This window comes from Lethenteron reissneri, chromosome 33, assembly GCF_015708825.2.
Source record: "Lethenteron reissneri isolate LAM-NWPU_2019-01 chromosome 33, ASM1570882v1, whole genome shotgun sequence".
In the NCBI taxonomy this organism is placed as follows: Eukaryota; Metazoa; Chordata; class Hyperoartia; order Petromyzontiformes; family Petromyzontidae; genus Lethenteron; species Lethenteron reissneri.
The window spans coordinates 9,027,532-9,098,308 of record NC_083811.1 but is presented as its reverse complement, the minus strand read 5'-3'; the positions used below and the strand labels follow the sequence as shown (position 1 = coordinate 9,098,308).

The window sequence follows — 70,777 nt, the reverse complement described above, 5'->3', positions numbered from 1 at the left end:
CCTGTAGGATAAAGGGGTTCTTTAGCCCCTCGTGGCGATCCTGGAACCGTTTAAAGGATCCTTCCGCTGGGCAATAGATCTCCCCCAAAGCCTGTAGGCCGCCTGTAGCGTGGTCTTGCTGTGCGAGGGAAGGGAGGTGTAAGAGGAGAGTGCTTCCTTGCCAGAACGGATGGCAGCGCTCGTAGTGCCTCTTCGTCTGTCCACTCGAGAGCGTGGAAGGCAGCCTCGAATCGGCGGACAAACTCCTCCCAGTCTTCTTCCTCAGCCACGAACTTGTCGACGGGCCCCAGCCGACGCGGCCGTCCGGCCATCTGCTCTCAGTGTTGGGTGTTTAGCCCTGGGGGTTTTGGCGGGACCGGCGGCGGCTGGCGTGACGAGGTTGGTTGCGGCTCTTGCCCGGCCGGCTGGTCGGCCTCCGGGTCCCGTGGCCTCTCCTCCCGTAGTACGCGTGGGGGTGGGGGTCCCGGTGCTGGCGGGCCCCCCATAGGGAGCCTCTGTAGGAGCTCCTGGAGTGCCTCTCCATGCGGGCCATGCGGTTCCTCCATGGGGTCCTCCAGGCGATCTGGGCCCCCTGCTGCTGCTTCTGATAGCAGGCCCCTTTGTTGCCCGGGATGGGAAGGATCCCCGGCCCCTGCTTCCTCTTCCCTTGGCTCTTTCCCGCGGGGGATTTTTCTTTGTAGCCATGAGATCCCACCACTGCCACCAGATGTAAAGTAGGAAGCCGACACCAGATTGCAGGGGTCTCGTCCTTTATTCCTTGCTTCCATCCACACCTGTCCCCCAGCCGTCCCAATATCGTTCCCGCCAAAGGCCCCTTCTTCCCGCCCGTTCTCTCCTTATATCTCCTCGATCACCCCTCCCACTAACCCATCTATTGGTGGGAATCCTTCCCTGACACCCCTACATCTGTAATGTTTTTTCTTCTTGGTTCTTTCGGTAAAGTCACGTAGAAGGGAAGTAATAAAATAATAAAATAAAACATAATAAAACAATCCTCACGACGTTTCGGCCACAACGCAAGCAGCCGTCCTCAGGTGAAGAATGAGACAATGCCAAGCTAGGAGCTTATATATGTAATGTTTTTGTTTTGTAAAAATAATGTCCCCTTTCTAGGAAAGCCTCACTGAGTCTCGAGACTCTTTTAGAGGAGGGTTGTGCTGCATTGAGTTGTTTGGCAAATTCCATTTTGGAATGTAGCCAGAAATCTGGAGAAAACCCATTAATATGAGATGGGGAGATAAGACTCCCAAGTTCCACACAGAAGGATTTAAGAAGCCATTTACTGTACTACCAACTCCTGGTTACCTCCAGGCCCATCAGATCCATTTTAAGTACTTTTAAAAAAGAGTTTTAGAAAGTGCTTGTGTAATGACAGGGTGACACCTGCTGGCTTGGGAAGGGATTCACGGTTACGGGCACAGAAGTAACAACTAATCAGGGAAGGAGGTGTATCTGGGGCAAAGGTAACAGGGTGGGGTTAGCCGAGATACTCCGGGAACCTGCTCGAAGGTTCCACGAGAGGGCGTGGCCGGAGGCGGGGCCTAGCCACGCCTGGGGGGATATAAGGGGGAGCAGAACTCGGGGCTCGTGAGTGGGGTCCTGGGTGCTGGCTGCGTCGCTGTTCGCAAACATCTCTCTCCGTCGTCCGGCCACGTGGAAGATCTGCGTGGTTTCCATCGCCGTCATCGTCACGCCGCCAGCCAGCGGCGTGGCCGAGGGCAAGGGGACCACGTGATCGGCTGTGCGTGTAGCCAGTGGAGGTGTTTATACCTACTATAGTTACCCATCGAATGCCCTTAACGCTCGCGACGTCACTCCACATCGACCAGCCCCCCTCATTAATAATCATGAGCAGGTGACGTCCTCCAAATGGACACCCCCCCCCCCCCCATTATTATTTAGGGACCATCCCTTTAACGCTTGCGTATGGGGGGGGGGTCTGCTGACAATGTACGCATAGGAAACGGGGGGGGGGGTGGTGAAGCCTCGATAATAATTCGTCTACATTGGCCTTCAAATGAGTTCGGCGGTGGACTATCTGTTTGCTTAAACAAGTTAATATAAATTTGTGATCGTTTCTGCGTGGATTCAATATCGGCTGTTCTATAGGATTGGGGGGAGGGGGTGCGTCAAGCATACGTGCGCAGGTGGGGGGGGGGTCAAGTTTTGACAGATGTTTGCATGCGACAGTACTATATTTACCCAAGAATGTCAGTGTGGAACGTGCATGACGTCAGTCCACGTCGACCAACCCCCCTCATTAATAATCATGGGCCCACCCCTCAATAATCAGGAGAAGGTGATGTCACTCCACATATCACAACCCCCTAATTAATATTCATGAGCAGGTGACGTCACTCCACATGGGGGGGGGGGGCACCTCCTCTCCCCTCCTCGGCGTCAACTTACAACCCTCAAAGGCAGAACCCTCACGTCATCACGTGATCTCCGTCACGCTGTTGAGACATCAAAGTAAAAAGGACGTCATGATGAACAAGGGATTATAACCTTTACATGAAATAAGTCTGTGTCACCGCACCCTTACAAATTGCACACGAATGGATGCAATGAATACATCACGTCGCGGTCTGCTTTTCGCTTGCAAGTTTCAGATTTACTGCAATACAGCCGTCCTTGGACGGGCAAAAGGCTCGTTACCTCGAGTTATACTCAAGTGTGAGGAAGAACACGTGTTGGCCTGTGTTGTCCCAGTGTGAGTAATACAGAAGTCCGCTCTATACGACGTGTCGTGGAAGTCGCTCATTACACTTTCATGAAAATACACAAAAACACATAACGAAAAAAATCTTATTGCAGTCCGTGGCATTGGATGATGGTCTTTAATTGTTAAATAGACTTCACTTTGTACATTTCAGCTCGGAACAGTAACCGTAACCACCGCACTCCCACTGACAGGAACACGCTGAGTATTTAGATGGCAATTCAACATATAACTGAGGTTATTTAATCTCCCAATGCAAAACATGCTAACCACCGCTGCTCACGTCACATCCACCCACCAGAGATGGAACGGGTCATGGTGGTGCAGTTTTGTCTCTTATGTATTCATCAGAGACAAAAAACGTTGCCTTGTGTCGGTTGGTGAATGTTTCTGTGCTGTTCCAGTTTTCAGTTTCATTTATTTGGTATAGCCCTGTGAGCCATTCGGCTCTTGAATCGGGTGCAACCGCAACAAACGAAAAACAAAAACATGAACAAGAAAACATCTTAAAGTGACTATGCGCAAACAGAAAAATCCAGGGAAAAACTGCAAAGTCTTCCAGAAAAAAGCACCGTACACAATGGGCACAGACCCCGTTATCTCCCTTTCTACCACCCGAGGAGGCTAAAAGTTGAATGGTTAATGATCTTTATGCGACAGATATAGGTGAATTTTAGGAATGAGTGGGTTATCCCGTAAGTCACTGTCTTCTTAACACATTTTTGACCGTGACTCTTTTCCAGGAGGGTCCTGCATGAGTAGATTTGGCCGGTTTTATTGATGCCTCTGATGTGTGGGAGGAAACTCGACGAGTACCTGGAGGACACCTACAGATCTGATAGGATAGCACTCAAATCTCTGCACAAACCTGATAATCTGTTGCTGTCCTGCCATCCCCGAACCACCTTGCATGTAAAGCATTCAGTACAATATTCGTGGTTCTTTCGGTAAAGTCACGTAGAAAGGAAACAATAAAATAATACAAATGTTGCAGTCGCAACGTGAGAATTTTATTGTTTTATATTTGTATGATTTTATTGTTTCCCTTCTACGTGACTTTACCGAAAGAACCAAGAATATGAATCGCTGCGGTCACGAAAGCTTTAAATCAAAACATTCAGTACAAGTTAAGTATTGTCCCCTTAGCTGGAATCATCAGTCTTTACTCTGGCCAATGGATTCTGTGCCATGTCCTCCATTTGGCTTTCTGTTTACTGTACAGTACCAGGCACCTCCTTCAAACTTGCAGCAGAACTATTTAAAGTCCAGTCTTTGACTCAAATACCCAGTGACATGTGGATGCTATTTGTAGCCTGTATCTACGGATGTGGCTGCTTGCGGGCTTTCAGGAATCGGTGACCTGAAAACTGTAAATCAAGTCCAGTAGTTCAGCTTGGTCCAAAATAATAATCATGCCGCACACCATCAAGTCGCCCTGAACTGCAAAGCAAAGTTCTAAGTCGAGGCACAATGATGCCCTTTCAGTACCATTTGTTCTGGGAGATGGTTTACATCCACTGGCGAATTCACCGATTTGTCTTTGTGCAACAGGAGCGTACAGATTAACCCTGTGGCACACGCTGTTACAATGACCCCACTCTCACCGTTTTGTCTCGGAGGTTTGTTTTATTCACCCAGCTCTTAAGGTGACCAGATTGTTCAATATTGCAGAAAAGCACAAAGGAGAATACAAACTAACTCTAAAATTGTAGATTAGCATCCAGACTCCGTCTTCTGGGTTGGTCGCCAGGAGTAGGAACGTTTGTGGATGAGATTAAATATTTAAAGTCACAGTCACGACCAACCGAGTCATGTCACTGTAGCGTCACTCTTGTACTTTACGTGCTCAGCATCATTAATAATTCAGCGCTACGTTCTGGGCAACAGAGGGTAGCGCAGCAAAATTGTAGTGTACTGCCATGCACCATCGTCCATTCACGACCATCCTGCACTCACCAGCGTGGAGAAGTATTGCCAAGTAGCCTCCCACGGCTCCCATGGAATGTTAAAGGCCCTCATCCAGCAGTGGATTGACAAAACAATTGGGTGTGGATGTTTAGTGATTATCCACAATGCTTTGGCATCTTGTTCACCGATAACTTTAAGTGATTTTCGCCCCTCATTGTTAACCAAGTGTCATGCTTACCTTGAACAGCCCAGGACACATCGCTTTGGTCAATATCTATAAAACTAGGGGTTGTTTACGGGCGCCTGTGGCGCCCCTCACAACCATTTACTGCCTTTGGCCAGGAATGTCACAAAAAAATTCACACGAACGACGCATTCACGCAAGCACCCGATGCTCCGTTTTGAAGTTTAAAATGAAACATTTTTTAATTGTATTATGTTTTGAATTAGATAATTGTATTTCTTCATTAAAAGCTTATCTCATTTTACATCTGGAGGACTTAATTGAAAACGAAATTTCGTGTGAATTTTCTCTCGTCGTTAAGTAGATGGCCTTGCTGGGGGTTCGGTTCGATGTGGACTTTCGCCTGTTTGAGATTGCGGGATCGAGATAAGGCGACACGGAGCTGCTGGCCGTGCGAGAAGACCGCCGTCTGCAGATCGATTCCAACGTAATCGAACGTCTGTACCTGCTCCTCCGTCGTTCATGCAGGGGGCGCGTAGGTTTGCAGCGCCCCCTGCATGAAAACGACGAAAAGTGCAGTGTTCATCACAGATAGATAAAGTTGTGCGCTTATATAAGAGTATAAGATTGATTAGCTTTTTGGGTCTTTCTGAAATAAGCTCCATAAAAAACAAAGATTCCGACAAGGGTGCGTGCACACTCGCACAGAGAATTCACCACCAGCGTCGATGTCGTATCAATCAAGGTTCATCATGTTGAGTAGGTGCAGGGAACAGTTGAAATCCCCATACGCACTCGAGTGAATTAACACAGCCTCGTGGAGTGACAAGACATGAGACGTGAGAGTGGATAGAGTATTTACGTGGGCGAGCGCTTCTCTGTGTTTAATGAGTTGATGGAAAAGAAATAGGGTTGTTCTTCTTGGTTCTTTCGGTAAAGTCACGTAGAAGGGAAATAATAAAATAATAAAAATAAAACATAATAAAATACAATTTTCACGACGTTTCGGCCACAACGCAAGCAGCCGTCCTCAGGTGAAGAACCTGTTCTTGAGAATTGTATTTTATTATGTTTTATTTTTTATTATTTTATCATTTCCCTTCTACGTGACTTTACCGAAAGAATCAAGAAGATGAATCCCTGCAGTCACGAAAGCTTTAAATTGAAATAGGGTTGTGTTATTATTAGGTATTGCTGTTAAGAGAGAGCATATTCAAGGTATGCAAACACCAGGATTCTGGCTCATTGTCGTGATATATATATAATAGGTTCAGTTCACTGTCTAACCAGGTGATAACTCAAGAAACAGGGATAGTCTCGTTTGCAAGAGTGGCCTGGTTCACAAAAATGGCAGAAGCAAAAACATAATCAACTACAACGAATAATTTAACATATTGCAAACATAATTCCCTGCTACGCAAATCGGTTGGGGCAGATTACCTCCACATCGGTATGCACAGACACTGTTTTTAATACATTAACAATGATTACACAAGCCCAGGGTTGGTGACGTCTCCAGAATTCTAAATGTGATTTTGGAAACCAAAGACACATTCTCGCACAAAAAAAAAACATATTGACTGGTTTAAGGGGGAAAAAAAATCCTCTCTTTGCCTTGGAATGATCTGCAGAGAAAACATTGCATCGCGCAAGGACATACATGCGTGCTGCTGGCATCGGATGAATCGTCGGCTTTGGTGAGCACGATGAGACGAGAGACTGCAAATGCGTTGTGTCACATTGATGTGATGCGGGGCACATTTTAAGTAAACATTTCCTGTTTGGTTTGCAGGATGCGTGCCACGATGTAATCCGTGAGACCAAAAAAAAATCACTTATTGGTACCACCTGAGGTGGCAAAGTCTAGTCATGATTTTTGTAATCCTCCACGTGTGTGGGACACTCTGACATGATAACCTTTGCGGAGTGGCAGCTTAGTTGTAGTCACCATGACTTTTATACCCATACCCTGTGACAGGCGTCTGGAACGAAGAAATGGGCATTGTTACTGAAAAACTACCTAGACCAAAGCCAGTTAGGTCACCAACTGGTTTTTATTGGTTTAAATACACAATGAAAACACAGGATAATAAGGAATACCATAGTGAGGTAAGGAACTACTTGAATATGATCAACATTGACATCCGCATATACTTAGTCAATGATACATGTAATCCCATACATATCGTTAGTGATGGGTATATGTGAAGAAGGTTACATTATTGTTATCAAGCTCTGTGTGTATTTAGATGGTGTTAAGAAGGGTAACCAAGTCCAGAATCACCACACTGTGCATCAATGTATACTACTACTACCACAGTAATACCATCAGAATCACCACCCTGTGTCACGCATCAAACTGCTCGTCTATCTCGTCATCTGACTCCCCGAGTTCAAAGTCAGGTTTTGGATCATTCTGCAATTTTTAGATACTGCAGGTCTTTAACCTGTACATGTCTGTGCATGTCAGTCCATTTGCCAGACACGTACAGCTTGGCATTTTGCATGAACGCACACACTTGCTTGCTAGCAGTTCCAAGACCACATCTGGTGCGGGTGCGGAGCGCATCCGGTAAATGGCCAGCTTTCCATCATCGTCTGTCCATCCATACTCAGTAGGGCTTGGCACCACAGGGTTAGCCTGCAGACAGCACTTCCAGATTGCTGCCTGATGGCTCGTTGAACATGCGTGAAGAGACAGTCTCTACATGGTGGCAGCTGGCCGGACTCGACCCATTTGGTACAGGAGAGCTGGTAGCGCAGTTCGTTCACCTCACCAGTGCTGCTGTTAGCAACATACATGCGACAGGTGAGCTGCTCAATTTTCTGGAACAACTCATCACTCACACTCCATGACTGCCCCAGTCGACTAAAAGTCTCTTGGCAGGAAGTGTCCATTCTCATCATCTTCAGGGCATTCAGCTCCCCTCGACCGGCGAATGCACCGACAGTGTTGCAGCCTGTGAATGCGTGTAAGCCAATCAGGCTGTCACAGATGCTGACCCAAAGTGACCTTGCCAGTTTGCTGATATCGACAAACCGTGTGCGGTTCTGTGTCCCACACTTCTGGTAGATGGGAAGCCAAGACAAAGCACCATGACAACGGTGTCCTCATTTGTGATGATAACGAGCTCACATTTGCTGCATGCAATGCATGCTGGAGCAGACGGGTGTCAGCTTCTTCATGCGCGGAATGCAGCTCTGCTACTTCCTCACACTCATCTTCTGTCAACTTGTAGCAGGTTTCCTCACAGGTCATGTACAACATCTTGCCATGCAGCATCTCTCTGTATCGTGGGAGTTTCCACTCTTCCACCAGAAACATGATGAGACTGGTCTTGTTGGAGGGACTGCGCAGGAATTTCCTCCACTGCTGGACGTGGTGTCTCCCTGCAAGGTTCTTGTCCTGGAGAGTTGTGTCTGCACCCCGGTTCAGTCGTTCAGCATCTTTGATAGAAGTCTGTCGGTAGACATCAAAAACAACATCAATCCTCTCACTGTGCCCCCTCGAGGAGGACCTGAGTCAAGGCTGACTGCCACCTGTGCAAAGGTTTTGTTGTTGCCATTCATTTTTTGGACCAGGCTAATCCCATCAATGATGGAAGTAGATGGGGTTGGGATGTCTTTTGCAGGAGACACATTCTTTTCAAGCTCTCTGGCAAGTGCAGCCTTGTTTGTTTTCCGTAGGGACCCATCAGCATTTGCCAGTGCCCATGGGCAAGGACATCCTTCATATTCACCTTCCTGCTATCAGCCACCAGGATCATGTGGCTGAACAGGTTTCTATCTGCCTGTCCTCTCTCAATTTGATGGCTGCTTTGGCTATAACATCCTGAGCACCGACACTTTTCAGGGTCCGCGGCTCCCTTTTGAAAGACTGATTTTCTTTGGCAAGTTCCCTCATGGACAGGTTATCTGGATAGAGGAGGAGTTTTCCTTTCCCATCAGGGAAGATGCGCAAGGCTCCAGCAAATGCACTCTGCAGCTTTCGCCTTATGTGCTTCTTTGTTGATTCCTTGACTTGGACAATGCCTAGGGAGTTCATTGAACCAACCAGTCTAGAAGTGAGATCAGTCATTGTCATCACTTGAGGATTGCCAAAAAGCTCCATCCTGATGAAGAGGATCAGCTGATTGTATGACTGATTCACAGCAGCTTCGTACTGGGCTGCAGCATCAGTATCTTCATTGCTGGCAACCTCTTCTTTGGAAACCTCCTCTTTGGTGTACAGCCGAGAAAACAAAATAGCGTGCACGACTTTAGTCGTAAACCCAACTGTCGGTGCTGCGGCGACGAAACTTCAGGCAAGACTCGATCAACGAAATCCCCACCTATGAGAGTGCAATTGTTTCCACGTAGCTTGGATATTTTTTTGTTCGAAACAAAACGGAGCTGGCTAGCGCCCGGGATATGCTTGTTTCTTGCCTGGGAGGGAAGTGGTCGCACCCCCCCCCCCCCCGCTGCTCCCCCACCATTGTCATCACCGTCTTCCCCAAGCTCTGCATGGACCTATCGAGGATTCACGCCGTCTCCAGGCCACCACCGGGGCCACGTGGCCCTGGGCTCCAACAGACTTCCACCGACCGGAAATTCACGGGACAGCCCAAGCAGATCCACGCCGGGTTTTGAATTGATGGGTGTATTGTTTTTATCACTCACGGTCACTTGCCGCCTCCTTGGACGAGAGGAGCCCTTTCTGACGGGGGTCCCAGACGTTTTTTGAGAGTGAAGTCAAGGAGTCTATACGGTCACCAAGGGTTACCACCTGCCCTGGTTTTCCCAGGAACATTATTTTGTTCAGGCTAACCGCTGCCCAGGGAAATCTGTTTAAGTCGTCATGGGACGCTAAAAGTCCCAGTTTTTTTTGCCAGTTGTGTAACATTGCCACAGTCAAAACGGCGCCTTTACGTGTGGCTCTCCCCTCCTCTGGGGATTGCGAGGTATTCCTCTGCCCGTGGTGCTTACGTCTCAGATTTATTTCTACGGACCTCAGAGGTGGCAACCCTACAGGTCTGGCATGCACGTGCCTCTGTGTCCCGCTGTCGGGGGCCGAGATCAGCGGCTGGCACTGCGTGTGCTCCGCATTGCATGCAACGATACCGTGGAGGAACAAACAGCATCCTGAAGGCCAGCTGATGGGCACTGACCTGGTCTAACTTCTATTGAATTCGACAAGCCATAGATGTGGTGATACTGCTAGATGTATACATCGCCACGTTTGAACGATTATCAAAGCGATGTCCTGCTCAGCTGAGAATTGAGGCGGTGCTCATCCCCCGTTTACAGCCCTGAGCCAGCGATGTAAATTCCACATTCCTATGGCGGGATGTGGGGGGGGGGCGAGTCTATTCAAAGGACAAAATCATTGTTGACTTCCCCACAAAGTGGTACTCATTTATTTATCCCATAGAGATGATGGGCTGAGTCAACCCCCAAACAGGATATGAACTCGCAACATGCCGGACCTTTCCAATAGCGAGCCACCTGTTAAGATTATGAGTTAAGTCCCTGGCCTTAATTAATAATCTTAACAGGTACAATAACAATACAGTGCGGGTAAAGTTAGCACTTTAGATATCTTTACTGAACAGAAATAATACAGAACCACCAGTACTTGCCTCACCTACCAGTAAATGATCATGAGCAAACAAGCTGCTAGAAACAGAATGAAAACAGATAGCGCCAATCTATTCCAGACTTAACTAAGTCACTAAAATTGAAGAACAAGCGTGAATAAATGCAAGAATATGTATGAAATACATGCCTTGGGGACAAACATCCATTTTGTAAATTATTTATTGTCTTAATTAAAAGCAGAGGTGTTGGAATGTTTTATTTGTAACGTCCGGGCAAATCGGCGTGATTGCGAGAGGTGCAAAAACAGGTTTTCCTGCGAGAGAAATTAAACAGCTTCTCATTTGGAAAGATTATCATGTACTATTTTACTTCTGTTGGTGTAACAAATAAAATGGCATCATTGAAGTTTTGACACCTTGGGTGGTGCCCATATCTGGTCTGGCCCAAGGACTAATGGATTATTTTCAGTCTCAACGCAAGCTGCTGTCTTGAGGTGGCAGATGTATATAATTTTAGAACAAAATTGATGCAGACTAAACTAAACATTTGCTCGCGAACTGCACTGTGTGATAAGCTCGTGACAGAAGCCACCATCCCACTGCTGATGACCTTTAAGCGCTTACACCATCAGACATTCATGCAGAACAAATTTGCAGGATACCTGTAAATTATAGTACTGTGAGAGCGTTGTAGATATCAATGATGTTGAATATATTCATACAAATGAAAACATTGTAAACCTCTGCATCGTGTATATGGTATATTTCCAAAGCAGCTTTTACGTACACAATATTTAAATGTACATTATTTATAAAATATGGATCGTTAAATATATTTCTCCAAAGTAAAATCAGGGAAATGTTATATAATCTACCATACAACATTATACCATACATTATTACAAGACATTCAGTAGGTAAAAGGTGTCTATAACAGCAAAATAACTACTGTATCAACTTTCAATGCGTTATCTACATTACAAAACTCAAAACCTTGTAGTGCAGATTTTATTCCCCAGAATTGTTCAAAACTGGATATTATCTCATAATAGTTTGTTTAACTAGCTGATATTTTCTGCCTCTTAAAATTCACGTATGGATTTGATAATTGGGGAGCTGACATGTAACGCGACTACTGTTGTAACTAGAGCCTGCGAAATTTCTGTCATTCATAAAAAAACTGTAGTTATTTCCAACTTTGCCAGGTCCAATCCAGCCCATGATTCCGCCAGGGTCAGTAAAACAAACTCCACCAGCGGATATCGGAATTGGCAGTACCATAGGAAAGTCTAATTTCCATCACTAGCTCTGAATTAACTGTGAGCATTGCACAAAGCTCGTTTGATCATTTGTAGAAAAGTTATTTTGGTTAAATTTTATACCTTGACCAAACCACATAGGATGTGCCCGGTTTCATCCAGTCTTGGAACCTAATCAGGGTTGAACCTGGACCGTGATAAGATGGGATACCACCATGCATAACAGGTGTTATAGACTGCACCGTATCACTGTCTGTAGTATTCCATTGGAATATTTTGAGTGTCTAGTATTGAATACAATACCGATTAGGGAACTACCATATTAAGCACCAGTATTGTTTTTTTTAAAACAGCACAACATTTTACCATTTACAGTTTGACATAAACACCAGTTTCAGCATATGTGGGTTCTGTTAGAGTAAAATTGTGTCCATATTAGAAATTCCATTTGAAAGCTTGTGTTTAACCGCAATAGTGCATTGTTGCAAGGACTGCCTGCTTACAAAAACAAAGGTATACACCTCTTTTTCCCACATTCAAGCCACGCTGGGGCCATGCCGAGCTTGTCCATCGCATCTACAGGAGGCGCTATAGGTTGTTTTTTTTCCCACTGCAGGATCCAAGTCATCAATGAATGAGTCGCGAGTCTGGATCATAATGATTAATTCAGATGTCCTGTGAGGCCAGAGTTTATTGGCCAGTGGAAAACCACCCTTTCTTTAGAACTGCTTTTCATGTCTCGTTTGTTGTCCTTCCCCGCACAGCTCCGATTAGCATGAATTGCTATGCACGGTGCGAAAGAAGTTCAATATACATACGTACAACGAGAGCCCCACGCCGTTGGGGCTCAGATGTGCCAGTGCAAGAGGTGTAGCAGTGTCACATTGCAGCCCCTGCTTAAAATCCCTGTTTAGCAGGCGAATGATAAATGTATCTTAACCACTGGAAACCAAAACAATGATGTGACCATGGTACTGAGCAAAGGCCCCCTCTTTAAAATAATGGCTTTATTCACACACACAATGAGGACGTTCTCATGCATACTCTAATGCAGGCAGACCCTGCACATTGCTATTATGGCTTGTGTTTGGCAATTAGAGAATTAATGAAATGTTGTTTGATTAAATTATCACTCGTGCACTTCATTTGGCTTTGGGTATTGCCACTTGAATTGTTTTCTTTCCAATCGTGTTGTGCCCGATGCGCTGAGTGCACACTGCCCAACCACTGTACTATTTTTTGTCCCTTTGTTTGTGATTAATGCATACAAGTGATAAAAAAAACTAGGACTGCTGTAATTGAATGTCACCAAAGGAGTTGTGGAGCAGCACACGCCCGTGCTTATCACAGCACCTGGGGAATACGTGGAATTCAGGTTATCATTCCCTTCGTTGCAACTGTAAAATAATTGCCTTGCTTTTTGCCCTCTTGCTTGCTAATGAGTGGACATTTCTTTATTTCACGTGGCTCGTATGCGGCGTCAAACTGTGAGGCCCTCTGCCTTGTGGACTCCGGACAACCCCTTGGTGTAGCGGTGAGAGTTGTCGTTCTTGAATGCTCCGTGTGTATGAGAAGACAAAATGTATCTTGTTGTTCCTTCTCTGATAGAAGTGTGAGCAAAGTTGACTGATTAAAACGTACACTGCAATGTAAATGGACGATTTGTAATGGGGTAAATTGTAATGCACACAGGGTAACTGATGGAAGAAAGTGAAATATGCACGAACGGTAACTGGGGAAATGAGCAAATATGAATTATTTAGGATTCGAACTGGGCCATCTATTATCAACCATAGAGTAGTGACCAAATTAACGAATAAATCCTAAACTCGCATTTAAAGTGGACATATTCATAGGTAGTGTTGTTACAGAACACTTTATCTCCAGTCACACTTAACCAAGTCTGTGGTACAATACATTCTTGAAATCTTCAATGGGCTTTGTAGAATAACATCACTGAGACATCAGCTGAGATGAGACGGCATTTAAAATCAATAAAAAAAGTAATCTCGGAGTAAAATTTAATTTAAAAACAAAGGTTGAAAAGTTACCGCTGAGATTCCGTCGTATTTTATGTCATTTTCTCGTATTAGCGAGAACGTGAAAGTTCGAACTAATATCATTGCTCACTCCTGGCTAGACACCCTTGCAATAACACATTGGACTTAAGTTATTACCAGGGACAAAGTGCTGATGGCGAGTTTCGTGAGTCTCTGCTTCGTTGCACTCGGGCGTGAGCAAAGCCCACCGAGCAACGCGCGGGTGTTGGGCAGGGGACCGCAACGATTTACTTGCGATGCGCTCGTCTCTTCGCGCCCGATGGCGTGCAGTCCAAATCCATCCTGACCCACACCGCCCGAATCATCAGCGAGTCTCTCGGGGGATGCTGAGATGCTGTCGTTTCAGCGTTCTGGCTGCAGGCGGTATCTCCCCTTGGCGAGCGCGTCTTCCCGACGTGCGAATGAACGACGGTCGGCGCTGAGTGGTTGGGTGGTTGTGTGGTGGCTGGAGCCGCCCTGTCCCCTGGCTGAGCGCTGTGGCTCATGCGTGGGATTTACGCAACGGGTGCCACATGGACACGGGTCTGCGCAGCGTGGCCAGCATCTGCTGCCAATGCGCGAGTGCCACCCCTGAGCTCTGCGGGCCGATGACCGCGTGGCCGATGTTCTCGGCTCTCGTGCCTTCACTGTGGTCAGCCACCGTCACCCGCAGGGAGATGTCCTGCATGGAGGGGAAAAAACAACGTTGGTAAAATGTTCGAAAAGCCGTGACGATGACCTTCATGCTACGAAATGAAAATCCTAGTGAGATGACAGAAGAGATAATTTTATTGTTTTATATTTTTATTATTTTATTGTTTCCCTTCTACGTGACTTTACCGAAATAACCAATACTACGAATCCCTGCAGTCACGAAAGCTTTAAATCAAAAGAAGAGATATCGACAAGCGATAGAGATGCAGTGAGATAAATGTAAAAAGAGCTGTAGCGAATGAGAGAAGATGCATTCGCTTGATATGTTTATCACGATATGTAATGGAGCTGATATTTGATACACCACTATTTTTGTCATTAAACCCAGCTCCGACCCTCAACCCTGAGCTTATTGGGCCCTACGCCTTGGTTTGGTTTACTTACGTAGAGCACCACCATTGATGCTGCTGTCCAATTTGCACACCCATTGCTCGACAAAAGATAGCCCTGCGTGTGATTGCGTTCACACTGACCAGACCATCGACCACGCAGTGAACCACTGTGGAAGCATCGAGAGTAAACGGAGCACTCTACCACACATCACCTGCAGCCATCGACCCAAGTCGTTTCCTGGCTGCTAACTAATCCAGACACAGACTTTCAGTTGCTATTCATTCAACCGCACCTCCTATTCGCACGGTTGGCTACGTACGGTGCGAAAGAAGTTCAACATACAGCCGTACATAAGAGAGGGAGAGAGCGCTATGGACTGGTTCAAAACAATGTGAAAAGATATTAGATTTGCTTGAATGAGCAGTTTATAGCTTTGAGTGACCGGTCTAATGCAGAAGTGAATCCAGAAATCGCCATGTGGTATCGTCTTCCAGGGCCATACCCAAACGTGTGGTGCCTTCCCTTTGTGTGCTGCGTTGGCCCTTACAGGTGCTCGCAAACACCACTCGACGCAATAGTCTGTCAAGCAGGACGGGGCATGCGCGTCCGTCAGCGTCAGAAGAGTGCTCGCTCGCCTGCAGTGTGCTGGCGGGCACGGAGAAGATGATGGCATCGTTGTAGACGGGATTCCTCTCGTCTCTCTTGGTCACCGTCTTCTTCTTGCTCACCTTGCGGCCGCCCTGCAGCAGGTACACCTTCACGAAGGGGGCTGCGTGCAGCCGGGCAGATGGCAGACGCAAGACAAAAACATTAACCCGTAAAAACAAGGTTTTTCACTATGAATCCTTTATATGCGTGGCATCGGTTTTAATTTATTATTCATTTCTGTTTTTCTTGAGTAAGAGTTTCATTTTTATAACTATTGGTATTTTAAATTAAATATGAAATTTTTTTTTCCTAAAAAGTGGAAAATTTTGGAATTTTTTTTTCACGAAAATAAATCGTCACGCACAACGAGTCTGTGGGCAAAATGTCAGCTCGATTGGATCACGGGAAGTGGGTTAAAAAACGACCGAAAGATTTGCACGGTCGTAAGCGCGCAAGCAAGCAAGCAAGTGAACTTAATATAAAGGATTTAAAAAGATCTCCCATACAGCCTTGACATACTTTTGGGGCAAGCGCTGTTAGTGAGCACCTAAGAAGGCCGGAACGGCAGACGAGGGGGTGGGTGGCCAGCACCACGCCCGACCCCCTTTGTCTCCCCAGTACACACAGCGCCAGGTACTCATTTTGAGGCTGACTCGACCTAGGGGAGGCCCAGGACCGGTTTAGATCATCGTCACTGGTGTTGGCAGTAAGCGCAGCGCGTTAACCACCACACTACAGCTTCCCAGGTGGCCGACACACACACGCGCACGCACACACGCACACGGGTTCGTGTGAATGAATGGATGGGGTTACCAACAGCACAACATCATCACTCATCACCTTCCCATAATGTACATGCGCCACGCTGGTCAGCGCGAGTTCGTGAAGGCAGGAGAGCAGAGAAGCGCCGTGCACCACTCTCCGCCGCCCGCCATCAGCGTATAATAACACACTATGTCACACGATTTTTGTTCCTCGGTAGCAAATGTTATTTTCTAATTGCTTATACCTCAAAAGTATGGAAAATGGCGATTATTCCCCACAAAATTTGCTTTTGTGACCGGGACTTTATGAGAAGGAATGCACACCACGTTTTCTCATTGAAAATAGGTATATTTCAAAAAATCATTGTCCTGGTCACAAAAGCAAAGTTTGTGGGAGAATAATAGCCATTTTCTGTACTTTCGAGGCATAGGCAATTAGGAAATAACACTTACTACCCAGGAACAAAACATTAATAAATGTGTTACACAGCGTTATTAATGGAGTGGATTATTAACTTTGCTTTTGTGTCCTGGTCACAAAAGAAAAGTTTGTGGGGGAATAATATAAATTTTCTGTACTTTTGAGGCATAAACAATTCGAAAATAATACTACCCAGGAATCAAAAAAAAGTATTTTATTGTTACACATTGCAATCAAAAGACATCGCACACGCCCGTGTTGAGATGCACGCATCGCGAACGTAGGAGAGCGCGACGCCTCACCGCCACTCTCTCGGCCTTGGGGCCACTCGAGGCCCTTTGCCTTGACCACCACGACCGTGAGACGCTCCGCCGTGGGCAGGTAGCTGAGCGAGAGGAGCACCTCCCCGCAGCACTCCGCCTGCACCGCCGCGGAGTCAGACGTCGCCCACGTTCCTATGATTGCTTTTTTGGTGATTTCGAAAAGTGTATTGGTTTAGCCATGTTTTTTGTTGTAGTACAGAGTTAGACTGATGGCCTTAATCTAAGTTGTCTTATGGTTGTTGTTGTTGTTGTTTGACTTGCATCCCACTGGGATTTTTGCACACAGCGTTGGTGTGCGGTGTTTTTTTTTGTTGCAATATTTTGCTGTCTTTTCTTGGATTTTCTGTTTGCACTTAGTCACATATTCACTTTAAGATGTTTTTTGTTCATGTTTTTTGTTTGTTGCGGTTGCACCCGATTCAAGAGCCGAATGGCTCACAGGGCTACACCTAATCAATGCACTTGAATAAATGAACTTGAATAAAATGAACGTCGGCGATGACAAGGGGGTAAACGTCAGAGTCGGGAATGTTTAATTGAACACGTAGGGTTCGATTTAAAGCTTTCGTGACTGCAGGGATTCATCTTCTTGGTTATTTCGGTAAAGTCACGTAGAAGGGAAATAAAAAAATAATAAAAATAAAACATAGTAAAATAATTCTCACGACGTTTCGGCCACAACGCAAGCAGCCGTCCTCATTCAGACAGAGTCTGAATCATTCAGACTCTGTCTTATCGACAGACCTGTTCTTCACCTGAGGACGGCTGCTTGCGTTGTGGCCGAAACGTCGTGAGAATAATTTTATTATGTTTTATTTTTATTATTTTATTATTTCCATTCTATTGTTACTTTTCATACTTTGATCCTGTCGAAAAGGTCCCATGATATAGCTGCTCACTCCGAGCCATGAATGCTCTGAGAGTGGCATCGTTTTTGTGCTGTTCGCCTTCTGGCGTTCTCTGGCCTGACACTCATGAGACTCGGCCATAGAGAAGGCTAACTGGTGTAGGCCAATTAGTTTCAAAGACAATGCATTTATTATCAGAGTATGTTTGTTTGCATGTTCACCACCAGTACCGTGTGTGTTTATTAATGCAGACTTGATTCCTTGCCAAAATGTTTCTATTTGGTGTTTGATGCTTAACACCTGTTTAATTTTGACTTAAAACTTTCGTGACTGCAGGAATTCATATTCTTGGTTCTTTCGGTAAAGTCACGGAGATATAAAATAACAATAATAAAAAACAATTAAAATTACAAATAAAAAAAAAATATTGAAAATATGAAAAGCAAAAATACAAAATAAAAATACTAAAATAAAATTATAAAAATATATAAATTGTATTTTACTATTTTTATTGTGTTTTTTTTGCTTTGATTATTTTCAATTAATTTAATTTAAATTTTTTATTTGCTATCTACGTGACGTTACCGAAAGAACCAAGAATATGAATACCTGTTTTATTGCCAGAGGTTGTAAAACCGATTATTTTTCAAGTGCTATTTTGTTTAACCAGGTGATAATTCAAGAGACCAGGATTATAAATCTCAGTGGCAAGCGTGACCGGGGGTCACCAAAATGACAAGAGCAAAACAGATTAAATTAACGTACAGCAAATGGAGCTAATAAAAAATCTGAATAAAACCATATGCGTCATGTGGTAATTGTAGAATATTACATAAAATAAATCAATATTCTCGACTGTGTTTGTGTGATGGGTCATCAGCCTCCTATCCCTTTTAGGACAAAATTAGAATTCAGTAGCGAAGACCTTGCCTGTCTTTTTCGCGCGCGTGTGTATTTAAAAGAAACCTGTGCAGTTTTTGCGCACACGGTGCAACCCTTGCTCACATAACGCCTCATAGTTTATGTCACCGCACATTGATTCACTCGCGTCGGGGAAGTCGGAAAAACAACAAAAACAATTGCGTCGCACGAGAATTAGACAGTATAGCGCGAACATACATCGATGCTAAATAATACATTCCATCTCGCGTAAGTCGAGCAGTTGCAGATGTTGATTAAATTTCGATTTAAAGCTTTCGTGACTGCAGGGATTCATCTTCTTGGTTCTTTCGGTAAAGTCACGTAGAATGGAAATAATAAAATAATAATAATAAAACATAATAAAATAATTCTCACGACGTTTCGGCCACAACGCAAGCAGCCGTCCTTGAGAATTATTGAATGTTTAATTTTTATTATTTTATTATTTCCATTCCGCGTGACTTTACCGAAAGAACCAAGAAGATGATGTTGATTAAGTTACGCGTTTGCGAGAGCGATCTGGCTGCGGAACTGATCGTTCACGTGTGGGCCCCGACTTTAGGGACGCAGTCCACCTGGCTGGAGTCCTGTAGGTAGAGCCAGGTGCTGAAGGGCCGCACGGGCAGGTCCAGGTCTCCGAGCCTCAGCTCGGCGGTCCCCATGCTCAACTGGCGGCCGTTGTTGTCCAGACCGAGAGCGGTGAAGGCGAGCGTCGTGTCGTCCACAGCGGCCGCATCCAGCGGCATCACGAGACGCTCATCGAACGGCACGGACGCGGCGCTGTGGTGAACCTGCACACGCGCGCGCGCACACACACGGGGGTCGGATCCTCGTGCGGTGTCGTTGGAGCAGAGCAAGCTGTCGACTGTGCCACCCTGGGCCATTGCGCTGGGGCACCGTTGGACCCATTTCATTAGTTAGACTTGTACACTTGTACACCACTTATTTAAGATTCCTATATGTTGAATGTATGCACCTTCCTGCCAATGTAAATTCCTTGTCTGTGCCAACTTTTATGGCGAATAAAACCCTTTTTGATTCTGATTACCTTGCACCAAGGCCCATGGGAATCTTGCTATGTCGCTGTGAATTTGGATGTTGTCTTAATATTAATATTACATCTGTTGTGGGATGCTGTTGGCATGAATGACGCGATATCAATTTAAACATAGCATTTATGGCTAAAATGTTCATCGAGTTTTTTTTTCTGCGTTGTGATGTTTGGCCAATTCCTCGGGAGAAAACTGGAGAAGCTGTAGAAACCCCCACACATGGAATGAAGCTCACAGATTTCTCTCCACAAACGGAATAACAAAATCCATAGCTGCTCTGCCATCTCCTCGCCGCATCTCAGCCCAAGCCTACAAAATCACAGCATCTCACGACGGTCGTGGCCCAAAGCCATGAGGCTGGGTTATGTCCAGCGGGCCAAGAGAGTCGAGGTCGAGAAACCTGGCTCACAAAAAACCACGACGGGGGGTAAGAAGAAAACCTGGGCCGGCTCCGGCCACGTCCCGGTGATGGCCCCCCCACCTTGGAGGTGCACGCCACGCGGTTCCCGGGCCTCAGGCCGAGCTGCACGAAGCAGCGGTGCACGGGGACCCCCTCGGCCTCCCCCAGCTCCTTGCCCTGCAGCAGGGTGACGGCGAGGAGGCCCGCGCGGGCCTCCATCTCCACGCACACCTCGAGCTGCGCCGCGGGGCCCTCCGAGCAGCCGAAGTCCTGGCCGATTGACGACACCGAATTGAGCGACTCGGCCGAGAAGGAGCGGCCCATGGAGCTGTAGCGACCGAGCGATCCGCGGCGGGACATGGAGCTGTCGAGGGCGGTGGAGCTCAGCTCGCCGACGACGTCCGTGCCGTCGTCGTCGTCGTCTTCGGCGGCGGCGGCGGGGTCCAGGATGTACGGCGGTCCCCCGTCCACCACCCGCACCGCGTGGTCGCGGTGCGGGATGCGCCGGCTTGGACGCGTGGCACTGATGGGGCAAGACGCGGTGGGAGACCGCGGGGAGGGGATCAGCGCGTCTTCGTTCATTCATCACGAGCCGCATGCTCTTAATTAGGCGGGTCGTTGGTTGTGTATTTGTATTCTGCCCGTTTGTTTGGACGAGTGGGTCAAATAATAATGTTGATGATGACGACGATAATTGATTCAAAACCACGATGCGTAAGTTTATGATTAAAACGATGATGATGGCAATGCACAGTTCTCGACCACGCTCTTGACGATGTAAGTGAAAATGTGAGAATAACCTGTTCAGTGCATTGCGTATTTATCGTGGTGATGAATCTCCTGCGTGTGGGTTTCGCAGTGATGCACGTTATGGCTCAATGGTGATCATTTATTGAATGGTAAAATAAAAAAACCACACAGCATTGAATTTTGATTTAAAGCTTTCGTGACTGCAGGGATTCATATTCTTGGTTCTTTCGGTAAAGTCACGTAGAAGGGAAATAATAAAATAATACGTGACTTTACCGAAATAATCAAGAATACACACAGCATTGCTCAGAGGTGTTTCCCCACTTCCACCCCGCCCTCCATCTCCCTCCCCAATCCACCTTCCCAAACCCACATTCACCCCCCGCCCCCACCCCACCCCCCACCTTTCCATACTCCACCTTCCCCCCCCACCTTCCCCCCCACCCCCCCACCTTTTCATACCCCACCTTCCCCCCCACCTTCCCCCCCACCTTCCCCCCCACCTTCTCCCCCCCCACCTTCCCCCCCCACCTTCCTCCCCACCCCCCACCTTTCCATACCCCACCTTCCCCCCCACCTTCTCCCCCCCCCCCACCTTCCCCCCCACCTTCTCCCCCCACCTTCCCCCCCACCCCCCACCTTTCCATACCCCACTTCCCCCCCCCACCTTCCCCCTCCCACCTTCCCCCCACCCCCACCCCCCACCTTTCCATACCCCACCTTCCCCCCCACCTTCCCCCCCACCTTCCCCCCCACCTTCCCCCCCCACCCCCCCACCCCCCACCTCCCCCCCCCACCTCCCCCCCCCACTCCTTACTCTCTGAGCTCCGGAGGCCCACGCGCGCCCGTACTTGGCCTCCAGGTATCGCCAGTCGAAGTTGGTGAAGGGAGCCCGCGGCGAGGAGGCCCCCGAGCGCCACAGCCGCCAGAGGTTGGCTGCGGCCACGAGAACGATGGCGAGCGCGCCCAGCGCCAACACGGGCGCCTCCCAGCCGCCCACCTCCCGCACCACTGCGGTGGGCATCGCACACACAGACGTGGGGTCGTGGACAAACGAGCGTGCTGGTGCCCACTACACCTTCCCCCCACCCCGACGCCACTCACATGCTTCTCTCCACCACCAACAAGGGGATGTCGAGCTGATGAAAGTGTTGGCCATGGTAATGTGTCATATTTTTAGGTTTTTTTTCGGTAAAGTCACGTTGCCTTCGAAACGTCGTGATTTTTTTTTACTTTTATTAATGTTTAATTTTTTTACCTACGTGACTTTACCAAAAAAAGCTAAGAATATGAATCCTTGCAGTCACGAAAGCTTCAAATCTAGAATGGTCATGTGTGTAGGGACGCTGCGGCGGACTTGCCGCGTCTCTCTCCACGTGGTCCCGTGGATTTTTCTACCGGTCCTCCGGTTTTTTTCCCCTCCACATTTAGAAACATGCGTTCAAAGTATTTGGCTGCGATGTATTTCCCCGTGATAAGCTACTTGATTGAGCGATCATTTGTGGCCAGTTCGCTTCTGAGAAAGAGCGATGTAGCTCAGTGAGTCTTCTCTGGTAAAACAAAACATTGTTTATCTTTATTTATTTACGTATATACACCGTATGTTAAACTTCTTTCGCATCGTACGTAGCCAAACTTGGTAATCGGAGGTGTGGTGGAAGGACAACAATCTAAACACAAAAATAAGTTATAAAGAAATTCGTTTTCAATCTAGAGTTAAAAGTGCATAGCACCAGTTTTTTGCGTTCCAGACAGTCGCAGAAGCGCATCTGAAAGCGCGCGATGCGGTGACCGCATTTGTCCGATGGCGAAGCCAAAAGCCGCTGCGAGGATGACCGGGGTTCGCGTGATGGTTTATGCTCCTTGACGAGATCATCAAAGTATTGTGGTTCATTTGTGGCAGGCACTTTGTGTGTGATGAGTACGACCTTGTAATGTCGGCAACCTTCCTTCCTCCTGCCAGATATCACAGCTGTTGCTCAATCAACACCTTATCACCATGTCTCCGATCCATTCACCTGGCACTGGAATTCTTTCATACATCGCTTGAACTGCGCTCTGTGTTTACACTTGAAACTTAACCGTACTATTGATAATCCCTGAACAATGGGGATAGTATAGCAAGTAGATATATTGATGAGCTGTTTCGTGTGGGTTTGAGTGTTTCCCCCTCATGTGTAGGCTTTTATCCAGACCTTTGTTTTCCTCCCACGAGGGCAAAAATACGATAACAAATTGTAATTAAACAAATGATCCAAGTAGGCCATTTTCTGTTATTTGGTCACATTTGTTGGAATTCGGTTCCTCAGAGAACCTCAACGATGGGTGGCCTTTGTGAACTCCATCAGCAACGTTATAAATATATGATGCATTAATACCCGTGTAGCAAATTGTTCTCATGAATGAATGATGAGTCAGATTTTCATTTACGCTAACGGCTTGAAAAGGGACATTCAAATGCGCTTAGAAAAAGGGGCAAATCCCGACTCGCCAATAACTTGGGTCGTATAAAATCTGGACCTCGCAACAAAACGCACACAACCAACAAAACAGACCGCACGCGTGCGTTGCCGTGCGTCCTTTATGGGCCTCAACGCGTGACAAAACAAACCTAAAAAAGGTCCCCCGTATAGCCTTAACAGACTGTAGGGGCAAGTGCTGTTAGCGAGCACCTATGAAGGCCGGAAAAGTACACGAGGGGGTGGGGTGGCCAGCACCTCGCCCGACCGCCTTTGTCTCCCCAGTGGTGATGTTTACACATCGCACCAGGTACTCGTTTGAGGCTGAGTCGACCTAGGGGAGGCCGAGTATCGGTTCAGATATTCGTCACTGGTGCTTGCTGTGAGCGGCGGTAGTGTAGCTAACCGCTACACTACCTCTGCCCACACACACACCACGTCCTCTATTCGTGTACATTAAAGAAATGCAAATAACCCATGTTGATGAAAAAAAGCCAACTTCCAACATATGAGGCTTTCAAAGGGCGCTTGGATATTCACTGATCCCAGTGAAAATAACACGCCGATGCTTTATGGTGTGTGTTTTGAGAAGAGCTTATTTTGACAAAGCGTTTCATGTTTGAATATAAGCGGCAGGTGCCTGACGGTACATCCTCATGCGTCGACGTGTTCCAGGTTTTCCTATGCCATGCCTTGCAAATTATATTTTTCAAAGACCTGTCCGTTATTTTTCCCCATCGCATCCACGCACGCCTTGCACGGTTATTGGCCAAGAGCTTTCATAGCTGTACGCTGACTTAAAAACGAGCTTGCCCTTCAAATGTTTCAACGCAAAGAGCTCCGTTTTGAAAGCGCATCAAATTTAAAATCTCTACTTTCAAACAGGAAATTCCAAAATGCAAATATTTTAAGTGGTGACGCAGTGCACGTATCGGTTTTTTTTTCACGTCCGACGATCAACAATGCCATGCGGTTAATGTTCAGTATTCTTGAATTGAGGGTGGAGCGGTGGTGCAGTGGTCCGTGCACTGAACTGCGAAGCCAGCGACCTGAGTTCGATTTCCGACCCCAATTGGCGCCAGTAGCAAGCTTATATCTGAACGCCCTGAGCCTCCCTTCACAGAACCCAAATTGCCCAGCATGGTGAAGTGTGGTTAAACAACCTCCATCCACATGGCATGGGGAGGCCTTCATCCAGCAGTGGATTGTAATGAAATGTTTTAAATATATCATAGTTTTATTACATTAACTCATAGGTGATTTCGTGTCATAGCCACAGTGGTGTCTGAAACAAACCCTGGTATGTGCTGTCCGAAAGAAAATTCCAATAACATATTGTTGTACCCCGTTTCCAGGCCTTTATTTCACTCGCTCGTTTCAGAAATTTGTTTTATTACAAGGCAAAAGGGACTTGCAATTCGTACGGTGAGATATTAGGGTATTTTGTTCTCTACTTCAGGTCAATGAACTGTGCATAATGATAATGATATTTAGTTTCAGATGCTACTGCCTCACACAACGTAGCGCAATCCACAAACACGAAAAAGTGTATTGGTTTAGCCATATTTGTTTGTTGTAGTACAGAGTTAGACTGATGGCCTTATTCTAAGTTGTCTTGTGGTTGTTGTTGTTGTTGTTTGACTTGCATCCCACTGGGATTTTTGCACACAGCGTTGGTGTACGGTGTTTTTCTGAAATATTTTGCTGTCTTTTCTTGGATTTTCTGTTTGCACTTAGTCACATATTCACTTTAAGATGTTTTTTGTTCATGTTTTTTGTTTGTTGCGGTTGCACCCGATTCAAGAGCCGAATGGCTCACAGGGCTACACCTAATACATGCACTTGAACGGAGGCGCGTTGATTATTAACATTGTTCAGCCAATCTATTCATGGGTGGTCATGCATCTAAAACCACTGTTTTGTTTCACCCCGCTGTTACGAGTGCAATTACATTTGCAAACAAGGAAAGCTGAATCGCAGGCACGCCTCCATTAACCAACGATCTAAACAACAACATACATTCGTCGAAGCGACGGAATATGAAATTATTTCTTGGCGTTAAATAAATGCTTCTTATTGATTGATTATACTTGTGCAGCGCAGCTTTATTATAAGTAGCTCTAAATGTTGCCCACAAAGGGCCTCTTGCTTATGTCAGTGATTTTTTACTTATTACACTCGGTTAAATGGACCATGAAACGAAAATGCGATGGCCGATAAAGATGCAAAAAACATTTTCTTGCTGTGTCAGGTGTGAAAAACAGCAAGAAATTTGTTTTCTTGCTGTGTTTTTCATACCTAATGATGATGATTGATTGTGTTGCAGTCGAAACGTCGTGAGAATTTTATTGTTTTATATTTATTATTTTATTGTTTCCCTTCTACGTGACTTTACCGAAAGAACCAAGATTATGAATCCCTGCTGTCACGAAAGCTTTAAATCAAAAGAGAAACACATTGTTACGTGAACGAGCCCGAACAACCTTTGATGTACACTCGATTTATCACTGACAATGCCCTGAAAATGTATTCCCAAATTTTCATCAGAATGGTATCAATTCACGTATCCCAACAGTGTCATTCAATAAATAAATATATACATACATCTCCACTGATAATTGGTTTTTTACCCTTTTATCTGGCAACAAAACTGACACCTTTTTTTACAAGGAGCCATGTTTGCATAGACCACAATACCTGCGGTCGGAATGCAAACAAAAAACATAACTCTGATAATGTATGCACTGTCCTTGAAGTTGATTGGTCCACACCCGAGACAGCTTTCCTTAGAGCCTAGTCTCACATGGTGTTGGACCAGATGACGCCAAAAGGCGCACAACTCAAAGACAATGCACCATCAGAGTATGAGAGCTCGGGGTAAGAATTTACACCATTGGAACCTCATTTGCCAGAAGAAAAAATATGAGAATAGTTTTTTACCCTTTTATCTGGCAACAAAACTGACATCTCCACTGTTATGATAACGTCAACACGAATGACAGCCGAGGCACCGGGGCCGGTTAAACCCACCGTGTAGCCAATAGCTTCCGGCTTGCCGGTAATCTGTTGCCACATTTACTATCGGCAGCCAAGAGCCTTCATTGCTACGGCTGAGGTCACCCAGAGGAGCCACCACCCCATGTGCGTAAGGGCTTTGTTACTGCTCCAAGTGATACATTTATTCAAACAAAGGGAGCGCAACGAGCGATATGGAAAGGGCTAGAACTGTAATCTACTTTGCTCTTGTGTGAATTTATGAAACGCGCTAGACCTTGGCCTATTTAGGGGCATTTAAATTGTTACCGAATGTAATTCGATTGTTTGTAAAATAATAATTGGCAAGCCACTGCTGGATGAAGTTCTGCATATGCGGTGTTCGCCTTGGAGGTTGTTTAATCATACGTCACCATGCTGGTCAGTGTGGGTTGGTGTAAGGAGAGGCCCTGGACAGATTTAGATTTGACTCGCCACTGATGTTGGCCGTGGCCACGAATGAAACTCAGGGTGTCAAATTCACTGCATAGTGAAACAAACCACTTCGCTACCGCTCCATCCCAATTGGTCGTTCATGAAAATAGTTTTGTGTGCGTAAAAGGTAACCACCTAAAATGCTGTCTGATTTTAGATGCACTTAGCAGCTAATTTCTCTGAGATATTTAAGTGGAAACATCCCCAATGATGCCCGCGCTTTGTGTGTCTCTGACATCACCGACTGAACCGTCCGTCGGGGATGCCTCGGCGTGTTCCCCACGCGTGTCCCTATAGATCCGCTGGCTTTTTGCGCAATTAAAACAATACAATCACCAGTTCCATCGCAAATCCACCCGCGCGCTTTGATCGATACCTAAAATAAATATAAAAGCGCTCCACCGGGACACGGGGGCCCAATTTATTTATCGCGTCATATTCGATTCCAGTCAGGGTAAATGAAGATGAATGCTGAACCCCGCGCGTATTGTTACGCAACCCTGCTCTCCGTGAAGTGCACCGAATCACCGCGCCGAGCATACGAGCTCTTTAAATCACCTGTCTTGGCAACACCTGCCGTGAGGAATTATCATGGCCAGACCGCTTGGATTCAGTGTTAATTAACTGACTGTAGCAATCACTAAAGCAACCCGAAGTTGTTTCGTCCCCTGTGCTTTAGAGCAAAGCTGTTAAGATTTAAATGTGTTTTCCTTCCATGCAGCGAAGCATCCCCGCTGTTTTTTGGCAATTGCTTTATTTGCTTTTGAGGTCGGTGAGATTTCACTTTTTAAACGGCACGCACATTTAAACTCACAAGCGGTTGCATTTTCCTTCGTTGATTCGATGTTCTAAATAGTGCGTATAAACGCGCCCGTGAGTTATTTTTTACTTGTGCTGTGTACGCACACACATGATCATGGCCTGGGTGTTTGGGAAGAGCAGCTGAAGAAGTGAACGATACTGAGCGAACAATAATCTCCTTGTCCTGGCTCGCAGCCTCGGCGCTAGAGGGTGGATGGTTAGGAGTGCATGTACGTACGTTGAACCTCTTTCGCACCGCACGTAGCCAACCGTGATAATCGGAGGTGCAGAGGGATTGCAATGGGCACAGAGAATAAAGCAGATGAAGGGTACCGTGCCCCCCACCCCCCTCCCGTCTCGCCCCCCCCCCTCAGGCCGTTACGTACCGGTGGACTGATGAAGCCTCAAATCCATCTCCAGGGATCCCTTCACCCGACAGCGACACAGGAAGAGGCATCTCGGGTTAGTGGAGTGAAGCACGCACTTGTTCTGTACGTGCGGTGCATACATTACACGTCGGTGCAGCAACGTGGACATGCACATTGCGAGCACAAACGCACAGCTGCCTGCATTATACGCGGGGTTCATCATCATCACCATCAGCAGCAGCAGCCATGATCAATCCACTGCTGGATGAAGGCCTCCCCCAAGCCGTCGCCAGCTCTCACAGTCCTGAAAAGTAGCAAGCCACCTCGTACCTGCGTTGTGGGCCGAGTTCCTGGCTCCATCTCTGCCGTGGGCAGTGCTCGCACGCTCTCAATGGGTAGTGGGTTAGAGTTCAAAATACAACGTGCGCTATTGTGTATACAAATAAGCTCGCCGCAGCACTCGTGTCATTGATAAAACGCTGCCTTGTAATTGTAAAAGACGGAATATAATGAGCTCGTGTGGTTGTTTTTAAATCCTTTATATTAAGTTCACTTGCTTGCTTGCTTACGCGCTTACGACTGTGCAAATCTTTCGGTCGTTTTTTAACCCACTTCCCGTGATCCAATCGAGCTGACATTTTGCACACGTGACAATTTATTTTCGTTTTTCACTTTTTAGGAATTTATTTTTTCATATTTAATTTAAAATACCAATGTGATAAAAAATGAAACTCTTACTCAAGAAAAACAGAAATGAATAATAAAATAAAACCGATGCCACGCATATAAAGGATTTATAGTGAAAAACTTTGTTTTTACGGGTTAATTTTTTTTGGGTGTGCAATGGCTCTGACTCGGTGCGCTTTTGACTGTCTCTGCGGTGAGCGAATCGGAGTTGCGTGTTTGTGGTTACGTGCCCACCTTCGTGTGCCACCCAGCACGTTGTTGGGCATTCGACACACACACACACGCGCACACACACACACGCGCACACACACACACACGCGCACACACACACACACGCGCACACACACACACACACGCGCACACACACACACACGCACACACACACACGCGCACACACACACACACGCGCACACACACACACACACGCGCACACACACGCACACACACACGCGCACGCACACACACACACGCGCACACACACACGCGCACACACACACGCGCACACACACACGCACACACACACACGCGCACACACACACGCGCACACACACGCGCGCACACACACGCACACACACACACGCACACACACACACACGCGCAGACCGGTACCCGCGTACACAACACGCAATAATCATCATGTACATCGTAACAGCTGGTCCTATACAACGTTAACGGAAGATAGATGACCCTCATATAACACCCGGTTAGAGGCCATTGAGACTAACAGACTCTCTTTCAAGGGAGAAATCTAATTATATGCCCCCCATGTATTACTAAAATAATTGCTTAATTTTTCACTGCCAGCAGGTCTCTAACATCGTCGAGAACTATTTCCATGGCAGTCGCGACATAATTGGGATGCAACGGTTGGTGGACTGCACTTACGAACTCTGCGACAGCTCGATTCCTGATTGCAGCTAACATCAGTGAAGAGTGAAATCGGAACTGGTCGTAAGGCCCCCATTCACCAACTCCCACTGACCAATGTGGTGAAGTATGGTCACACAACACCCACGATCGGCGTGGCGTGGGAGGCGTTTAACGAGCAGTGTATCGACAACGAGTTGAAAAGAATGATTCGTATTACCGTCGTTATTATAACAAATTAAACAGAACAACCCGTCTCCCCCACCTCTCTTAAATTCTTTAGTTGCGTTGGGATCGTGTTCCGCGAATTGTCGCCTGGATGAGTGAGCTTCGCAGCGCGCACTAACGAGCTCGCGTGTTGCTGTAATAAAAGCAACAACCACCACGGTATAAATCCGGTCGTTCAAATGCCGCGGAAAATCAAAATGTCTGTAGGCCCTCCGATGAGCACGGCTGGATACGTACGGCGCGAAAGAAGTCCAACGTACGTTCTTTAATTCGAGAGCCCGAATTTGCGGTCGTGCGGCCTCATGCCCCGGTTCGCGGCGCTTGGATGTGCGGTGGTTTGCGTGAGCCACCCACCATCCACCCCCCCACCACCCACCCACCCACCACCCCCCAACCAGCCACCTACCACCCACCCACCCACCAGCCCCCCCCCCACCAGCCCCCCCCCACCACCCCCCCACCACCCCCCCACCACCCACACACCACCCACCCACCACCCCCCCACCACCCCCCCACTAGCCCCTCCCCACCAGCCACCCACCCACCACCCCCCCACCACCCACACACCCACCCACCACCCCCCCACCAGCCACCCACCACCCCCCCACCAGCCACCCACCCACCCACCCCACCAGCCACCCCCCCACCACCCCCCCATGAGCCACCCCCCCACCACCCCCCCCACCACCACCCCATCAGCCACCCCCCCACCACCATCCATCCCCCCACCAGCCACCCACCACCCCCCCCCCACCACCCCCCCACCAGCCACCCACCACCCCCCCACCAGCCACCCACCCACCCCACCAGCCACCCCCCCACCACCCCCCCCCCCATGAGCCACCCCCCCACCACCCCCCCCACCACTACCCCATCAGCCACCCCCCCACCACCATCCATCCCCCCACCATCCACCCCCCACCACCCCCCCCCCCCCCATGAGCCGCTCTGTTCGCTCCCCCACGTCGTCCCCCCTCGCCCCTCCACGCGTCTTCGCTCGTGCGCAGCGACGCCGGCAGCTGAAGCGTTTGCACGGGGAGTTGTGTTTGTGTGTGTGTGTGTTTGTGTGTGTTTGTGTGTGTGTGTGTTTGTGTGTGTGTGTGTTTGTGTGTGTGTTTGTGTGTGTGTGTTTGTGTTTGTGTGTGTGTTTGTGTGTGTGTTTGTGTGTGTGTGTTTGTGTGTGTTTGTGTGTGTGTGTTTGTGTGTGTGTGTTTGTGTTTGTGTGTGTGTTTGTGTGTGTGTTTGTGTGTGTGTTTGTGTGTGTTTGTGTGTGTGTTTGTGTGTGTGTTTGTGTGTGTGTGTTTGTGTGTGTTTGTGTATGTGTTTGTGTGTGTGTGTTTGTGTGTGTGTGTTTGTGTGTGTGTTTGTGTGTGTGTGTTTGTGTGTGTTTGGTATGGTTTGTGTGTGTGTTTGTGTGTGTGTGTGTTTGTGTGTGTGTTTGTGTGTGGTTTGTGTGTGTGTTTGTGTGTGTGTTTGTGTGGTTTGTGTGTGTGTTTGTGTGTGTGTGTGTTTGTGTGTGTGTTTGTGTGTGTGTGTTTGTGTGTGTGTTTGTGTGTGTTGGTGTGTGTTTGTGGTGTGTGTTTGTGTGTGTGTTGTGTGTATTTGTGTATTTGTTGTTGTGCGTGTATGTGTGTGTTTGTGTGTGTTTGTGTGTGTGTGTGTTTCTGTGTGTTTATGTGTGTGTGTTTGTGTATTTGGTGTGTGTGTGTTTGTGTGTGTTTGTGTGTGTTTGTGTGTGTTTGTGTGTTTGTGTGTTTTGGGTGATCTGTTTACCTCTCTTGTGCTTTGCGCTACTGTCGTGTGTTTGTACCGTTTGCTGTTGCAAACTTCTTACCCCGTGCCCCTACTGGATATCTGTGAAATAGAGCTTTCTAGCTCATCGGATTCCTCTGGTATAAATACATATTCTGTTTAATGTGGCTCTTCACAACATTCAACTTGAATTACCTGCCTGCCCATCTTCATATATCTCGCTTCGCTTTCGTCAGCTGCCAAACGGCGGCTGACGATGAGGCTACACAAACTTCTTTGACTCCTTCCATTATTTTCGTCACGGCAATTGCTTCCTGTGGAACTACGTTTTGTCTTTTAAATCTTCCTCCTTTATATGGATGGCCTCTGCTAGTCTCCGCTTTTTTTACTTGTCTAAACCAAAGAAGTACGTGTCTTTGTATCATCATCATCTTCAACATTATCATCATTTTCACCACTTTAATGTTTAATATGTCCATTGCATCATCATCATCATCAGCAGCCATTCGTCAAATTATCGTTGCGAAAAGCACAAACATGACGTTGTCATCGTGAGTAATTTAAGTAACCATTATCGTAATCATGAAATCACATCTACAAGCATGTTATTCAATCCTCATCATCAACACGACGAAAACAAAGTAGTATCATCGCCATCATAACACACGCGGAGTATTGTCTGATGTAATCATGCTCATCATTATACATCCATCGCTGTGACGATAACGTCATCTGCCCAATTCAAATCCAGGCTCAAGATGTTTCCTCTGCGACTATCACCGTCTCTGTTCAAGTGTCAAAGTCAGCACATCCTTGTCCAGAGACGTTTTAAATCAGATCGCTTAATTTTTTGGTGCGTGTGTGCTTTATTGACGAAACCTAAATGTAAAAACATTTAATTTCGCATCTTCATCATACAGCCGTCTCTTCTTCACCACACCAACATCACTTCTTCACCACTCTAGCCATCACTTCTACACCACACTAACATCTCATCTTCACCACACTGTCATCACTTCTTCACCACACTGTCATCACTTCTTCACCACACTAACATCACTTCTTCACCACACCAACATCACTTCTTCACCACTCTACCATCACTTCTTCACCACACTAACATCACTTCTTAACCACACTGACATCACTTCTTCACCACACTGTCATCACTTCTTCACCACACTAACATCACTTCTTCACCGCACTGTCATCACTTCTTTACCACACTGTCATCACTTCTTTACCACACTGTCATCACTTCTTCACCACACTAACTTCACTTCTTCACCACACTGTCATCACTTCTTCACCACACTAACATCACTTCTTCACCACACTGTCATCACTTCTTCACCACACTAACATCACTTCTTCACCACACTAACATCACTTCTTCACCACACTAACATCACTTCTTCACCACACTAACATCACTTCTTCACCACACTGTCATCACTTCTTCACCACACTAACATCACTTCTTCACCACACTGTCATCACTTCTTCACCACACTAACATCACTTCTTCACCACACTGTCATCAATTCTTCACCACACTAACATCACTTCTTCACCACACTGTCATCACTTCTTCACCACACTAACATTACTTCTTCACCACACTAACATCACTTCTTCACCACACTAACATCACTTCTTCACCACACTAACATCACTTCTTCACCACACTAACATCACTTCTTCACCACACTGTCATCACTTCTTCACCACACTAACATCACTTCTTCACCACACTGTCATCACTTCTTCACCACACTAACATCACTTCTTCACCACACTGTCATCACTTCTTCACCACACTAACATCACTTCTTCACCACACTGTCATCACTTCTTCACCACACTAACATCACTTCTTCACCACACTAACATCACTTCTTCACCACACTAACATTACTTCTTCACTACACTAACATCACTTCTTCACCACACTAACATCACTTCTTCACCACACTGTCATCACTTCTTCACCACACTGTCATCACTTCTTTACCACACTGTCATCACTTCTTCACCACACTAACATCTCCGTACCATTTCTGCACTCTCCTCCGAAAATAAAAATAAAATTGCTCTTTTCCAATCATCCTCATGCGTGTGTCACCCAATGTGTGTGGTGCCTTCATGTGCCAATGCATTTAGATACATAAACCCAAATTGTATCACTGTACATTATAATGAATCATCTACAGTTACTACAACTCATTATTATTATCATCATCATCATCAACCTGCGCGGAGTGATGTTGCTATGCAATCAGCCCGTGTGCAGGGGATAGATGGATTGTTCCATCACTTCGGCTACCACATGCTGGGTTTCACGCTCAGGCACTCGGGTTTTCACGCTGAGCACACCTCGTGCGTGAACAGGAAGCCACGTTCGTGGGTTCACATCTGTCCCCCAAAGGCCCTCAGCCGTTTCCATGAAGCATTATCATTACCACTGCACGCCTGCGCTATAAAGCTGATGCTATCGATGCCTCGGTGTTTATTTTCCGGAGAGAGCCGCGGTATTTTTTGCATTTGTATGTGCGGGCTGACGTTGTGTGCTTTGACAGGAGATTCAATGGCCCGGTGCCAATCGCTGCCCAAAGGAAACCCAAGGGCATTGGCCAAGCGTCGCGCATAACTCTGCGCGCGCGTCTCTACACCGAGGATATTTTTACGAGGAGCGGGCGATCTTACCTGTGTAATTGCACCCGGCAAGTGCTCGTCCATTAGCTAAACACGGCCTCGACGTGCAAGCACCAGCGCTGGATGTGTGGTTACAGAGGGCACCGTGTGTGTGCTTAGTCCAGCCCAAGAAAACTCACTCCTATGCCAGTCTGGCTCTTGGCAATGCGTGGCACACTCGCTGAGCCGTAGGCTCCTTTTGTGGCCATCATCTACAACCGTGAACACCACGTCACGGCTGTTTGGTGTCTTTTTTAAATCCTTTATATTAAGTTCACTTGCTTGCTTGCTTGTGCGCTTACGACCGTGCAAATCTTTCGGTCGTTTTTTTACCCACTTCCCGTGATCCAATCGAGCTGACATTTTGCACACAGACTCGTTGTGCGTGACAATTTATTTTCGTGAAAATTTTTTTCCAAAATTTTCCACTTTTTAGGAAAAAAAAAATTCATATTTAATTTAAAATACCAATGTGATAAAAATGAAACTCTTACTCAAGAAAAACAGAAATGAATAATAAAATAAAACCGATGCCACGCATATAAAGGATTTATAGTGAAAAACTTTGTTTTGACGGGTTATTTTTTATATATATCACCGATTATACCATCGGTAAACAACAATAAATATTTCCATCAATGCGTGCTGCCTGCTACGACGCATGGCGCAGAAACGTGGTCGTTCACGAAATAGGAAGTGGAACAAAAAGCAGCGGAGGAGCACGCGGATTGGAGAACGTGCAGTTTAAATACGCAACTCAAACTTCGTACAGTTCGCTGTGGTGAGGTTCATCGGCAGCCAAGGAATGGAACGTGTCTAAGAGTACGTCTGCCAAGGAGATGGAGCAACACAATCAGATTGTGATACAGGTGCTCGGCGGATTGTTACACTGCAGGATCGCAAGAGATGGCAGCGACTTAGGAAAGCTTTCATCCAGCAGTGGAGTAGCCATGGCTGATGATGATTATTAGTATCGGCATCATGTCACGCGATGAAGAAATCTCGATTGGAACCATCGCAGTAAGCAGCGCACAACCCCTTATTAGAGAATGGCCTCTTGGAAAGGGATATCATAGAACTACTACTGAGGTTCCGACAATTGCTTTCTTTACAGATAACTGTGCAGAGTCTCACATGCTCTGCTGTAAAGGAGTTTGTCATGTGACAATCATTTTTTTAGAGGCGAGACCTGGAAATATACCAACTTAAGTAAAAAAAAACATACATGAAGGTTTGTTTGTATAGGAATTGGTAAACAGGCTGAGAACAAAATGATGAAACATAAGAATAGGTTTTACCCTTTCTGGCATTTCTTATTTTTCATCATTTTGGATACTGGCAAAAATGTCCCATAGTAAGCTGAGAACATTGAATTGGTTCAATAGAGAGCCTTTTTTTAATTATGTTGCATGCATCCCTGTTTGAATTAAGTCTCTAACCTTGTTCATTTGTTCTGTCATCCATGCATTTCGTCTTTCGGTCTCTCGATGTGAGCCCAGAATCTCGGAACTGCTCGCTCAGTGCTCTGAGCCATGTAGGCCATCTCAAAACAACCCGTTTCTTGTTTGGAGGTTAAAGGTCACTCTGTCTCCTCTGTTGCCCCCCCAATATGGAACTTCCTCCTCCCAGCCAGACGTGCTGTCAATTCCATGGCTCCTGTTCAAGTCAAGGCTCAAGACCATCCTCATCTCCTTTTGCTATCACTAATTGTCACTTCTTTAGAATATATAATGTGTAAATATCACTGTCCACGTAATGCCCATGTACAACGTCTTGTGACGTTGTTGTATGTAGATGACATATAAATCCAAATTGTGTGAAATTATTAGTTGTTCTTTCATGAGTAATACATTTTAAACGGTATTTCGGTGACTTCTCCATAAAATAAAAAGAATAATGGGTCTTATTTGTACGACAGTATTCATATCAAACCCTTTGCGATGAGCTATTGTACCGCGAAAAACCATCAGTGCTTTAGGCGGTGGAGGGTTCAGAATACATTGTTCTGACACGACATCCTGGGATATGAAAGTCCTCTCCATGTACCCGTTCTGTCTGTCGAGTGTCTTCCTCGTGACTGAGGGCTGATGCTTATGACAGATGCTCTCCATATTTTTGCGATCTCAACTTCTCGCATCGTGCCACCAACGGATCCGTTTCCTTCCTCCCCCACTCTTTTCTTTTCGCCCACAGAATCGTTTTCATCATCACGCGTACCCGTTAACGAGACAACATTTTCCAGGTACAGTAAAGTAAACACGTTGTTTGTTGTTGTTGTTGTCAACTAAATAGAATCTCTGTTTCCAGAAAGATCTTGTGGATGGCATACATTTAAATAAGTTTAAACCTGCCGTGCTCCAGATGGGAAATCAATTCTCGCAGTCCAAAAAAATTGAGCTTTGGACTCGTGACAGCCCATTTTCCGTACAACTTTAATTGGCGTAAAGTGCAAGGCACTCACGGTGCCAAATGTGAAAAATTGCCTGCAATTATAATACTTTTAAAATAAGCGTTTTTTGAACACTCACTGGGACCACACAGCCCAGCGCTGGAACCCTGAAAAGGCATTCATCCCCGTCAAATTGCACGACCTCCAGGGGAGCAATGATTGCTGGGTACGGAAAGCCTCTTACACATCAACTTTTCCCTGTTTAATCCCTCTCCTCCGAATTTGCATAAACGTGTCCGCAGGATGAGGAGTGGGATGCTCGGTTGCGCGGAAAGATTTCGACTCCGAGCGATTTTTTTTTTTTGGATGAATTATGATGCAGGGTTGCCGGTTGAATCAAGAATCTATTCATTTTCTAATCTCCGGTTTACCGTGTCGTTTATATTGGTTATTTTTGTTGCTGTTGACTAATTTGTTGCAGTGTTAATGTCTCTAATGAACTACATGTAAGACTCGCATACCATTAGGTTTTTTCGGTAAAGTCACGTAGGTAAAATAAGAATAAAAATAAATAAATAAATGAAAATTACTCAATTAAATCACGACGTTTCGAAGGCAACACAAGTCTCCAAATTGACTGTATCAAGTAAATTTGGCTGTGACGGTCCCACCTGAAGACGGAGACTTGTGTTGCCTCCGAAACATCGTGATTTAATAGAGTTATTTTCATTTATTATTATTATTATTATTTTTTTACCTACGTGATTTTACCAAAAAAACCTAAGAGTATGAATCCTTGCAGTCACGAAAGCTTCACATCTAGAACTAGCGTACCATCTGCGTTGTGCACCAGAGGTCACGTGATATCCGCTTCCACCGGCTGTTCTCGAACACAGAAATATCCGAATGGATTATTGCCTCGTGGCTTGACGCCGATAGCACAGTTTGCATTATATTTGGGGGAAAGACAAAAAAACGTGTTCATTTAGATAATTATTGATTCTATAAGTAATTCATCAATTAATAGTTAATGTGCCTACTAAGTGGGCTGTTGCGAAGCATCGGTCACTTGCCCTGTTTGTGTTCGTTCTCCAATAACCCCTGAGGGTCTGCAGCTTCAAGCAGAGCATCGTCATTGCTCCCCAGTGCTACCAATAGGCCTGAGCCGTGCCATCGATGAACCCAGGTTCAATCCCAGAGACCCGCCTCCTCTCGCTGGAGGAGTTGGTCTCATCCCTTCGCAAAAAGCGCCTGGCTCGCGAAACGACAGCGCCGCGGGGCTTCACGCGTGCTCACTCATTACATCAATCAATCCTGGCCGGCGCCAGCGCCTGAACAAAACGCGTCGCCTTCTTGGTTCTTTCGGTAAAGTCACGTAGAATGGAAATAATAAAATAATAAAAATTCAACATAAAATAATTCTCACGACGATTCGGCCACAACGCAAGCAGCCGTCCTCAGGTGAAGAACAGGTCTGTCGAGAAGACAGTCATTCAGAGTTATTCAGACTCTCGACAGACCTGTTCTTCACCTGAGGACGGCTGCTTGCGTTGTGGCCGAAACGTCGTGAGAATTGTAATTTATTATGTTACATTTTTATTATTTTATTATTTCCATTCTACGTCACTTTACCGAAAGAACCAAGAAGATGAATCCCTGCAGTCACGAAAGCTTTAAATCGAAATGTAACACGCGTCGCGTCAATAATGACACGAGCGTGCACACGCTCTCGTCTGTCCGCGTGCGCGCGCCCGCGATCATATAAATGGGCTCGGCGCAACCAAGCGTCCCTCCGAGGTGCCGAGTGCGTGCCACGCGGGCCATTCGATTAGGGGAAGCAGCGCCGACGTTAATGAAGGTGCTAATGGGTGGGATTCGGGCTGCTTGGCGGTAGGGTGCCCTGGCCAAGCACCCAGATCAGCCGGTTCACGTTCCAGGCGTGACCCTTGACAAAGCGGTGGGCGTCAGCGTCACAACGGCGGTTTCTTCTCTATTTTGCGAATGATTTATTTTGTGAAACCTGCCGTTCGGTCTGGCTGCCCTGCTGTCATGTACACTGTAGTATTCATGCAGGTCATATTTGCTAAGGTGACGTTGGCGTGTTAATTGGCAGCAAGTTGCACAGCTAGGAATAAAAGCTTCGGTCGGTAGGATTCTATTCGCTACATGCCGATTCCTAATCATCATCATCATCATCATATTTCCCTTCTCTCAGCTCATTAACGACGATAGAGCTAAACCAATCTCTGCGATTATTTTTCTTTAGCCGGCATTACCGCTGCGTTCAATCTCAATCCCTTGTTCTCTCGGTATTTCCCCATTGTATGCACCCCCTCCAGGCTTTCTGTTTCCCCCACCTCCGATATCTTTCCACTTGTACGTGCATCCTGGCTAGGCTCATTCTCGCAACGTGCCCTAATACATAAATGCGTAATACTTCAAACTTCAAATCTAGAATGTGTAATATTGTATATATACATACGGTTCAACCGGTGACAAATGATACTATTAACTGTGGATGATTAATGCAGTCGTATTTGCGAAGGCTAATTTAGCATACCAATTGCCAGTGAGTTTCAAGGCGAGGTCACTACAATAGTATGAACGTGATACTATTCGTAATGTATATATATGATATACATACATACGCGAAATTCAACCGGTGACAAATTACTCTATTATCCGTGACCGATGTGTCGTCAATATCGCTAATGTCGCATTTGTAAAGGGCGATGCATGTATTGCCATTGGTCCGTGGACTTCCTGATAGAGGGGTGAATCAAAATTGCAATGCCCCTTTTTCCCCTAGCGTATGTGATGCCAACACCAGCAACACATAATGTGTGTTCCCATTGCTTTGGCAGTAATGCCACAATACATGAGCGTACTCAGCTTCATCATTAGACCTCCTTTGCCAGTACAAAAATATAATAATAATGGGTTTTCCCCTTTTTACGCCTTTTGGCGTCATCTGGTCGAGCACCAATTGGGTCGAGGCTCAAAAGAAATCCGTCCCTGGTGTGGACTAATCAGTTTCAAGGACAATGCATCTATTACTGTTTGCATTTTGACTGCAAGTATTGTGGTTAATGCACACATGAATCCTTGTAAAAAAAGGTCTCAGTTTTGTTGCCAGAAAAAAGGGGAAAAACCCAATAAAATGATCGTACATAGCTTGTACAACTTGCAAAGCATGGGGCTAATTGGGGGGATATAAAAGATGATGGCACAGTGGTCGTGAATGACGACTTGGTGGCAGCTGAGGGATGGAACGTGCGGGAGACGACGTCCACCATGGAGATGGAGCGACGAAATCCGCTCTGTAGATGCTCGGTGGATTATCACATCACGGCACCCTGAGAGATGGCAGGCGACGGCTTGGGGAAATCTCCATCCAGCAGTGGATTGGTTATGGATGATGATGACGTTGGGGATATACACGTGTACGTGACTAAATACATTTAAAACTAGCACACTCGCCGTTACTCACTGTGATGCAATAGGCTTCTCTTAAATAAGATATCACGCGACTACATGGCTAGCCACAACGCAATGTGCCAATATTTTACTTTTAACATAATACATGTATCTACAATGCTAAGAGTTAACACTGCATATGTGAACTTAAAACTGTATCAGAAAATGTAATATTTTTATGGTGTATACTTGCAATCTCCAACAATTTTATTTTCTCTCAGGCTTTTCAATTTACGTGCTGTGAAGAAGGGCCATTTCCAAAATTATCACTTGTTATATACATTTTTCACTTTTAAGACAACAGTGTTATTGACAAATGTTTTTATTATTACTTGTGATTGTTCACCACTGCCAACACAATTCCACCACGTACTTTGTTTCACTTTGATGGCAAGGGATCAGTGCCTATAACGATTTGTAGATTTGCGAGTAAGCTACTTGGCTTTTGCAGAGTTATTAAAGAGTCTACATTCCCGAATATCAACAAATTGAGGCGTGTGCAAAATATCTGCATATTTATGAATGTGTGGATTATTGCGTTATCGTGTTGAGTTGTATTTCATAACACTGAACGTCATAGTGGAAATGCTACATTTCACTAAAATGTACAATTAATTATTTTCAAAAATAACCAAAATTGCTGTTTCTATAGATTGATTTTCAGACCTGATAAATATTTAGTTTAATTCCAAAAGATGTTTAATTGGTGAAGTAAAAGTCGTTCAAAATATGTTGTTTGTGCATTTCTGCCCAAGTAGTTTAAAGAGAGTAAGCTGTGAGCAACTGGATGTCAGCGTTGCTTTCGTCCCATGTTGTCGTGTAAAGTAAAAAATTAACCCGTAAAAACAAAGTTTTTCACTATAAATCCTTTATATGCGTGGCGGCTAGAGTCCTCTCGTCCTCTGGCTTGAGATGGCTGCCACCTATGGGTCAGATGATTGCCTGGCACCATTAAGCAATTGGTAATTAAATATTTTTTTTTTCCTAAAAAGTGTAAAATTTTGAAAAAAAAATTTCACGAAAATTAATTGTCACGCACAACGAGTCTGTGTGCAAAATGTCAGCTCGATTGGATCACGGGAAGTGGGTTTAAAAATGACCGAAAGATTTGCACGGTCGTAAGCGCGCAAGCAAGCAAGCAAGTGAACTTAATATAAAGGATTTAAAAATAGATTATGGTAGGCTGATGTTTTGAACAGCGGCCCTTATTCAGAGTGTGCGCAACACAGAGATAGGACAGAGACAGTCCTGTCTCTGTGTGCTTGCACTCGGCAAAGTCGGGCCCTGTGGACAGTCACATTTAGAGAAAGTGGAATATTGTTTTAGCCATGCTGACTGAAGAAGGGTTTCTCAGTCCGTCGGCATCTCTCATTTGACTGCGGTGGCGGTACAGCGTCAAGTTTTATTGGCATTTAACAGTTTCCCATTAATGGACGTTTAATAGCAAACACTTAAAAATCCAAATTACATGAATAATCTGGTTTTAAATCTAATACTAAAACATCCACTTAATTAAGTTCTGCTTCTGCAGGTTGTGAGCCATAGGTTGTTGGTTGTTCAATGTTGGTCGTTGGCTTTAATAACAGCAACCACAACAACATCGTAATAGCGATGTCATTTACTTGTCTAGGAAAATCTCAGCAAGTCTGAATTTGGATGATTGGCCATTTGCCGTTCACTCTGAGCTCTGGATTTCTGTCTGTATGTTGCTGTGGCCGTACAATGTTGCGGCTATCAGTGAATGTGGATGGTGGGTGTCAGCTGTGGGCTTAGAGCCAGTTGTTGTGACTCATTTTACAATTTATATTTTGTCATCCTTTTTATGAAGTGTTAAGAGACCTGGACCCAGACAAGAGTCAGGAGTTTGGGCCCAAGGTATACATCAAGGAGCATTAGGGTTCTGTGCTCATTCCCAAGGTTTACTGAGCCAAGGACAGCTTCAGGATTCTTACCGAATATTTTTTGTTTCCTTTTTACTCTCTTGTTTATATTTATTTTTTCTGCTTCATTCTACAGTTTTGTTTGCTCTATCGATTAACATAAGCATACCATTTACCATGTCCATATACTTGACATGAATCGTAAACATACGATGGCATGTATGAATCCTGAGTATAATAATGAGGCATTTGAATCACTCTGCTGGTGGCGGTGGTGGTGGCGGAGGAACAGAGGTCTGCGCACTGCATTATAACCTCCATTAGCTGAGTTCAGTTCACAGCCGCGGCTAATATCAATGTCAAAGGGCCTGGACTACTGATGGGACAGAGGAATCCAAGAGGTTTGAGCCTCCAAGGTGGGCAGCTAAGGGGCTTTTATCCCCTGAACATTTTGAGTAATGCAAATGGTCTGGACCCGCCGAGAGTAATCGGCCAAGGGGAGTGGAGACCTGAGGAGAGACGAGAGTTGGTCTGTGAAGGGTTGCATAACAAATCTTAAGTCACATTAATCCTAGTACGCAATATAAGTCGGTGTAAGTTAAAGGGGCTATGTAACTGAAGGAATTAAATGCAACTGGCCGTTGGATACTTTAGAAGAGACACAGGTCACAATTTAATTGCTTCTCGTCTCGTTATTATCATCTCATTCGAAAGGTTTTTGCAAATTTTTCTCCATCTCTTTAGTAAAATTTGTGTCCGCTCCATTTGCCTAAATGTAACGATAGCATAGCATTTGCACGAGTGGCAAATTCGTCGATGACTCAACGCATCGATAACCTGCCTCGATTGATCTGCATGTAAGATTGTGTAGCGGCTCACTTCAAGTCCAAATCCTGGCTCTCTCCCGCACACTCGCGCGCGTGTGCCGCGTGGTTGGGGTACATTATGGAGCGGTCGTCTGTGAGCTTACAGCCCAAGATGAAGCGGCGGCGGCGGCTGCCGCATACCACGTGATGCGTCACATCAGGTCCCGCAGCGCGGTGTGACAGGTGCATGATCCAACTGCTTCAAAAAGCAATCTGTGCAGCGAGGATGCGTGGAGCGTGGCAATGTGACCTTCTCTCAAGGATTGACATGCATTCCACCAAGTCGGTTTACTCAGCAGGCTGCTCGTTTTGCGGTAGGCAGCAAGAGATTCCTGTGAAAATTTACCGGTTTGATGCCATCTGTGGGTCATTTAGAGACTGTGAGCACATTTGTAAGAGCAAACCTCCAAATTTCAGAAATTAAAAAAATTCTGGAACTGTTACTCCGCGTGACTATATTCCCCCCCAGGTATCTCTCTAATAGAGTAGATTGTGCAGTGTTCTTTCATCTGATTAAATAATGAATCTGGTGAAATTTAGGTTACTACTACTGTGATTGTTATTGTACTGACACGCACTGGAAAGTGTTGCGTAACTTTAAGTATCATAATGTGACGTATGGATGATGATGATGATGATGGTGGTAGTCACCACTTTCCATCGCGTGAAAAAGGAAAATGTTCTCGACCGAGTAGAATAACTACGGACATCATAAAAGAAGTGGGACCAGCTATCGAAACAATTAAAGATGTTCACATTAATGCAGTGCCTCAATCGTTGAATGATGGCGCAATCGTTCTTGTCAATTTTGAGAACAAACATTTATTAGAAGTATTTTTTTAACCCTTGGCCTATGCTCACACATATATAAACCGCTCACGAATAGCATATGGAGCCCAATAATGTACATTTTAGAGGCCACCCGACTAAACAAAGAGGATCTGGGAAATATATATTTCCACAATGAACCACACAGAGTGCGTACACCTAACCACCCAATCTGAAACAAAACACGTGAATAGATGCATCGTTAACACTCCCACAACAACACAAACCAAATGTGCGGTGGGTGGTGTTGGATCTAATCCGTGTTTCAATCCCCTTCATGTCTCTCCAGCTTGATCGTGTCCTGGACCTACTTGTGGGTTCTTTACGTTGTATTTTAAAAAACACACACACACAACACCCCCAGTGTTGTGTGGGGTGTTCTGTCTAAAGAGTATAAACTCTAAATGTAATTGTGTTGTTCCCTGTCTACAGATGAATGGGAAACAAACCTTTTAGGCCATTGGCCTTCTAGGCTTTTCAGGCCGATCTCATCGCGCAGTCACGAAAGCTTCAAATCTAGAACGAGCACTATTTGTTTGAGCTTGCAAACACTGCACTGGTTTTGACCTTCTGAATGTCATCAGCGGTATCAGGAATATGAAATAAATGCTGCTGATTTAGTCACACAAGTAAATGCCACATTGTAGCAAGGTTGATGTTACGTCTGTACCGCAGAGTGTTTGCTCGTATGCTCTGTAATTTCAGGTACCGGTAAGAGAGGGGAGTAGTTTTTATCTGGCAACACAGTCCCTGTCGCTGCAAGGGGCCTTTTGAAGTCACAGAAGTGATTGAGGTGTCTGTGTGTTAATGTGTGGCCTGCCAAAAGCTATCTGAAAGCACTATTTAGCCCTCAGTAAGACAAAGGATTCCCACTCCTAATCTAAGGAATCAAAGAAACAACTTGGAGTGGTGATGTTTAAAATTATGTTGTTGCTTTGAATGATGTGTATTATATTTCTGATTGAAAATGAACCTATTCACTCTCACCCTGTGTTCTTTTAAATAATGGTCTCTAACATTACTAATTTGTTTCAGAATAGCGTGTGCCTAGTTATGAATTCAACATGGTCTATGCAACGTTTACGATGTCCCTTCTAAGAATCGTTTTGCTCTAACGCATTCACAGACTAAGGCCAAGAAACCCACTTACATATCCTGGGACAGGTAGACCCCCACACACAAAAGGCAAAGAGATCCTCCGTACAGCCTTTAACAGACTGTTGGGGCAAGTGTTGTCATCAAAAACACCAGGTGGCGGGGCCCACACCACGCCCGTCCGCGTTTATCTCCGCAGTGTTGATTTTTGTTACACACTGCACTCGACCTGGGAGAGGTCCAGTTAAAGCAATAGCCACTGGTGTTGTCCGTGTGCGGGAATCGAACTCGGCTCGCCGGGTTCGTAGCGCAGCGCGCTAACCGCTACCCAGCGCAGCGCGCTAACCGCTACACACAGGAGCACACGCACACACGCCACACATTCAATCACACACGCACACAACCACACGTTCAATCACACACGCACACACACCACACGTTCAATCACACACACGCACACACACCACACGTTCAATCACACACGCACACAACCACACGTTCAATCACACACACACACAACCACACGTTCAATCACACACACGCGCACACACCACACGTTCAATCACACACACACACAACCACACGTTCAATCACACACACGCACACACACCACACGTTCAATCACACACACGCACACAACCACACGTTCAATCACACACGCACGCAACCACACGTTCAATCACACACACGCACACACACCACACGTTCAATCACACACACGCACACAACCACACGTTCAATCACACACGCACGCAACCACACGTTCAATCACACACACGCACACACACCACACGTTCAATCACACACACACACAACCACACGTTCAATCACACACACACAACCACACGTTCAATCACACACGCACACAACCACACGTTCAATCACACACACACAACCACACGTTCAATCACACACGCACACAACCACACGTTCAATCACACACGCACACACACCACACGTTCAATCACACACACGCACACACACCACACGTTCAATCACACACGCACACAACCACACGTTCAATCACACACACACACCGCACGTTCAATCACACACGCACACAACCACACGTTCAATCACACACACACACACACGTTCAATCACACACGCACACACACCACACGTTCAATCACACACGCACACAACCACACGTTCAATCACACACACACACACACACGTTCAATCACACACGCACACACACCACACGTTCAATCACACACGCACACAACCACACGTTCAATCACACACACACAACCACACGTTCAATCACACACAACCACACGTTCAATCACACACACACAACCACACGTTCAATCACACGCACACACACCGCACGTTCAATCACACACGCACACACACCCAAGTTCAATCACACACACGCACACACACCCCACGTTCAATCACACACGCACACAACCACACGTTCAATCACACACACACACCGCACGTTCAATCACACACGCACACAACCACACGTTCATCACACACACACACAACACGTTCAATCACACACGCACACACACCACACGTTCAATCACACACGCACACAACCCACACGTTCAATCACACACACACACACACGTTCAATCACACACGCACACACACCGCACGTTCAATCACACACACACACCACACGTTCAATCACACACGCACACAACCACACGTTCAATCACACACACACAACCACACGTTCAATCACACACAACCACACGTTCAATCACACGCACACACACCGCACGTTCAATCACACACGCACACACACGTTCAATCACACAACGCACACGCACACACACGTTCAATCACACACACACACACGTTCAATCACACACGCACACACACGTTCAATCACACACGCACACACACGTTCAATCACGCACACACACGCACACACACGTTCAATCACACACACACACACGTTCAATCACACACGCACACACACGTTCAATCACACACGCACACGCACACACACGTTCAATCACACACACACACACGTTCAATCACACACGCACACGCACACACACGTTCAATCACACACGCACACACACGTTCAATCACACACACACACGCACACACACGTTCAATCACACACACACACGCACACGCGCGTGACTGGAGATCAGGGTTAACGTCAGGAATCCCGAGCGGGCGTTTCCATCGATCTCTCGTGTCGCCCTCACCGAGAGAATAACGCGTCCACTCCCCATCCCCCACAAATCCACATCCACACTCGTGAGGGCCCCCCTCTCTACTCGAGTGCGGTGCGAGTAACAAGTGCCACAGGCATTTGGAAGAGCAAATAACATGTCACTTGAAACGTGGGTCTTCGAAGTCAATAAATTCTCTGACCCATATTTGTGTTTTTGAAGCCAGATAACCCGCTCTCCAGTACTCGCGCACCAACACGGTACCTATTTTCGAGTTTACCGATTCACCTCCTTTCAGATGCAACATTGTGTGCACGCTGCACGCGTCCGATGATTGCTAAACATACCCAATGTGCCACGGAGAGTCTGATTAAGAGATCCCGCGCACGTGTCTGTGTCTCCCACGTGATGTCGCCAGAGCTGATTCGATTTAAGGCAGAGAGAGATCTTGAGCGGGGCGTTGTGCGTCCACGCGATGCGTTATCGGGCGCTTATTCAGGCCAATCGGCGTGCTGTAACATGGCCTGGAACGTGTCGAGCAGTCATCAAGTCGGTAATGACTTCATTTGTGAAGTGAAAATGACGTAAGAACCCCTGAATTAAACACACCGGATAAGAGCCTCCCTTGAGGTCACCAAAAAAAATCGACCGAACCACATAAAGTAGGCGCCCGCTGCCGTTACGCCACAGTGCCACTCAAATAGGAATTCTCTTTGGAACTTTGTAAATCCAGCCTCACTTGATACAGCAAATCTGGCTGTGACGGTCCCACCTGATGACGAAGACTTGTGTTGCCTCCGAAACGTCGTGAATTTTTTTAATTTTATTTTTTTATTAATTTTAATTTCATTTTTTACCTACGTGACTTTACCGAAAAAACTAAAGAGTATTTGTAAATCCACACTTCTGGACGAAGAAGGAGGGCCTCCCACTCAATATTTGTCACGGAGTCTGACCATACTTCACGAAGCTTCTCGTTGCGAATAGTCGAGGGGTGTGCGCGTGCCCCGGGCCGTGGTTGGGAGTCGAACTCATGCGGCCAGGTTCGTAGCACGGGTGCCACCGCTTCCTCCTTATCTATACTGGTGAGTATACAATTCCACGTTCCAATGACCAGACTAGGTCCTATCGTGGGCTCTCTCGTCCTTATTACTCACTTATTCTTAGGTTTTTCGGTAAAGTCACGTAGGTAAAACATTAAAATGAATAAAAGTAAAATAAAATAAAAATCACGACGTTTCGGAGGCAACACAAGCTTCCGTCTTCAGGTGGAACCGTCACAGCCACGACAGCTGTATCAAGTAAATGAGAGATTACAAGAGCTACCACTCCGTATATATAATGGTTGGAGAGGGGGGAAGGGCCAAGTACGGCACACTTTTTATTAATATGGTAAGGTGAGGCTTAAGAGGCTGAGCCTTTGTTATGGAGAGGTACGGTTTGTGACTAAGCCTGGCCTACATAACAATAGTGTGAAAAAATAAACAACTAAACATGGTAAAACAAGCCTGGCTGTCTATCAATAACCTGTAATATTTGTCTGTCAAATCACTTATTACCAATTCGCGTATCGGTCACCAGGCGATGCTCATTTTAGCGACCGCAGAAGGATGATGGCCCGGCTTGATCCAGGTTTCGGATCTGAACTCGGCTTCGTGCTTTTGTGCTAAGTAAACGTGATCCGTCTTCCTCGCTGCTGTTAATACAGCGATCGTTTGCCGCGTGGGCGAAGTCCCGTATTAATTAGAGCTAATTTGTCGAGCGTATACATCTCACTCCTGCAGACAGAATGACGGGTCAGTATTCAACACGCGAACAGAGATTGGAAGCTTCCTCAAGTTTAACTCGAGTTGCTTCCCCACATTTTTTCCCTCTCTATGGGCAAGTTCCGTTAAACTCGAGTAAGTATGCTGAACTTCTTTCGTACCGTACATAGCCAACACAGGCACACGTACAAAATGTACACATACCCCGCAAACGTGTAACACACACCACCACGTCCATGCACAACACACACACATAGTCAACACATACAAAAGACAAAGATCCCCCCCCCCTCCATATAGCCATAACAAACTATTGGGACAAGTGCTGTTAGCACACAACACTAACAAAGTGGTGTACACAACAATGACATAAACTTCTCCTACAGCATTCAAACGTGTACTCGCACATACACACGCAGAGGGCACGCTCAATTTTATCATAATCTACAGAAGCAATCTTCATCGATCTGATAATCTCGTAAAGTTGTACTTTAACACGCCAGCGATGTGCAACAATACAGCATCCAGTCCTTCATGATATTAACCGTGAAGATGGCATATGGATTGAGATGTTAACTCCCTCGCCTGGTATGCAGGAGGTCGTGGGTCCGATTCCGACCCTGACGCTTGCTGCTGCTGTATATTTGGAGTTTGCGTGTCTCTCTCCCCGTGGATGTTTCTCCGGGGTTTCCCTCCAGATTTGGAAACGTGCGCTTAGAGCGTGTGGCTGCTACACATTTCCACATGATGATAAGCCACTTCGTTGAGCTATCATTTGTTGAAGCCGTGTCGCTTCTGAAAAAGAGCTATCCAGCTCAATGGGCCTCACCTGGAAAAATAAAAATCCTTTATTTGGTTTTCTTTGCTATTTTTTGTGTGAAAAATAAATATGTACTATGTGTGTAACCATGCCTTTTACGACGCACGAACCCCCCCCCCCCCACATGCGTCATTCACATCATCCCGGAGCACGGATCACGGTGAGTAACCTCCAATCGATGCGTTCATTATTCCCGCATCTGCACGCAAGGGCATCGCTCCATCACTCAGCTCGTAGATGCAAGGCGTTCATCCCCTACGACACATACAAGCACGCAGCAGCAAGAGCTGACGTTCGCCGCTAAAGTGGCGGAGGCGTCGCCCCAGATGGAACCTTGTGCCAGGCTAGGTGCACTCTGAAATCCACGTGCAGTGTCGAAGCATCGCTGGCTAGATGGAGATCATGGGACAGACACAAGTTGATATGGGTTAACGGGACTGAGATACACACAACAAACTCTTTCCTCCCGTTTAGCCGTGTGAACTGAGGGCATGTGCTGTTCGTGAGCATCTATACAGACAACACAAATACAAAGATCCACATATAGCATTTAACAAACTGTTGGGGCATGTGCTGTTAGCGTGCACATATTAAGGCAGGGACGGCACACGAAAGGAGCTTGTGTGGTTAGCACCACGCCCGGCCGTCTTTGTCTCTCCAATGCCGATGTATTAGACAACGCACCATGTACTCGTTTAAGGCTGGGTAAACCTTGTGGAGGCCCAAGACTGGATCAGACATTCGTCACCGATGTTACCTGTGAGCAGTAATCGAACTCTGGTCATCCAGATTTTTAGCGCAGCGTGCTAACCACTACGCCACCGCTCCCCTTATATGCACACACACACAATACACACGCAATAAAGATAAAGGTCCCCTGTATAGCCTTAACAGACTGTAGGGGCAAGTGCTGTTAGCGAGCACCTATGGAGGCCGGAACGGTACACGAGGGGGTGGGTGGCCAGCACCACGCCCGACCGCCTTTGTCTCCCCAGTGGCGATGTTTACACACCGCACCAGCTACTCATTTAAGGCTGAGTCGACCTAGGGGAGGTCCAGGACCGGTTCAGATAATCGTCACTGGTGTTAGCCGTGAGCGGGAATACGAACCCGGATCGCCAGGTTCATAGCGCAGCGCGCTAAACCGCTACACTACCGCTCCCCACACACACAATACACACTATATCACACACACACAATACACACTATCACACACACACACAATACACACTATATCACACACACAATACACACTATATCACACACACAATACACACTATCACACACACACAATACACACTATATTACACACACAATACACACTATATCACACACACAATACACACTATCACACACACACACACAATACACATGATATCACACACACACACAATACACATGATATCACACACACACAATACACACTATCACACACACACACAATACACATGATATCACACCCACACAATACACACTATCACACACACACAATACACATGATATCACACACACACAATACACACTATCACACACACAATACACATGATATCACACACACACACAATACACACTATCACACACACACTATCACACACACAATACACATGATATCACACACACACACACAATACACACTATCACACACACACTATCACACACACACACACAATACACACTATCACACACACAATACACATGATATCACACACACACACAATACACACTATCACACACACACACAATACACACTATCACACACACACACAATACACACTATCACACACACACACAATACACACTATCACACACACAATACACACTATCACACACACACACAATACACACTATCACACACACACAAACAATACACATGATATCACACACACACACAATACACACTATCACACACACAATACACACTATATCACACACACACACACGCGCGCGCACGCAGAGTTCTCAGAGGCAGTGCGCGACTCCCGCTCGCGAGTGAATCAACGTGGAGTGTGACACGAACCGAGGGCCGTTATGTAACCGTGTGCGCAAAACTCTGCAGGGTATGTTTTTATACACACACGTATAGGACGGGCAGCGCATCGCCACTGAATTCTAATGTTGTTTGTTGTTCTAAAAGGGACAGGAGGTGGCTGATGAGACGGCACCCAAATGTATTCGAGAACACAGATTTATGTTTGTGCAATATTGCCCATTTGGCACAGTTGCTTCTTGCTCTGATTTATCTTTGCTTCATTGCTGTACTTTTATTTCATCTGGGTTTTTTTGGGTTGTTGTAAACGTGTCGTCCATCGCCGGCCACTCTATCCGGGTCTGTTAACGTCTCGAAAGTTGAAATCCGTTTTGTTCGAATTGGGGTCCCCCGCCAAAAGATATAATTTTACTGTCAAGAGGTTGATTTGGTTCTGCTCACCGAGTGGCAGGGTCGGTCTAAGTTGACTTAGATCCTCGGTTGCTTTAGGTATCGTGCTAAACCATTACAAACATCATATTCCTGTCATCGGTAAACCAAGTTAAGTGGGACCCTAAAGTCGACAGGTAACCACACAATACCCGCTACCGGTGTCAAGCACTGACTGATACAGTATCCACTAACTTGACAGTACGTGGTCTCTTTACGTTTGAACACCGTTTTAGTCGATTAAGGTGTCTTGACGAAGGTAAGAATTCTGTGTTCGCTATTATACTGCCATTTGTAAATGTTAGAATCGTATACAATGTAGATGCGAACGACGTGATACTCGTAATAAACGAATCTGAAGTCGGTGATCATCATCATCATCATCCAGTCGTAGTTATCGCCTCTGTGTAAAGGCGCACACAGGAGCACTGTCTTGTGGCAACTCTCCATTATCATCAATCATCATCCTGACTCGGCAGTCATTATCACCATCATCGCTGTTAAAGTGCATTCATTAATCCATCATTATCACTCCATCTCATGAATTACCTTGCGGCAGTATGGCATAAAGCCCAGCTAATTGTTTAAGCAGTGTGTTCTCTCTCTCTCTCACGCATGCAAGTGTATGTACACGACTGCACGGTGTGTGTGTGTACAACTTCGCGTCCATCACAGCTCTCACCTCAAGCGCAGATGGAGCGCTCTGCTGCTGCTGCTGCTAGAGCCGCAATGTGGCAAGGGGCATCTGCAGCATGAGGAGGAGCCCGGGGAGAGGATGACGAGAAGGCGTTCGCGACGAGTGAAGTTTGCAAGCACAGCCTCGAAGGGAGGGAAGGAAGCCTCCACCACCACCACCACCACCCGCTATCAGCAGCAGCAGCAGCCCCGGGTTAATGTCGCTCTATGTAGCTTGAGTCGCGCACACCTCGGCAGATGCGAGCTCGCGTGCTGACAAGGGGGGCGGGTAGTGGAGAGGGGGGGCAGCCTTTACTGAAGCACGCAAGGCACGGGTGCAGATGATTCGGAAAGATTTCCAGGACGGCCCATGAACACACTGCTCCTCTATGCCGCTGGTACAGATACTGCTACTTCTGCTGCGATGATATTCACACTGCTGCTGATGATGATGGTGATACTGCTGCTGCTGCTGATGGTGATACTGCTGCTGCTGCTGATGGTGATGGTGATACTGCTGCTGATAATGGTATGCTGCTGCTGCTGATGATGATGTTGATATTGCTGCTGCTGATGATGGTGATACTGCTGCTGCTGATGATGATGGTGAGGGTGATATTGCTGCTGCTGATGATGGTGATACTGCTGCTGATGATGATGGTGATACTGCTGTTTCTGATGATGGTGATACTGCTGCTGCTGATGATGATGGTGATACTGCTGCTGCTGATGGTGATGGTGATACTGCTGCTGATGATGGTGATACTGCTGCTGATGATGGTGATGATGATACTGCTGCTGCTGATGATGGTGATACTGCTGCTGATGATTGTGATGATGATACTGTTGCTGATGATGGTGATACTGCTGCTGATGATGGTGATACTGCTGCTGCTAAGGATGACACTGCTGCTGCTGATGATGGTGATACTGCTGCTGCTAAAGATGACACTGCTGCTGATGATGATACTGCTGCTAAGGATGACACTGCTGCTGATGGTGATGGTGATACTGCTGCTGCTAAAGATGACACTGCTGATGATGATGGTGATACTGCTGCTGCTGCTAAGGATGACACTGCTGCCACTGTTGCCGCTAACCGCTGCTGCTCTCGCTTCTCCGCGCTGGAGTCGCCCCCCCCCCGCTACCGGAGCGCTCCGTGGAGACGCGACTGCAGCCGCCGCTGCGCTGTGGGTTTGGCGTAGGGGGTGGGCTCAGCCCGTGTGGCTGCGTTTGTAGGGGCGGGGTAGAGTGTGGGGTGGTGGTGGTGGGGAGCTGGGTCGGTGAGCAGGGTGGTGGGGGGCTGGGCGCGATGGGAGGTTGTGTGTGTGGGGAAGGGGGGGGGCTAAGCCGGGGGATGCTGCGCTGCAGCACCGATCACAAGCCGCGCTTTGGCGCAGAGAGAAGTTGATGTGAGCAAAGTCGTCTGCGGAGTGACGCCTGAGCGCGCACGCAGTCACGTGGCCGAGTCGCTCAGAGTACGCACCTCGCGCCCCGATGAGTGTTCGGGGTGCACCTCGAGCTTGTCTGGCATGATGCACGTATGTTGCGCTTCTTTCACACCGTACGTAGCCAACCGTGCTTACCGGAGGTGCGGTGTCTTGTCGGAACTGAAGCCGGTTCCTGCTACGAAGAATTACACTGGTCAATAAAAAAAGCTTTTTTTTTGGCCTGGATTTTTGCAGCTGTTTTAGACTAATTTCAGGGTGCTGATTCCAAATTTGATCTCAGATTTGCTTTATCACATCTCATTTTTATGCTATAGGCATACCCCATTTTCATAGATTTTACCCGAAATTAACTGTCACTTATGATTGCAAGTTGTTGCGAGTCAGTGACTGCTTTAGTGTTAAAATATGGTGCTGTATTTTAAGGATAGTGTGTTTAGAATATCATTTATGTAAATATCCACATTTATTAAATATTTATCTTCTGCAGTTTTTATTGAAAATGCAATATTTGATATCTCAAAAACCTGATGTGATAGACAAAAACTGATGCCAGATTTGGAATCAGCACCCCAAAATTACCTTAAAACCGTTGGAATACCTTATGCCAGAAAAAGTGTGTTGACCAGTGTTATTGTTCTACTGTTATTGGTGAATGATGATGATGTTGTTACAGCTGCTACAGAAGCGGATAATGCTGATGATATTACATTATCTACTGCTGACACTGAGAGCCTCTTGATTCATTGAATTGGGGTCCTGAAGCTGCCAGCACGTAGAGCGAAACATCTGACAATACGCCGAACAGCCAATGCAACCCAGAACACATCGGGAGAGCTGCTGTACGGCACACCTGCTCAAGCCTATGCAGTATTAGGACACAGACTCTCGGTGTGGTACCGTGCGTTCTCCTCGACTATATGCACGGTCCTTGATGTACAACGCCACGGGTAGCCTCGGGTATAGAGGCAATACGTGCTGCGCTCTGATATGGTTCAGTTGCGTGTGTCAGTTCCTCAGCGTCAATTGAGAATAAGCGTTGGGAAGACCATTCCTTAACTACATTCAACAGCCATTACGTTACAATATATTTCCATTTTTAAAACTTTACGATTAATAAATACTGTACACCCATACAATTTATGGTACGTAGTAAATCTCTTTCCGCGCCTTGTCTGTCATGTCGGGTTGTTTTGTCGTCGTTCCCCAAGCTCGTGCGGGTTTGTGAATGACGCACGCCCGAGACTGGATGCGATGTCACTCAGCCGCTGATATTGGCCGAAGCGTGAAATTGAACTCGGTTCGCCGGCTTTCAGAGTGGTGCGCTAATTCACTGCGCCGCCGCTCTTCCCCAGTGATGCTGCGTACAAGATGATACAGTATTTGATCAGTGCCGTATCAAAGCTATCGAGGGTGCAGTGCTCGGTGGTATCGATAGCGTGGGTTCAAGTTCGTTCTCTGCCAAGGGATGACCTCGCCCTTCACACTATACTCACTCATCCTGCACTCAGCCTTTCGCGACGTTACTATCGTAAAAAAATATATATATATCTGTAATTGCGACTGGCGAAAAATAACCGGGATGGCTCCTTTTCCGTGTGATTCACTCACCTCGCCTCCACATGTTCTGCATGTTAGAGGAGGCGTGCACAGGCAACTCTCCGTACACCCTGTGCACGGTGTGAATGGGAACATCCGTGTTTTCACAATGGGTGAGGACACGGCCCCCGAAAGGGTTAAACGTGGCCCCGAGCCGCCCCCACCCCCCCGCTGAGTAATGGTGGAAGAGTACCTTGAGACATCGATTTCCTTTTTTTTAGATAAAAATTGGCGGCGGATTTTCTCTCCTCTTCCCTCTCCACTCCCTCTCTTTATACACGCCCTGCCTATCTCTCTTATTCCTCCCCATCATGCGCCTCTCAACGTCCCCCACATCCCTTCTGCTCAACAATCTCTTCGCTATTCCTCATCTCTCTCCGACCATCCGTCTTTCAGCCCAACTCTCCGTAAACTTCCATTGCCCCGTCCATCCCTCTTGGCGCTAATACCACACGCGCGAGTGATTTGATTGGGGCGAATTAATCTTCTTTCGGTATTAAATTCCAGAGGAGCCTGAAAGGTGACCGTTATACCAGTGGTTTCCAAAGCCTCGTCCCCAGGTCCTTGTAGCACGATCTGCATTTCCACTCTGCGACGGAGGCTTTCATTGTGCGGAACGGCGCTCGCAATAAAACCACGCATCCTAGCCAAGTGAATAGACTCCGAATATGCAGAACGCAACGCGCTTTTGTCATTCACCTAAACCACAATGTGCTCAACCATGCAGACGAGACCAACTTGGCATGATAGCATTCACCCCACCCCCCTCTGTTTATATTACGTTAGAAACACCACCACAACAACTCCAATTACCAAGAAATCGCTCCTGGAGGAATCGCGCACCGTTGCTCGCACTCGCTGAGCCGAGCACAACAACAATTGCGGTTCCGCGTATGGATCCGCATGGGTTTTACGTAATCTCTTTATAACTCGGCAGAAACGGGCTCGGTGCTAATACAAAGGTCCCCCCCCCCCATCGATCAAGGGGCATCGATTGGCGATCAAGCAGCAGCAGTAGGAGCAGCAGCAGCAGCATACTCCAGCATTTTAATATTGTAATGGGGAGCCCCGCACGGGAGAAGAATGCGCGGATACTCTGCTTCGGGTTGCTGTTTCAGAACCCGCTCCCCAGTGGACAGCGACCGGCGGCCACGGCAGTATTTCATGCTCTAGCGCAGTGCGAGAGCCCCATTGCAATCCCTCCTCCTCCTCCATAATTGAAGCGGCGAGCGTCGTGGGATCGCTACAGGGCACGGAGCCACAGCTTTCATCCAGAACCCATGCAAATGCACGCAAGTCACGATATGCGCCATAGCTACTCGACGTCGGGCACTTTTGATTTGAAGTATTAATGGAGCCGTCCCTTTGCTGATTCGTTCATTCATGATCGCACGCGCCCTTATAAACTCGTGCGACACACACACACACTTTGTGTTTGTATTTATTCGCATGGTCGTGCGGGAATTGTACAAAAACACACAACGTCGGTGCATGCATAATACATGGCTAAAGGAGGCCACACTTTGGTGTGCCTGAGAAAGCAGAGCGGCATTGCATCGCATTAATGCAAATCACTTGCGCGTGCTTAGCAAGATATTAATAATTTTAATACCCGACTGTCATGTCTTTTTTTATATCTCGGACACAATTTTTGTTTATACCTCATGTAGAGATTACTTCTACATAGCCCATAGCCGAATAATCCGTCCTTATAATTTAGCTCCTTTCACGGAAAAAAACGCTGTCAGGTTGAATCTCCCCCTTTTAATTACGGCAGCTAATTGAAGTGCACTATTCAACAACAACGAAGGCGGACAAGCGCGTCCACCGGAGCGAAGGCAAGTGCGTTCGGTTGTTAAAATTGACGCTTTTGACCGTGCATCGTGGAGAAATTCAATATGAGCCTACACCTGCGCTTTAACTACCGCCCGTGCACTTCCCCCCACCGAAGACGAGCAACAAAGAACAACACGGTGACGTCATCGCACAGCGGCGCTTACAATTTGTGCCTTGCCCCCCCCCCTCTTCCCCTGGAGTGGACATCGTGGCAGCTCTTGCCAGCAAGAGCCGCTGACGTGCCCTGGCTCTGCTCAAATAACAAATAAACGAGTTCAATCAACTCGACTGGGATTGTTTTGAGTACGCGAACGCCTCCACGCTCAATTGCTCTGCCGCTCAATTTTTATCATCTGGAATTTTTTCGAGGAGGCAAGAAGCACTTGGTAATGAACTCGTCGAGATTATTGATAACAATTACCGCGAGTAATAGCCCCCGTGACTGAGCTTGTGAACTGCCACTCCGGTGACCATTTTCCCTGCCATGAACAGAAGAAAAAAACCGGGAGTTCATTTATGGTGGTGTACGTCGTGGCTAATGCAGCTTAAACTGGCGCCTTCCCAAAGCTGCCCCACACTCTCTGCTGTCCCCGTATGTTCCAGCACATGCCTGGTTTAAGTTCCACTAGGCTTACGTTTTAAAGGGGGTTTTCTTTAATATATGTGTTAGATCATTTATTTGAACAACACGTGCACAAAAGAGTGGAAGCAAAGTGCACGGGAGCAAGTGGAATAAGCGTACGAAACTGTAGGTGCTCCTGGTTGTGATCTTGGAAAACGTAGAGCATGAAGAGAGGCAAAGAAATAAAAAAAAAGGTTAGAATTAAATAAAGCGAGAGTAAAGGAGGAAATTAAGAGCGTGGAGGGCGGTAATTCCACAACGAGGTGAGTGGATCAAAGCAATAAGTCAACAAAAGGAGACCAAACTTTGACGTGTCGTAGCGAACCATGAAGTGTTTTTTATAATGGGTTCTGACATTCCAACTATATTACAAATGGCAACAAAAATGGGCCTCCTTCATAGCACATGCGATGACAAAAACTCAACACGTCAATAACACTGGCATTGTCAATAACACTGGCATTAAAAGAAAAAAAACATAACAGGCAACGTTTCAGGCAATGGCCCTTGATAGCACATGTAATTACTAAACTAAACATGTTCGTCGCTAACACTGTTGTTGTAAAATGAAAACAAAAACTAGGTGACGTTTTGGGCAACGGTCATTCATCGCGCATACAAAAACACCGAGCATGTTACATTTGACGAGCTGAATTTATCTGCCGGTGCAGTGGCATTTTCATAACATTTGGTAAGGGAAGATAAACACGGTGCTGCTTTTATTTTACAGCACAAACTAGCTGCAGTCACTCACCGTGATTCATTGCTGTGAATTAATTCCTTTATTTAAAGCAAGGTTGGCGCCTATTGAGATTTCACTATCTCTTTTGTGAACGTGCCTGGGGAGGAATGGTAAAAGTCTATGCAATAATAAATACAACGGTGACGTTATATTTTATTTTATTATTAAAACGACGCGTCCGTTCTAATGACCTTATTGTAATGGCCCTATGTTAGTAAGGAACCGCTTTCGAAAGAAAAACGGTCATATTCATGAATATTATAATACTAATTCAATGTACCACTTGTCACCAAATGTGTCAATGCATGCATTAGACCTGAATATTTCATTTCAATGCAGTTTAAATTAAACAAAGGGAGGGGGGGGAGAGAGAATTTTCCGAATTCTTGTCTCTGGTATATATTACTACAACTATATAACATTGTTAAATGTTATTGCATTTTCTTTGGTTCTGTCGGTAAAGTCACGTAGGTAGAAAAATAAGAATAAAAAATAAAGTGAAGAAAAAAATATAAAAAACAAAACACTAATGTAAACTTAGCCTGGTTCTTAATCGGAGCGAGTGTGCTGGCAGTCTGTAATGTAGACTGTAGCCTGGTTATTAAGTTTGGTGAGTGTAATGACAGTCTATAATGTAGACTGTAGCCTGGTTCTTAAGTTTGGTGAGTGTACTGGCAGTCTATAATGTTGACTTATTCTTGGTTCTTTCGGTAATAAAAATAAAGTAAAAATAAAAAACAAAAATCATGACGTTTCGATCGCAACACAAGCGGTCGTCATAAGGAAGAAGCAGGATTAGCCTCTAAAGGCAAACTGTTTATGAAGGTTTAGAGATGGGTGTAGCCCAAGTGTGTCAGCAGCATGGGCGGGGCAGCTGTTAATGTTGGAGACAACCCCTACACCTGCAGTGGGTCTACACCAATCAGAGGGCCGCCAGGCAATCATTGCACCTCGCTCCACACACCCACACTGCTGACGGTGGAGGTTGGCAAGAAAACACAAATCGAGTCATGACCCAAAGTGGTTGATGACATCTTTGCAATGATTGCTGAGCTTATAAAGTTTATAACCATCCTCTCGGTGGAAATTGTGTCTGTGTCTGTATATATGGATGGCTCATGAACGAATCTTTGTTGATCGCCAGTAGGCTTGCAAAGTACCATCGTCTTAGAAAAATCTATTTCGTTTATTATTACATTGCTTTGTGAGTAATTTTGTATTTATTTAATGGGTTATGCTAATTGGGGGATGCGCTCAAGTGTATCGCCCCAAGCCAATTCCTGGTAAGCCCTTGATTGGGCTCTCCAAATCAGCTGTTTCACCAGCCTTTGCGTGCCCCCCCCCCCCCTTCTGCTTGTGTGCTATCCGCTCACTAATCTTTGGAGTAATATTGGCCAGTGCAACTGTGCGTGACTGCTTGTCACCCATTCACGATGATCCCGCAAGATCGTCAGTGCCCGTAGCCGCGCTTCCGAACCATTCCTAACATCCCTGTGAGATTTCAAATGAGCTTTGTTGAATGTGAAAGGTACTCAATGAAATACTCCACGGGATAGAGCGCCTAACGATGCAGAATGGAATGCGGCTCGCTATTCAAATGACACCCCAATCCAGGGGCCAATTTTACTTCTCAAATTTGTGTGAAGCAATGGCCTGAAACTGTCATAACATAAACATTTGCAGACATCTCTGCGATGTTTCTGTTGTGTGATAAATGAGATCTATGGGTAGCAAGCGTGCATGACAGCGGCATAGATCAGAGCTATGTGACTTCATGTGTCAGACTGATAAACCCAATTGAGTTATGTCAGAAAAATGTATTTTCCCATGTCAATCGGATAATTGAATTCGGGGTTGGAAGTGGACTAAGCAGACACTGTTGATGCAATCACAGGATCTCCAAACAGAGAAAATAGAATATAAAATGCCTCTGAAATTGTTGTAAAAAGTTAGTTTTAATCCCACAATGTACGACAAACTTGTAATCCATTTAATATATCATAGTAATGATGATGATGATGATCATCATGATGATTTATGAGATCCCCTTGTATGCATTGCTGGCTGCTTTCAATATCACTTCCAGACAAACCTAGTTTTTGTCAAATTCATCTCAATAAGAGCCCTCCCACGTCCTCTTCCATCATCCGCGCTGCGTTTCCCCTCCTGGTTAGTGGACTAACGTGACCCCGGAAAAAAAAACCCTCTCAGTCTGGCACTCTTGGGATACGACCAGCTCAATAGAGTTTTTTTCTTTCCTGAATTATTAACCTGAGTGGTGTTCGCTGTCGTCTATTGTACAGCTCCTTAATTTATATGTGGTCTGTTACTTCACATTAGACAGCCTGTGAATATCCTACCTGTTTAAGACTAACGTTGGAAACTCCCATTATACAAACACGCTACAACCCCGATTAGCACGGTTGGCGACGCACAGTGCCAAAGAAGTTCCACATACATACAACAAAAATGATGTTGCCGTGGTGAAAAATGTGAGCACACTGGCCTTGCAACCCAGAGATTGACAGTTTTATTTCATCTCCGAGTGTGGTAGTTGAACAATGGTGAAATATTTCTTCAATGGCCCCTCCTCTGTCCAACCACCGGTATCAAGGGCTACACCATAATTCGTTGATCGTCTGGTCTCATGCGGTGGGTAATGCGCGGGTATTGCCACATCTGCCAATATGTCTGGTCAGGGTGGAAGAGTGAGCAAAAAAATATCCCACTGGAGGGGCTCCCTCGAACTCCCTCTCTTGGAGGCTTTTCCACCAGCAATTGTGGCGTGGGCGAGCAGTTGCAGGGCTGCACCTTTACCTTTAGGACTCGTGGTTATTTCTCCCCCGTAGTTTGATGTAAATGAACACAATGCTCTTGATTAGGATACTTCGTTCATTCTGTTCCCAATGATAGGAGGTTACCGCACTCGCGCTAGGCTGACCCTGATGTAATTGCGAGCCGTGCAGAAAGTGACAATTGCATCCACGTTTTGCCTGTGCTTCCCATAAAACAAAAATTTCAACACATTTATCAATAACACTGCCCTGAAAGGAAAAACAATATAATAGGCGTTGGCATTGGTAGTGGTCCTTCTTCTCTGCTATCACTATATAAAAGTTCCTTTTAGCGCGGCATTATTGACGAACATGCTACGTTTTTTTGTCATTTGCGCTTGTGCACTACCAGCGCAGTTTGACACCATTACATGCTACTTCCCATTGGTCAAGTCAGCCTAAAACAAAAACACGGTACAGCGTATCATCGTAAAGTACTGGGAAGACAAAGGTGACCAGAAATTCTACACGTCACACCACGTTCACCCATTTGCAGTGCCGCCCTTGATGGGTGCCCACAAACGACACTTTCTGCAACGTTAAGTCAGGCTGAATGCGAGGCCATTACATTTCGATTTAAAGCTTTCGTGACTGTAGGGATTCATTTTCTTGGTTCTTTCCGTAAAGTCACGTAGAAGGAAAATAATAAAATAATAAAAATAAAACATAATAAAATAATTCTCACGACGTTTCGGCCACAACGCAAGCAGCCGTCCTCAGGTGGAGAGCAGGTCTGTCTTCAGACTTTGTCTACTCGCCAGACCTGCTCTCCACCTGAGGACGGCTGCTTGCGTTGTGGCCGAAACGTCGTGAGAATTATTTTATTGTTTAATTTTTATTATTTTATTATTTCCCTTCTACGTGACTTTACCGAAAGAACCAAGAAGATGCGAGGCAATTGTCTGTGTGCGCTGTGTGTGTGTGCGCGCGATGCTGTAGATGTAATTGGGACCGAGTCATTCGTGGTCCGATGGAACAAATTCAATTCTCGGAGCGCCGTAAAGCATCGTTAGTGAACTGCGTTTTTTTTCCAGCGAGAGCAACACGTGGCCTGTGGCGTCGCTGCATTGTTGGCGTTAAAGTGAGACACTTGTAATGGGGCCAAGGCGGCAGGTGAGTGATGACTTTGCGGCACAGTGGGCGACAGTGGTGCCTTCATAAATATCCCAGCGGATATTTACCGAACGCGGCGAGTGCCGTGCATAATGCACCTGGCTCCGGGCGATTTGCTACCTGTCCATGATTTTTATTTATTTATCGCCGCTCGTTTAAATCAATGTCCTGGCACTCGAATTGGTCGACTGTTAACATTTTGTTTTGCATATGCCGTCAGTCTGTTATGTAACTGAGAGAAGAAGAAGAAAAAAAACAGAAGGGGGAGAGAAAAAAAAAGACCTCGGGCATTCATGCTGGGCAATGCTCATCACCAAGACATTAAGGGGGGGGAAACACGATGCCCACAAAAAATATGTGCTTCTCTATACTGTAACCGCTATTAACTGAATGTTTCACAACAGCAATCCCAATTACGTACAGTGGCAATGGTGTGGGTGGCACTGTGGCCGAGCGCACTGCTTTATTAACCCAGTGACCCGAGTTTGAATTCCGGTCATAGCTAAACTAACACTAGGGGCAATTGATCTCAGAACCAGTCCTTGGTCTCCCATTCACCAAACTGCAGGACACTCACCAGCATGGTGAAGTATGGTCAAACAATGACCGCCACAATGTGGGGGGTTGGGGGGGGGGATTTCACATCCAGTCGTGGATTGACAGAGGTATGCAAATCTACGTACTATATTGTTATTTCTGTGTGGAGAAGTTGTTATCGATGTCAGTGTATTCTAGGGTGACAGTTCTCTCAATTTGCCTTCATCACAGAGCCCTGCTCAATGCACGCAATGCACTCTGCTCATGGCAATAACAGTTACGTGTTTTAATTGCCTCGTTGAAATGAACAGCTAACACCGTATTTATGCACAAGAATGTAAACATAAAGCGACACTGATTTCAGGTTATAATGCTCGCTCTCAGAGCAATATTGGCAGAGTAGTGTGGATTAGTTTCGGCGTTACCACGTTGTGGAATGTGTTGAGGGCTCGCGTTGTGATTACTTCGTGTTTGTCGAACACAAACAGCTGCTGCCTGCCAAAGCAACTTGCCTTGCCAAAGTTTTGATCAAGCAAGCATTGCTATTATGGAGGCCGTTGCATAACAGATTTGCATTATGGCAATTATTCTGAGAGCTGTTAACCCGCGGCCACACTTACGCAGGCTGCACTCTGTAAAAACCGCAGAATGGCAAAACCGACCCAGTCAGCAAAACGAATGTGTATTCCTGGGATGAGAGAAGAGTTATCGTGTAGAGTATTTTGTCATTGGATATATTTAATTAGTTCCCCCCCTCCCCCTCCCCCTTTGTCATAATTCCCGAGCAAGCCTTGGAGGACAGGCCAAGCGATAGAATTATGTGAGGAGTGCTTATTATTATTATTCTTCAACTCCAAGCTGCGATGAAGAGGACCGTTGGCTGTCTCAAACCATGTGTCAGTCATAACCAACGAATTTATTATGTCTCTTTTACTTAACTTTGATGCGCAGTAATTAATTAAAGCTATCATTAAAAAAAACACGCTTGCAAATATGATTGTGTACATGTACCGGTACAATCCGTATGTCAAATCCACCACTGGATTTGACATACGGATTGAAATCAGGGAGCATTAACGTTGGGGCATAGAAGTACGCAAGTTTAGAGACATTGCAATGACTGTTCAGAAATGTAAGCGGGCATGGGCAGCACACGTCACTGGCAAGGATGATGGCTGATAGTCAGGACTAATGACGAAACGACAGCCACAGGAGGACACGCGCCCGAGAGGACATCCATATCACAGATGGAGCAACAGAATCAACTCGCGTGCAGATGACAGATAGATTTTTTTGCATTGGCTGAATTGCGTGACGGAGAGGGTTTTTTTTAAAAGAATCTCACTCGTGGATTGATCACGTATGATGATGATGATGCTATATAATTGACATGTACAGCCAGTAGTTAGTAGGCTCTAGGCATTCTATTTCTCTGGGATATGGATGATTTTTACCGTGTACGATACAATTATAATAAACTGAATAATTTGGCCAAATGTTTTAAGTAGGAACATCTTGCAAATTTTTTTGCTAATGCAGTTCTGTCCGACAGTGTCCTCATTTATAATTCTGATGGCACTGTGTGCTCACCCACCCACCCAAGCGGGGTTCTCGCTCTCCTGCCACCATTGGTTCCGTAAAATGCCCTCTCCTGCGCCAACGCTGCCCGGCCCCCCTCACAGCCACCGAGATGTGTGGGGGGGGGGGCAGGGCGGGTGAGAAGTCGCTCCACCGGGAGTGACTCCGGGCTATTTTAGCAGGGAGAGCGAAGTCTGCTATGCGAAGATAACGGCGACACAACAAAGGGATTTAAAATGGCATTGGAAATTGAATAGCGATCCCAAGTTGATATTTCAAGCTACACGTCTCCCTCAATCGGGGCCCAAACTAACACGCAGATGGCCCTGACGCTTGGGGCAAGGCAAAAGGTGGCGTCTGTCCTGCACATCATTGCCTCCCCTTACATCGTCGTCGTTGTTATCGGACAAAGGCGTAATGTATGAATCGCACTGGAATCCCTTTTGTAAGGTTTCATATTCCGATTGATAGGATAACAACAACAAAATGCATTTAAGCATTGGAATGGCACGCTACGTTCAAGGCACTGTCATCCTATTCTTTACGTTTAAGTGCACGCCAATGTGAAATAAAGTGAACCATAAGACGGTAACCCCGTTGTAAATACAACAGAGGGGACATAATAAACCATCTCAATGTGGGGAAACATTGTGAACAGACGTTGGGCTTTTATTCTATATGTAATAAAGGTCGTTGAGGCGACTTCTGGAATCCGGTCTTTTATTCAACTTGTATTACAGCTTTCCTTCACGCTGCTGACAGGCAGCGTGAGAGGGACAGATAGAGAGAGAGACACACAGCCACGTGGCAACCCGGAGCCCCGCTCACACGTGGCCCCCTTCCTCTGTTCGTTTCCGTTCTAACCACGTGTCGTACGTCTCCACCCCTATTTAATACCCGGGCCACGTGGTACGTTTCCACCAATCCTGGTTAGCCTTTATGGAATATTCCAGAGGCTCCCGGGACCACGCCCCTGACTCGTCTCCCCATTGGCTGTGGCTAAAGCAAGCAGAACCAATCCTCTACAACCAGCTGTCACCTTTCCATTACGTCAGGGCCACGCCCCTAGGCTTCCACCCATTGGCTATGAACCAGGACCGGCAGAGCCAATCGTCGTGACGAGTTGTAATCCGTCAACGACCCGGATATAACCTCACATTACATATACATCGCATGGCAGAGTAAAGAAGGCAACAGCCAAATGTCACCTTTTACATTGTATGAATGTATCTGTAACTACCAGTGGGCAGTGATTATTACAGGCTCATACATTTTCTTTGCATTTAGACAGATGTTAATTATGGTGTATTCATGGTGATGATGGAGATGATGGCAAGCTGGGAGCCTTTGAGGTCAAGGGCAGTATCAAGGTCTGTCCAGGCCGGATCCTCCACGCTGATGCCTGTATGAAGGATGGTGTTTCTAAGCCAAGTCCTGGGGCCAGAGGTCAAAGTCAGGAATAAGAGATAGGAAAATGTCCTTGAGTGAGGCCCCAATGCTAAGGATGGGTCTAAAATACCCAACACTGCTTTGAATGTCAGGATACCATCCGCCAATCAAGCGCCCATTCTGTATGTTGCCTTGTGAAAGCCACAGCTCAAAAGAGCCGAGATTGTGGCTTTTTTTATTTCGCCAATATGAACACAACTCGACAACTATATACCGGTTTTATCCTTAAATTAGGGCTCATCATTGCAATATAGCCATCATTCTACCGACACAATTTTGCATGTGGGGCTTACATTGGGTAGCCCACTCGCTGTATCGTGGGTACAAATTTAACACAGCCTAAGGGCAGCAATAAACCAAATCTAAGCCCTTTCATTGACGAGGCAATTTAGCAGATATTCTACGTATATGGTTTTTCTGTTGAAGACATATTTTTGTGTGTATATATATATGATAAGTTTTTTCATTGTTTTAATGACTGTTTGATTTCTTCATCAGCACACTCAGAATCTGTATTCATCCCGGAGGAATCCGATGAACTTCGAAGCTCTTATCCACAGATGTCCAGTTTGGGGCGGGCGAACAAGTTACACATACCTCTCATCAGCCAGAGAGATGTGCTTGACATTTAGTCCCGATCATGTTGCCCTCAGTCACTGATTTTTTTGTGTGAAAAGTGCTTCGTAAAGTGTGTGTGTGAAGCAAAGCTGCCTTCAGCGTTCTTTCAAAGTCGGGACAACTTATTGCTGTTCCGACTTGAAACATTCAACGACGAGAAAAATATTCCAGCTTAATCAAATATGTTGCTGAAGGACAAAGTCGTTAATACAAATGAGCGTGGCATATTTAACACCTTAGCTATAAGCCGTGTGTGTGTGTGTGTCAGATAAGCTTTTTGCGAGCACCACACGACTGTGCCAGAGAATAAACATATAATTAAAAAAGCCGAGTAAAAGTAAACTCCTGTAGAGCGTGTTGAGGCCACTCGCCAGTAAACTCAATCATATGTAAATTCCTCCTGCAGAGACCGTGTCTCAGCTGGCTTTCACGAGCATATAATTACGCAATACATTTTGAAAATTTGTTTGACTGCAGGGGGTTTTCCCTCAGGCTGCACCGCAGGATGGCAGGAACCAGATAAATAGAGAAAAGTGTGGTTGGTGTTGCTGGTAGCGGAGGTGAATCTGGTGGTGATGGTGGTGGCAGTGCTGCTGGTGATGGTGGTAGTGATGGTGCGGATTCTGATGCTGCCAGTGGTGGTGATTGTGAGTTGTCAAGAGTTGTCATGCAGCACTTTTAGGTATAGTTTTTAAAAATCTCACTAACAAATATTTTGTGGCTTTTTATTGAGGTGGAGCAATTTTGATAGGGAATTATTTGCACAATAGAAATCGCTCAGTGGCTAGGGAAATTAATGCGTCGTGTCCCTGATCTTAGCCAGGAATCAATGGAATTTTGGGCTTAAATTTGGGCACTCTGGTCTTAAGCCAGTACAAAAATAAACAATATATAGAGTAAAAAAAATCATAATTTGGCCTGTCCAGGTCTGATGATGAACATTTGGCGAACCACTCACTCTTCAGGGGAAATGACGACTGCCTCGTGTTGAGTGAGTGATGAGTCGTGTTGGGTGACATACCTATTGATGGGATTCCAGACGTAACTTTGATGCGATATTTTATCCAGATTTCCACTAACAATGATGTGAGGGGCTTCTGATTTTTGCTATCCCATGATTAATTTTCTCGTTCATTACGCGACTCGTGCAACACACAAAATTGAATTTCAAACCATATTTTACTGTACATGACATTCGCTTTCGTGGTTTTTTAGTAATTGCAAATTTTGCATACCATTTAAATGCCACAATTATCTACGCGCCCAAACACATTTCCTGTAAAAGAATGTATCGTTTCTTCCGTTGTGTATTCACTTAAAAAACACACATTGCTTGGCTTTGTGATGAAGCCACGTAATACACATGCACAAGATTTAACTTCAAGGAAAGGACAAACGTTGCCAAGAGGCATCTTGCTCGTTCCGGTGTTGTTCACCGATGGAGTAAAAAAAAAAAGTCTGCGCCGTGAATAACGCCACCACTCAGCGGCCAACGGGCAGCGGGTGAGTGGTTGCCACCCGTCCGGGTTTCCCAGAATCATCCTCTTGTTTTGATGGAAGCTGTCCTGGGAAATCTGCATCCTCCCAGCACTTTAAACTAAATAAAAAACAATCCCTCCCAGGAGATTTGTCAGTTACGCAATAATAAACCACTCAATACATTGCACCGACGTCCAGTTCGCCCCTCTTCCGGTGTTGTGTGACATTCTTCTCCCTATGATATGTCCCGGGTCTTTTTGTGCAGCAGAGGTGGGGAAGACCTATCCACTGACCCATCAGTATCTCTGACGAGTGCTAGACTCGCCGGTGCTAATATCTTCACGAAATAAGTTACAAATATATGTGTCAACTAAGTGTTTCTTTTATTCTAGTCAACGATGTTTGTGAGTGGACAAAGACAGTCAAGCATGACCATGACTATGACAAGACTGACTTAATGAGTCAGAATGAAGGCACAGACTAAGATCATATCGTAATATTAATAGAGACAGCAAGGCACTGAGGAAGGACCAAACATGATGCGTGGCTAAACAGCACATGTAGATAAAAGATTGACTGAGTTCAACAATTAGTTGACCTCATATTGGCTCGTTACACCAACATTTAATAACTAGAGTGGATTAGATGTTGAACTAATTTAGTCGACAAGAATCGGGGAATTACTAAATTAAATCCAGAGATTGAGACTTTACGAAAAGGAATACTTTTCCAAACTGAGATTTTACTTTTGCCATACAATGTTGAGCAACCACGTGTTACATTGCATTGCATGCTCATGGTTCAATTCATGTCGTGTTTGAACAACATGGGGACATTGCCAGTGATTTCGACGTAAGTTCGTCGTTGGTGCTTTTTATTTTTCTTTAATCAATATTTGGACGTCATCCATAACACTCTGATGCATGGTATCTGTATCAGAGAAATTCAAGCACTGCATCTGTATATAACACAAAGATCCCCCGTGGACCATTTACAGACTGTTGGGTCGAGCGCTGTTAGCGAGCGCCTATTCAGGCCAGCATGGCACATGGGAGGATGTGTGGCCAGTATCAGTCGTGATGTTTACACACTGCACCCAGTACTCATTTGAGGCTGAGTCTGCCTAGGGGAGGCCCAAAACCGGTTCAGATAATTGTCACTGGTGTTGGCCGTGAGCGGCAATCGAACTCGAGTCGCCAGGTTCGTAGCTCAACGCGCTAACCACTCCACTACCGCTCCCCACAAACACACACACAGACACCCACACAGAGACACACACATAGACACACATTAGCTGTGGATAGAGACAGACATAAAATAAACAAATCCAGAACATAAAAAAATAAAAAGGAATCATTCTGTCTAGATAAGGTGTTCCAAAACATTTCTAAAGTCTAATCCTCGCCCACGTCGCTGTACACAGCGCCCTTTTCTGAACAACTTGTGCTGGGCTCGTTGGCATAATCTCTGCGCAGATGCCATGCCAACAACTTCAGCGTTGATGTCAAAGTGAATTCGGCCGCCGTACAGCTTCACAAAGCCGCAGACTAGGAGGGCACCCTGGACAAGTCTGGGATTTCAGATCTAAACAAGTGCCAGTTCGATTCTGTGACACAAATAAAAATATAAATGGTTATATCACAGTCAGTAGATCGGCTGGTCACGTGTGGTGGGCTAAAGTGTGGGTCCCCAGACATTCTCAAAGACGTTTGGCCAGAGTGAAAGAGTAGACCAAATACCCTCTTCAGGGGCTCTCTAAAGCTCCATCTCGTGGAGGCCCTTCTGCCAGCAGTGGCACGAGCAGGCAATTGCAAGGCTGCGCTTTAGCTTTTTGCCACGTGGGTTAGATATCTAGCAGTTTTGAAAGCAAGGCTCGTATGTTTGTTGTTGTGCTATTGGTAAAGCATTTACATGGTCGGTCGCTGCGCTGCGGCAGCGGCCATAGATTGCGTGCCCGTTGTGGAGCACCACAGCAGCCATAATGGAGAAGCTGCCAGAGGCCATCGATCATCACAGTCTGGGGTGCAAGGATGGCAGCGTGGGTGAAAATATATCCTCGAAGGGCAATCAGAACTCTTCTACGGTGTTTTCACATTTCTGAACCTCGGAGAATTGATTGTTACGACCATAGAGAAAAAAATCCTCCTGCAGACTTTTGGGGAAAATCCTGTTTGAAAACACCTATTAATTCTAGATTTGAAGCTTTCGCGACTGCAAGGATTCATATTCTTAGGTTTTTTTTCGGTAAAGTCACGTAGGTAAAAATTTTTTTAATTAATAGAAGTAAAATAAAATAACATATTTTATATTTATTTTACTTGTATGAATTTTTTTTTACCTACATGACTTTACCAAAAAAACCTAAGAATATGAACACCTA

The 70,777-nt window shown here is 46.0% G+C and overlaps 1 pseudogene; it reads right to left on the bottom strand.

Moving 5' to 3' along the window:
- Positions 1-10,252: 10,252 nt before the first annotated feature.
- On the bottom strand, positions 10,253-53,722 carry LOC133350317 (synaptotagmin-12-like; annotated as a pseudogene).
- Positions 53,723-70,777: the final 17,055 nt, after the last annotated feature.